The following is a 72089-nucleotide window of genomic DNA, read 5'->3' as shown; positions in this document are numbered from 1 at the left end:
CTAATTCTGATAATTCTGATGAAGAAGAGGAGGACGACCCCACTTTAGCAGCCTCTTGGCAATCTAGGAAGGAATGCTTCTTTTGTGGAGATGCTTTTCACCCTAGGAAAACCTGCCCTGCTCGCAATGCAATCTGCAGTTATTGCGGGAAAAAAGGACACTTTGCTAAAGTTTGCCTATCAAGGGCCTCTACGAGGGCCAATCCAGCTAAGGCCTACCGAGCTGCCCCAATTAGGGCCTATCAAGATGCTCCAGCTAGGACCTATCAAGCTTCCTCTCGAGCTCTCTCCCGAAGAAGCACACCGAGAGTTTTAGCCACTCTCTGTGCAACGACACCAATTACAGCTGCTTGCCCACAGAACCTGTCTCAGGCAGCCACAAAAATTTCAATTAAAGGGCATACCTTAGATGCCTTAATTGACTCAGGAAGTACTGATAGTTTCATTAAGGAACAGATTGTTGCGAAATTGAAACTACATGTCTTCCCATCGGACCAGGCAATTGCGATGGCCCAGTCATCACTTAATACCAGAATCTCCGGCTTTTGTGTTGTTGATATGACACTTCATGGTCGTATGTATCCCTCCACCCGACTTTCAGTGCTCAAAGACTTATGTAGTGATCTCCTCTTAGGGCTGGACTTCCAAAAACAGCATAAGAAACTCACCATTGAGTTTGGTGGATCCAAACCCGGACTTACTATTTCTAATATACCATCTAAATTACCATTTTGTGCATTATCAGCAGCTTCACTTGATGAACCCTCATTATTTGCCAGTATTCCGCCTCAATGCCAACCGATAATAACGAAATCGCGGCGCTTTAATCAGGGAGACCAATCTTTTATTGCGGCTGAAATCTCTCGACTTCTAGCAGAGGATATCATTGAACCATGTTCGTCGCCCTGGCGGGCTCAAGTTGTCATTGTCAAGAACCCTCTAAAACCTCACAAACAGCGACTATGCATCGATTATTCGCAAACCATCAATCAATATACCGACTTGGACGCCTACCCATTGCCACGCATTGATGATATGGTTAATAAACTGGCCGAATACAAAGTGTTCTCAACTTACGATTTAAAAAGTGCCTATCATCAGTTACCCTTGAAGGTCTCAGATAAGCAGTACACAGCCTTTGAGGCTAATGGACGGCTGTACCAATTTCGTCGCCTCCCATTCGGGGTTACTAATGGAGTGGCTGTCTTTCAACGGGCAATGGATGGCCTGGTTAAGCAGGAAAACCTAAGGGACACTTTTCCCTATCTTGATAACATTACCATTGCAGGTCACGATCAACAGGAACACGACTCCAACCTCCAAAAATTTCGGGATGCCCTCCATCGCCGTAATTTGACCCTGAATGAATCCAAATCTGTTGAGTCGCAACCGACCATCAACATCCTTGGCTACTGCGTAGGCAATAGTATCATTAAGCCAGACCCAGAAAGACTTCGCCCGCTCCAAGAGCTCCCGTCACCTAAGAATCCGGCTTCTTTACGTCGGGCTCTCGGTCTGTTTGCATACTACGCTAAATGGATTCCTCATTTTTCGGACAAAATCCAACCCTTGCTGCATGCTAGATCATTTCCACTGGGAACAGCGGCTGTTGCAGCCTTTAACCTTCTCAAAAAACAGTTGGAGAAAGCGGCTCTTCACTCCATCGATGAGAATCTCCCTTTCGTGGTTGAATGTGATGCCTCGGAGGTGGCGATCTCGGCTACTCTGAATCAGGAAGGTCGTCCTGTAGCATTTATGTCCAGGACCTTACAAGGTGCCGAGCTACATTATCCTCCGGTTGAGAAAGAAGCCACAGCCATCATAGAGGCAGTACGGAAGTGGAACCATTTTCTAGCTCGCCAGCACTTTACATTGATCACGGACCAACGATCAGTCGCCTTCATGCTCGATAATCGAAAACGAACCAAAATTAAGAATAATAAAATACAACTTTGGAGGATGGAACTGGCCTCTTTTGGTTATACCATTCTCTATCGGCCTGGCAAGGAGAATGTGGCCCCGGACACCCTCACACGGGCATTCTGCTCCACTATGTCATCCTCCACTCTCATGGATGTCCACAATGGTTTGTGTCATCCTGGCGTTACGCGCATGCTACATTTCGTACGATCACGGAATCTCCCTTTTTCCACTGGAGATGTAAAGAAAATATGCTCAGAATGCCGGCTTTGTGCGGAATTAAAACCTCAGTTCTTCCGCCCCTCAGATGGTATACTCATACATGCAACCCAACCGATGCAACGACTTAGCATCGATTTTAAGGGCCCAGTGCCCTCTTCAACTCGGAACACATATTTGCTCACCATGATCGACGAATATTCACGTTTTCCGTTTGCCTTCCCCTGCTCCAATATGCTGGCGTTCACAGTAATCTGCTGCCTTGAGCAGGTATTTTCTCTCTGTGGCATGCCGGCTTATATTCACTCAGACCGGGGTCCATCCTTTATGTCAAGGGAACTCAAGGACTACCTCTCAGAACGGGGAATTGCTGCAAGCAAAACAACACCATTCCATCCCATCGGAAATGGGCAGGTAGAGAGGTATAACGGTATCATCTGGAATTCCGTACGTCTCGCTTTAAGATCTCGGGGCCTACCAGACCAGCAATGGGAAACAGTGCTTCCGGATGCATTGCACTCTATACGGTCCCTGCTTTCTACAGCCACAAATACTACACCTCATGAGCGGTTCTTTGGATTCCAGCGTCGCTCATCTCATGGAACATCACTCCCGTCATGGCTAACTACTCCTGGACCTGTATTACTCCGAAGATACGTTCGGACGTCTAAAAATGACCCTCTTGTAGACGAGGTCGAACTAACCGATGCCAACCCCACCTATGCAAACATACGATATTCCGACGGCCGAGAATCTACCGTATCATTATGGGATCTGGCTCCCTGCCCACCAGGACCTAGTGGGACATCGGGTGATGGCATTTCACCAGGAAACTCTTGGGACCTATCGGGTACCCCTCTCCAGGATCCTGATCGGACACCAACTAGCTTGGTGCCGGCAGAACCCCGTGCTCAAGGTTGCGACCCTCCCAGTACCGTGCATGAAAGTACTGATCCGCCACAGACCAGCTCTGCACCTCCCTCTGAACAGAGGCAGTCCGACTTTGAACCTATTGGGGCTCGCACTCGAAGCCATGATCTCCCCGACCCTTCACAGGGCAATCCAGGCCACACAGACTCTGACCAATGGCCAACCGCATGTAAGCGGACCAGCGACCCTCTACGACGGGAATCCAAACGGGTACGACTCTTCCTTGTTCGGCGGCTGCGGACCAAAAGGTAGACCACAGCCTCCTAATCCTGCAGGAGGGAAGAATGTGATAAAAATGCTAACTTCCGGGAAGTTATGTCATCACTTCCTGTGAACTATGAACTATGAACTGTGTACATACCTCACTTCCTGTAAATGTCACTTCCTGTTGGACTGGTATAAATACTGGTCTGTTCAGTATTGTAAGAGGCTTCTACCAGAGGCATGGTAAAGACCTCTCTTGTATATAGTGTGTTTATAAGTTACTTAAAGCTTACTTTAAAGTTACTTGATGGTCAGTCTCCTTTTCTTACATCACTGGCCCTTTCTGTTTCCATTCATCCTTTTCTACTGGCGGGGTATCTTTCTGCAATTTCTGTATTTCAATTTCTTCCATTTGTATGCTCCCTACGGGATAACTGTCTTCCTCTTCCTCTAATTCTAGAGCTGCCTTGGCCGCCAAATCGGCCGCCTGATTACCCTGTTGCTTTAGCCAGTCAGGGTTACCCTGTTCTGGGGCCTTCTGGTGTGCCTTTATTTTTATAACGGCTACCTTACTTGGTTTTGCCGCCGCATCTAATAAGGCTCTTATTCGTTGTTGATGTTTAATAGGTTCCCCAGTAGTGGTTACAAATCCACGTCTTCCCCAGGCTGTCATATAGTCGTGTACTACCCCAAAGGCCTACCGGCTATCTGTATAAATATTGACAGTTTTTCCTTCTGCTAATTCAAGGGCTTTGGTTAGGGCGACTATCTCCGCAACCTGTGTGGATAGTCCTCCTTCTAATCGCCCGGATTTTACTGTTTTAAGAGGATTGTCCACTATTGCCCAGCCTGTTCTAGGTAAGCCGTTAATATGTTTGCGGGATCCATCTACATAGAAGACCTCTTCTGTCTGTTCCAAAGCTTCTTCCTTAATCCAACTTTCCTCAGCTTCCTCATCTATATCCCCACACTTATGTGGTTCTCCTTCGTTTAACATTCCTGCAGCTGGGTTAACTCCGGTGTCCCGAATTATTCGTACTGATTTATCCACTGGTACTAATACGGCTTCCCATCTTGCCCTCCTCATATTTGAAACTGACCTTAATCTTCCGGTATTTAACATTTCTACCAAGGTGTGTTTGGTATGGAGGATAATTTCTCCTGTCATTACGATGGGCTCACTAACCTTTACCGCCCATGCTGCACAATCCAGGGCAGCTACACACCGCGAAAGTCCGGCTGCTGCCGGACATCGTCGTGTGGAATAATAGGCTACCGGTCTATTATCACCCCCGTGGTCTTGAGTGACTACCGCAGCGTAGAAGCCTCCTTCATTTTCACAATAGATGTGAAATGGCTTACCTATATTGGGTAATCCTCATCCTGGAGCTAATGTTAAGGCAGTTTTTAGTTCGGTATACGCATTTTCTTGTTCCGATCCCCATTCTATCTGATCGAGGGCCGCTTTCCCTCCTTTTAATAATCTTTGTATTGGCTCCGCTATTTTAGCAAAGTTGGGGATGAAGTTCCTACTATAGTTAAAGAGTCCTAATACTTTCCTAACTCCTCTAACTGTACTGGGTCTGGGCATAGCCCGTATAGCCGCTTTTCTATCTTCTGGCATTGTTTTAGTTCCTTGCGAAATTTTATGGCCCAAATAGGTTACTTCTGATTTCCCAACTTGCGCTTTTTTGGGGTTCACTTTAAACCCTTTACTATTTAGTGCTCATAACAGCAAATCGAGTGCACAATTGTGGTCTTCCTCCTTCTCTGAAGCAATGAGGAGGTTGTAGTGTCCGTGTGTAGATAAAGACACTGAAGACAGGAGTTGGTTCATAGGTATTTACTAAGCAAGTCTGGGGGGGGTTCTAAAGGATATACACAATACACAGGCTTATATAGCCCAAGTGGCAATTACCGGCATTACGCACACCTGGGGCTCTTAAAGGCACATACACCACAATTGCTCTTAAAGGCACATACACCACAATTCCTCCCCTTCTAGCTAACTAGTACATCATATTTTAAGTAATTATTAATTACATGTTATATGCAAAATAATATACATTGCTGTATTAATTAATTATAAGTTAGTCTCTCAGGAGGCTTCCTGACTCGGTCCGGATAACGCCTCGGGGGTGTAGTAGTTTCTGGTGGTGTAGTAGGTTCTTCTGGCAAGGCTGATTCGGCTTGAAGGCCAGTGTCGGGTTCATCGGGTTCCAGTATCACCGGATCGGAGGTAGATATGGGTATCTCTACTTCATCGTTAGATGTATAGCGTGGTGGTGTAGGTTGTCCCTTTTCGGATGACTTGATGATTTGGTCAGCATGGCGCCTTATTATGCTTTCTCCGATGTCCACGGTATACATCAGTGGTCCTAGTCGTGTGCAGATAGTTCCAGGCTGCCATTTCTCGGTACGGTAGTCCCGGGCCAAAACCGGTTGGCCTATCTGGAAGGCCCTAGTTGGCCTTTCATTCATGCCCTGAAACTGCCAGTTCTCCACGTCCCTTCGGATGTTGGGCTTGACCAAATCCAGCCGGCATCTTAGGTTTCTATTGTAGAACATCATGGCGGGAGTTTGGTTTGTAACCATATGTGTTGCATTCCTATATGCAAATAAGAAGTTATCCACCTTGTGCTGAAGTTTTATGTCTTCATTACCCATGGCCTTTATGGCCTTCTTGAAGGTCTGGAGAAACCTTTCAGCCAATCCATTGGTGGCGGGATGGTATGGGGCGGACGTGTAGTGCTTTACCCCATTGTTCTTTAAGAACTTTCTGAATTCTTCGGACACAAATTGCGGTCCATTATCAGAACATATCTGTTCCGGCAGCCCATTCCTGGCAAATATGGTCCTTAATACTGTGATGGTTTTTTCCGTGGTGGTGAAGGACATCTTTATTACCTCCGGCCACTTGGAGTGTGCATCAACTGCGATTAAGAACATTGAGTCCATAAATGGACCAGCAAAGTCGATGTGCACCCTTTGCCAGGGAGATGAGGGCCACTCCCATGGATGTAGAGGGGCCTGTGGCGGAGCATTTTGGACCTTCTGGCATCCTAGGCAGCTCTTGGTCATGTCTTCGATGTCTCCATCGATACCTGGCCACCATACAAACGCCCTAGCTAGGTTCTTCATTTTCACTCCACCCAGATGCCCCTCGTGAAGCTCCTTTAGCACTTTATCCTGGAGTTTGGGTGGAATCACCACTCTGGATCCACACATCAAGGTTCCTCGGCACACTGACAGCTGTTCTCTTCTTTGTGAGAATGCTGGCAACAGTGGTTCGCCATGTGCTGGCCCTCCCTTCACTGTTAAATCGTAGACCCGTGAGAGAGTAGGGTCATTTCTTGTCTCCCTTTCAATGGCAGAATTTGTCACCGGTAGACATTCCACTATGGTAGAGTGGAATATCTCTACTGGGTCTACTGTAGGTGCCTCTTCTATCGTTGGCAACGGCAGGCGTGATAAACCATCAGCATTCCCATGCTGTTTTGACCCTTTGTATTCAATGTTGTATTGGTGTGCCCCTAGAAAAAGGGACCACCTCTGTAGTCTTTGTGCCGTCATAATGGGGACACCTTTCTTAGGGTTGAATATGGAGATGAGGGGTTGATGGTCAGTCAGCAAGGTAAATTTTTGTCCGTGTAGGTCATGGTTGAATTTCTTCACTCCCCATACCAGGCTGAGTGATTCCCTGTCTATCTGGGAATAGTTACGCTCAGCTGAGTTCAATGAGCGTGACGCAAAAGCTATCGGCCGTTCCGAGCCATCAGGGAATCTATGGGACAATACCGCTCCTATGCCGTAAGGGGATGCATCGCACGCCAGTCTGATTGGTAGTGATGGGTTGTAATGAGCCAAAACTTTCTCGGATGTGATTAAGTCTTTACATTTATGGAAGGCACGTTTACAGTCTTCGTTCCATTTCCAAATCACTCCTGTGTGTAGAAGATCATTAAGAGGGTGTAGAATAGTTGATAAGTTCGGTAAAAATTTATGATAGTAATTTATTAATCCCAAGAATGACCTCAAAAGTGAAACATTTTCAGGTGCTGGGGCTTTTATAACTGCTTCAATTTTTTCAGGTGACTTATGCAACCCTTCCTTATTAATTATGTGGCCACAATATGATATCTGATTTTGGAAAAATTCGCACTTGGGGCGATTTGCTCGTAGGCCCCGTTCTTTCAGTCTAGTGAGCACCTGCTCCAAATTGGCAAGGTGCTCGTTGTCGTTTTCACCTGCTATAAGGATGTCGTCTAGGTAGCATTGAGTCCCTGGAATCCCTTGCAGGACTTGCTCCATAGCTCTTTGCCAGATAGCTGGAGCTGATGCTACTCCAAAAACCAGTCGATTGTACTGGTACAGGCCTTTGTGTGTGTTTATTGCGAGATACTTTTTAGAGGTCTCCTCAACCTCCATTTGTAGATATGCCTGTGCCAAGTCAATTTTTGTGAAACGTTTCCCTCCGGATAGTGAGGCGAAAATATCTTCTATCCTCGGAAGAGGATACTGTACCGTGTGAAGGACCGGGTTTACAGTCACCTTAAAGTCCCCACAGATGCGAATTTTTCTCTGTTCCTCAAAGTTATTTTTCAATGCTTTTTTCATGACTGGAACGATGGGTGTTGCCCATTCGCTCCAATCTATTTTGGATAATACGCCTGACTTTTCCAAATTCTCCAGCTCTGCTTCGACTGCCGGACGTATTGCGTATGGCACTGGCCTTGCCTTAAAAAATTTTGGAATTGCTGCATCTTCCAATTTTATTGAGGCAGTGATGCCTTTCAAGGTTCCTAGTTTCTCTTGAAACACTTCTTTGGCGTTGGCCAAGATGTCTTTTAATCGTTCAGGTATGATGTCATCATTGTTTTTTTCCTTATTGGTCACCGTCAGTGCCTGAATGGAGTGCCAGTCTAAACGTATCTTCCTTATCCATTCACGTCCCAACAACGGTGGACCACCATCTTGTAGAATGTATAAATACAACTTTTGTATTTCTTTGCCGTTTTATACCACAGGCACCTTTATTTTTCCTTTGGGGTATACTTTCTGCCCCGTATATGTTTTTAAGATAATGGATGTGTCTTTTAGAGGTATATGCGAAAATAGCCTCTCGTAATCTCGTCGATTTATTACGGTTAGAGCTGATCCTGTATCTAGCTCCATTTTAACTGGGGACCCTGCTATTATGAGGGTAACCCAAATGGTCTGGTAATCTTCATTGGCAATTACATTATGTAATTTGAGAGAGCTTAGTCTCTTGTTCCCGGAGTCGCTATCGCTCTTCTGGTCTTTGGAGCTACTGTCCGTCATCATTTGTACCTTTCTGTGCTTTTCCTTATTGATTCTTTTCCCGTTAGTGGATTTTTTATTTTCAGATCGGCATACACATGGAATGTGTCCCATCTTTCCGCATCGCCTGCATGCTTTTTCTTTGAACCAGCAATCCCTCTGGTCATGGTTGGATCTGCCGCAGCGATAACATCTCTCGAAACCGCGTGTCATTTCATGGGTGCCGAAGTCCTGTGGCCTTTGCTGTATCTTTGCCGCTCCTATTGTACTGAAAGCCTTGTCCAGTGTTAAATCTTTTCCAGAAGATACCTTTTTTTGTGTTTCTACACTTAGGGGATCGCAGATGAATTTGTCTTGCAGAGAATCTGCCAGTCCTGCCTCGAATTGGCAGTGTAGGGTATCAACAATCTCTTCAAAATTCTTGTCCATCGGTTCGGCTGGAGTGATTAAGTTGCGTAACAGCTTGTATGTTTCTGCGCCCATTAGATCCAGAAGCACTGAAGCTTTTTTTTCATCTTCTATTCCATTTGCGGTGCAAAACACCTCCACTCTTTCTACATATGTGGTCCAATCCTCTATCTTGTTATCAAAAACATCAATATTGCCAAAGTTAGGCTCTGTTTCCTTATCAAAAGCATCAATATTGCCAGACTTAGGCATTTCAAAAAAAAGATATGGCGCTTCCCGCGCTTTTTTTTTCTTCTCTGTAGCAACGATATGGCGCTTCCTGCGCTTTCCCACCGCTGCTACCGATAACAACGATGTTTCACTGTGGTTTCCGTTTATTCACTGTTGGAGACTCGTTCCCGACGGAGGTCTAAACGCTGACCTGCTTGCCGCGCCGGCCGTCTCCCGAGTGCACCCTCCCAGTCCGTTATTGCTTGCCTCCGATTTCGCTGCCTGTCTCAGCTGTAGAGCCCGCCGCTGGAGCCCCAGCCTGACGCCCAGGAAGGATTAGCGCAGTACCTGCCACCAGCTTGGCCAGCTGGTGAAACCACAGTTTCTATTACTTCTTTGAGTCTTCTGGACGCTGGAGGAATCGATGTCCTTGAGGTGCTGCCGAATTGCAGGTAAGTCCGTTTCCACTTCGTCGCCACTGTAGTGTCCGTGTGTAGATAAAGACACTGAAGATAGGAGTTGGTTCATAGGTATTTACTAAGCAAGTCTGGGGGGGGTTCTAAAGTATATACACAATACACAGGCTTATATAGCCCAAGTGGCAATTACCGGCATTACGCACACCTGGGGCTCTTAAAGGCACATACACCACAATTGCTCTTAAAGGCACATACACCACAGAGGTCATCCACATATTGTAGAATAGTACTTCCCTTCGGGAGGTCAACTGTCTCCAGTAGAGACTGCATGACTCTATGGAATATAGCCGGACTGTTATGGAACCCTTGTGGCAAGCGGGTCCATGTGTATTGCGTATCTCCTATAGTGAACGCAAATTTCTCCTGGGATTCTGGGTCCAAAGGTAATGACCAGAATCCATTTGCAATATCTAATACTGTGAAAACTTTATGTTCTGCGCTTAACCCATTTAATATTGTCGCTGGACTTGCTACAATAGGTTGTAACTTTGGTGTTACTTTATTTAAAGCGGTATAGTCAATAGTTAATCTCCAAGTTCCATCGGGTTTTCCTACCGGCCAGGTAGGGGAATTGGTTGTGCTTTCCGTTTTACGCACTACTCCCTGTTCTTCCAATGTTTTAATTATTTCCGTAATTGCTTTCTTAGCTTTGGGTTTTATTGGGCATTGTCTATGCGGTTTATGCTCTGGTCCAGGGATTTTAATTGGTTCCATTCTTACTTTTCCAGTATCTAATTTATCCTCTGCCCATACGCCTTTTACGGCATTACATATTGTTCCAAAATTACCAGTTTCTAATTTCCAATCCCGGGAAAGAGGTTTAGCAGTTGCTATTTTAGTGCAATTTGCAGCATATTGGTTTACTTCAGTTTTACTTCCATCCTGTCTAGGCCAGATCAATTTTCCTTTATGACAGTCAATCAGGATTTTATATTCCCTCATAAGGTCGTTTCCCATTATAGTTCCTTCATTATTTTTACACACATAAAATCTCATCGGGATCAAATGGCCATCTAATTCGACCACTTGTACTGTACTTAAAAAGGCGGGGGTCTTTGTTCCCCCTAATCCGGTCAAATAAATGTTAGTTTATGTGATGGGTAAAGGTAAATCGGTTATAGACATCGATGCGCCAGTGTCCACTAGCATGTTACACTGTCGGCCCCCTACTAGTGCGGACACATAAATTCTACTATCTCCCTTATCTTTAATTACGGGGGCCGCTGCATGTCAGTGCCCTCCGTCCCGAGCATCCCTAAAGGCTTGGAGTTCTCGGTATTCATCACTGGTCATTTTTCCCGGTTCTGGATTTAATCTACTATAACATTTGTCCCATGTGTGACCTCTCTTTTTACAAAATGAGCATTCCTGTCGCGGGGCTCTACATTCTTTAGCAAAGTGTCCTTGTTTCCCACCATTCTCTTTGTGCTCCCAATGTCTGACTCGTATCCCATCCATCTCTCCGCATTTTTTTAATTAGGGTTCTCCTATCAGCCATATACTGATTACTAAGGGAGCCCGAAGGCCCCCATGTTTGACCCTTACCTGTGATCTTGTAAATCCTCTTCTTACCCTGTGTTGTCAGAGGTACGTCCTCCTCACGAAGAGAAGCAAGCGTACGTGCAACCTATATATCGGTGGTTCCCCGGGACCTTCTGCCGGTCCAACCCCGAAGGTAGTAAGCGACATCAACGAGTTTTACCTTATGATCCTTATAAATGCTCTACGAGATACAAACAAACAAAGAATACCACAAACTTTCGGTTAACTGTGAATTCTCACCTCTCGTCAAACCCCTTTCTTGTTCTTTTGATCAGTCGGTGCTCCGGTGTCACCCGTCGAGCGTCGCTAATTGATGGATGGTCAAAAATTTGACTACTCGCCCGAGATCACCTCTGGGTGCTCCGGCGCCCTCCGAGCTGATCCTGCCGACTACGTCAATTTGTTAGGGTCTAATTGGAGCCTGAGCGGGCCAAGTGATATACCAGGTCGACGCGGTACCCAACTTAGACTTATGTGAATAAACTCACACAACCAAATAGTTTGAGAGAAGTAAAAATGCACAGTTTAATGTACAGAGCACTCTAGGAGAAGAACAGTAGACCCCGCGGTCTCAGCTGCCAGCTTCTCGGTTTTACAATAGTAGCCGAGCTTCTTTTATACAGTTTAAAAACAGGAAAGGTACCATATCAGCAGTTATTACATTAATTCCTTGGCCAATCTGGTACTTTAGCATCCTTCAACTTTGGCCAATCCGATACCTTAGCAACCCTTAATCACATTCTGTCAAAAACAAGTTAATTATATTATTATACCGTTAGCTAGCTTCTTTCACAAACAACTTAATTATATTACTGTTAGCTAGCTTCTTTCATGTGACATGTTGGTATTTCGCAACCCTATTCTCACAGTGATACCTGTGTCCTGCCAGTTGCGTAACCCCGCCCTTAAACACCCTTTACCTCCCTTGTTCTTCCTAAACATAATTTTTCGCTCTTACACTTTTACCCCAACAGTTGACTAGCCGTTCCTGTCTTACATCTGTACAAGTGATATCACAAGTTGGTGCAAGCAGATCAAGTCAGCTGTCTGTTATGCCAGTCTCTGCAAAATGTCAATAAATGTCAAGTATTTCAGCAGGCACTACGGTGCCATTTTAAATTTTCCTCCAACAGACACGATGGGCCGAATCACCTCCTTCTGTGCTGTTAGATTCTATGATCAGTGTGAAGTCGCTGGTGTGTCAGCAGGTTGGATGACTGAGTGAATCCCTTCCCGCACACGGAGCAGGTGAACGGTCTCTCCCCAGTATGAACTTGCCGATGTAACAGCAGGCGGGATGACTGAGTGAATCCCTTCCCACACACGGAGCAGGTGAACGGTCTCTCCCCAGTGTGAAGTCGCTGATGTACCAGCACGTAGGATGACCGAGTGAATCCCTTCCCACACACGGAGCAGGTGAACGGCCTCTCCCCAGTGTGTAGGTGTTGGTGTCTCTTGAGCTCCCGGGAGCTTTTAAAACTATTCCCACACTCAGAACATTTAAAGGGTCTCTCGTTAGTGTGAACTCGCTGGTGCCCCTTCAGCTCCCCGGAGCTTTTAAAGCTCTTCCCACAGTCAGAACATTTAAAGGGCCTCTCGTCAGTGTGAACTCGCTGATGTGTCAGCAGGTTGGGTAACTGAGTGAATCCCTTCCCACACACAGAGCAGGTGAACTGTCTCTCCCCAGTGTGAACTCGCTGGTGTACCCTCAGGTCCCTGGAGCTTTTAAAGCTCTTCCCACAGTCAGAACATTTAAAGGGCCTCTCGTCAGTGTGGACTCGCTGATGTGTCAGCAGGTTGGATAAATGCGTGAATCTCTTCCCACACACAGAGCAGGTGAATGGCGTCTCCCCAGTGTGACCTCGCTGATGTACCAGCAGGTTGGATGAATCAGTGAATCCCTTCCCACACACAGAGCAGCTGAACGGCCTCTCCCCAGTGTGTAGGTGTTGGTGTTTCTTGAGCTCCCTGGAGCTTTTAAAACTCTTCCCACAGTCAGAACATTTAAAGGGCCTCTCGTCAGTGTGAACTCCCTGGTGTCCCTTCAGCTCCCCGGAGCTTTTAAAGCTCTTCCCACAGTCAGAACATTTAAAGGGCCTCTCGTCAGTGTGAACTCGCTGATGATTCAGCAGGTTGGATGACTGAGTGAATCCCTTCCCACACACAGAGCAGGTGAACGGCCTCTCCCCAGTGTGAACTCGCTGATGTTCCAGCAGGTTGGATGACCGAGCAAATCCCTTCCCACACACGGAGCAGGTGAACGGCCTCTCCCCAGTGTGTAGGAACCAGTGTTTCTTCAGCTCCCGGGGGCTTTTAAAGCTCTTCCCACAGTCAGAACATTGAAATGGTCTCTCATCAGTGTGAACAAGCTGGTGTCCCTTCAGATACTGAGTGCTTTTAAAGCTCTTCCCACAGTCAGGACACTGAAATGGTCTCTCCCCAGTGTGAACTCCCTGGTGTGTTTGCAGGTGGGATGAACAAACAAATCCCTTTCCACACACGGAGCAGGTGAACAGACTGTCCCTGGTGTGACTGCGCCGTTGAACTTTCAATGCAGACGGGGAACTGAAGCCCTTCTCGCCGTCCCCACCTTTACCCGGTTTCTCCCCGGTGTGACGGTGCACGTGTCTCACCAGGTCAGGCGATCGGCTGAATCCGCGTCCACACACTGAACACGTGTGCAGTTTGTCTGCGTTGCGATCCCTGCTCTCTCCTTCCATGTGCAAAGGTCGATGATATTCAGGTCCTGATGAATCCAGCGACTCTGTCAGATCTTGACGTGATGTTTGGTCTGAGCTTCCCGCCTGTAACTGCTCCACTTCTATAACCCTGTAAATTGAGATCAGAAAAGGATCAGAGGCAAACTGTTGTTTAATTTTCCCCTTTCCGAACCTAGAGGCAGTGAAGCTGATTTTCAGGCCCCAGCTGCTGCACAGGTTGGTTGAAAGGATCAGCAGTAATGGCGGCTGTAATACCCACAAGCCCCCGCGCTCCAGAAAGCACTCTGTTGACTCTGAGTCCCGTGCATGTGCTCATGGCCCCCGCGCTCTCCTTCCTGCTCTACAATCGCCCGTCCCGATCGGTCCGCAACACGCATGCTCAGCACACAAAACCCCGCGGTTGGAACATCGGGCGTGCATGCGGAGCCGCAACATCTGGTACGCGTGAGCGGCTCAGGTGGGGGCGATTCGGTGTTTCGCCTCAGCCGCCAGGGAGGTGCGCATGTGCAGGACGACCCAACATTCTTCCCGTCAGCAATCACTCCCTCGTTTCTTTAACAAAAACAGAAAATGCTGGAAATACTCAGCAGGTCAGGCAGCATCTGTGGCGAGAGAAACAGAGTTAACGTATCAGGTCGATGACCATTTGTCAGAGCTGCTTGCTCTTTAGTGTCAGCCAGTGGCTCAGTGGGCAGCACTCTCACCTCTGAGTCAGAAAGTTGTGGGTTCATAGTCCCACTCCAGAGACTTGAGCACAAAAATCCAGGCTGACACTCCAGTGCAGTGCTGAGGGAGTGCGGCACTGTCGGAGGTGCCGTCTTTCGGATGAGATGTTAAATTGAGGCCCTGTTTGCTCTCTCAGGTGGATGTAAAAGATCCCATGGCATTATTTCAGGAAAGAAAGACTTGCATTTATATAGTGCCACCAGATATCCTAAAGTGCTTTACAGCCAATGAAGTACTACAATGAAGTAGTCACTGTTGCAATGTGGGAAAGAGCAGGGGAATTATCCCCAGTGTCCGGGCCAATGTTTATCCCTCAATCAACATAAAAAATGATAGGTTATCTGGTCATTATCACAGTGCTGTTTGTGGGAGCTTGCTGTGCGCTAATTGACTGCCGCATTTCCTACATTGCAACAGTGACTACACTGCAAAAGTACTTCATTGGCTGTAAAGTACTTTGGGACGTCCGGTGGTGGTGAAAGGCGCTATATAAATGCAAGTCTTTCTTCCTTCACTGGTCTCAGCAGCGACCTCTTCTGGCGGTTGGTTGATTGACAGACGAGAGCCCGCGCATGCGCACAGGGAGCGGCGGTTTGGGCCGGGTCCGGCACAGCGACACCTCCCGGTCACCAAGGGTAATGACCGCGCATGCCCAGAGGAGACCAGCCCGCCTCCCCCCACTCGGAGCTGCGCCTGCGCACTCGGATTCTGCCGGACGGAGTCGGCGCGGGGCCATTCCAGGGAAAGGCCTTGGTGTCGGTTCCAGAGTCGCGATCGGTGACGCGAATTGAGTTTTCTCCGCTCCGATTGGGTGGAGAATGGCGCATGGTGGATCGGGAGAGAATCGAGAGAAATAGAAAAACCTCAGAGTCCGCGAGGCCCCGGACCGAGCAGCGGCAGTTGGACGGTTGTGATCTCATCGTGGACACGTGACCCGGGCCCGCGGCCTGATTGACGGGAGCTTTCGACCAATAGGGTGCGAGCGGGGCGGGGCTGGAGGAGCGAGCCGGCGGCGGGTCCTCCAAGCAATCGAGGAGACTGAGGGGCGGGGCTGGAGGAGCGAGCCGGCGGCGGGTCCTCCAACCAATCGGGGAGCCCGAGGGGCGGGACTAGCGGCACCCAGTGGGCGGGGCTGGAGGTGCGAGCCGGCGGCGGGTCCTCCAACCAATCGGGGAGCCCGAGGGGCGGGACTAGCGCCGGCTGATTGTCTGATCCGCAGGGCAGCGAGTTTCTCCAGTCCCTTGTTCAGGGCCCGGGGAGGCTGTGGGCCTTTATTCCCCGCATTGGACACAAGGCTCTTTGTCTCAGGCATATGGTGACGTCGAACTGAAACTTTCCTTCCTCCTTTACAAAGATGGCTGCCGGTAACCTGGGCCTGTATATGTTCCGATGTAGTCCTCCCACCACTGGGAGCGACAGTGATCCGTTCGTGCGACATAGCTGTACCGCGCAGGCGTAGTACCGCTCCCTTTCCTCTCTCTCTCTCGCACTCTCTCTCTCTCCCGCGCAGGCGCAGTGCCGCTCCCCTGCCCTCCGGCGCAGGCGCAGGACCGCTCCCTCACCCCCCGCGCAGGCGCAGTGCCGCTCCCTTGCTCCCTCCCGCGCAGGTGCAGTGCCGCGCCCCTGCCCTCCGGCGCAGGCGCAGTGGCGCTCCCTTTCTTCCTCTCCCGCGCAGGCGCAGTGCCGCTCCCCTTCCCTCCGGCGCAGGCGCAGTGCCGCTCCCTTTCTTCCACTCCCGCGCAGGTGCAATGCCGCTCCCCTGCCCTCCGGCGCAGGCGCAGTGCCGCTCCCTTGCTTCCTCTCCCGCGCAGGCGCAGTGCCGCTCCCCTGCCTTTCGGCGCAGGCGCAGTGCCGCGCCCCTGCCCTCCGGCGCAGGCGCAGTGCTGCTCCCCTGCCCTCCGGCACAGGCGCAGTGACGCTCCCCTGCACTCCTGCGCAGGCGCAGTGCCGCACCCCAGCACTCCGGCGCAGGCGCAGTGCCGCTCCCCTGCCCTCCGGCGCAGGCGCAGTGCCGCTCCCCTGCTGTGTGCCGGGCCGGGCGGCGCGGGTTGATCGGTGCGTGAGGGTCAGACACAGGCTGGTTGCCCGGGTTACAGGGCCCGTTCTGTGACTGAGGGAACTCGGCCCGACAGCGGCTACTCAGCCCCGAGTTTGGATCACAGCGAGGGAGGGTCACTGCTCCGGGCAGCAACTCCGCACAGAAAATGGCGCATTTCCGCCTAGAGCTGTGAGAATGGGGGAGTCTCAGGAGGCCGGAAATTTACTGTGAGCAAAATCTCCAAACTAAACACACAGCCCCGCAACTGGGGATCTGAGCAAAGGCACAAATTCAAACAAATGCTCCGCCTTCACATTGGATTATTAGTAAGCAGATTAAAAGTCTACATTACATTATTTCACGCTTTCAATATTGTTCTTATTTTCTGCTTTGCCACAATTAGACCTCCCGGTGAATGATGGTGTGATTGACGAAGGTGATCACCTCGAAGTAAACAGGGATTGTCGACTGAGGAACAACAGCCGGTTAACCAGCACAGGATTGTGAGCACCAACCGGAGAGAACCCTTCTGATTCAAAGAGCTTTCAGAGATTGACTGTGGAACAAGGTAAGAGAGAGTCCCATTGACTCAGATACACACTGGTCCTGGAGATAGACTGGGGAGCAAGGTAAGAGAAAGTCCCATTGACTCAGATACACACTGGTCCTGTAGATGGACGGGGGAGAAAGGTCAGAGAGAGTCCCATTGACTCAGGTACACACTGGTCCTGGAGATGGACTGGGGAGAAAGGTCAGAGAGAGTCCCATTGACTCAGATACACACTGGTCCTGGAGATGGACTGGGGAGAAAGGTCAGAGAGAGTCCCATTGACTCAGATACACACTGGTCCTGGAGATGGAACGGGGACAAAGGTCAGAGAGAGTCCCATTGACTCAGGTACACACTGGTCCTGGAGATGGACTGGGGAGCAAGGTAAGAGAAAGTCCCATTGACTCAGATACACACTGGTCCTGGAGATGGACTGGGGAGAAAGGTCAGAGAGAGTCCCATTGACTCAGATACACACTGGTCCTGGAGATGGACTGGGGAGAAAGGTCAGAGAGAGTCCCATTGACTCAGATACACACTGGTCCTGGTGATGGACTGGCGAGAAAGGTCAGAGAGTCCCATTGACTCAGATACACACTGGTCCTGGAGATGGACTGGCGAGAAAGGTCAGAGAGAGTCCTATTAAGAACATAAGAAGCAGGAGTAGGCCATACGGCCCCTCAGGCCTGCTCCGCCATTCAATAGGATCATGGCTGATCTGAACCTAGACTCACGTCCACTTCCCTGCCCTCTCCCCGTAACCTCTAATTCCCTTATCTGCTAGGAAAATGTCTATCTCCGTTTTAAATTTATTTAATGTCGCAGCTTCCACAGCTCTCTGAGGTAGCAAATTCCATAGATTTACCACCCTCTCAGTGAAGGAGTTTCTCCTCATCTCAGTTTTGAAAGGGCAGCCCCTTATTCTAAGATTATGCCCCCTAGTTCTAGTCTCACCCATCAGTGGAAACATCCTCACTGCATCCACCCGATCAAGCCCCCTCACAATCTTATATGTTTCGATAAGTTCGCCTCTCATTCTTCTCAACTCCAATGAGTAGAGGCCCAACCTACTCAACCTTTCCTCATAAGTCAACCCCCTCATCTCCGGAATCAACCGAGTGAACCTTCTCTGAACCGCCTCAAGGGCAAGTATATCTTTTCTTAAATATGGAAACCAAAACTGCACGCAGTATTCCAGGTGTGGCCTCACCAATACCCTGTATAACTGCAGCAAGACTTCCCTGTTTTTATACTCCATCCCCCTTGCAATAAAAGCCAAGATTCCATTGGCCTTCCTGATCACCTGCTGTACCTGCATACTAACTTTTTGTGTTTCATGCACCAGGACCCCCAGATCCCTTTGTACTGTAGTACTTTGCAGTTTCTCTCCATTTAGATAATAACTTGCTCTTTGATTTTTTTCTGCCAAAGTGCATAACCTCACACTTTCCAACATTATATTGCATCTGCCAAATCTCTGCCCACTCACTTAGCCTGTCTATGTCCTTTTGCAAGTTTTTTATGTCCGCCTCACTCACTGCTTTCCCTCCCATCTTTGTATTGTCGGCAAACTTGGATATGTTGCACTCGGTCCCTTCCTCCAAATCGTTAATATAGATTGTAAAGAGTTGGGGTCCCAGCACTGACCCCTGCAGAACACCACTAGTTACTGATTGCCAGCCCGAGAATGAACCATTTATCCCAACTCTTTGTTTTCTGTTAGATAGCCAATCTTCCACCCATGCCAGTATATTACCCCCAATCCCGTGATTTTTTATCTTGATCAGTAATCTTTTGTGTGGAACCTTGTCAAATGCCTTTTGGAAGTCCAAATACACTACATCCGCTGGTTCCCCTTTATCCACCCTGTATGTTACATCCTCAAAGAATTCGAGCAAATTTGTCAAACATGACTTCCCCTTCGTAAAACCATGCTGACTCTGTCCTATTAAATTATGTTTATCCAAATGCTCTGTTACTGTTTCCTTAATAATGGACTCCAACATTTTGCCAACCACAGATGTTAGGCTAACTGGTCTATAGTTTCCAGCTTTTTGTCTACTTCCCTTCTTGAATAAGGGTGTTACATTAGCAGTTTTCCAATCTGCCGGGACCTTTCCTGAGTCCAGGGAGTTCTGGAAAATGATCACCAATGCATCCACAATCCCTACCGCCACTTCTCTCAAGACCCTAGGATGTAGGCCATCAGGTCCGGGGGATTTATCCGCCTTAAGTCCCATTATTTTACTGAGTACCATCTCCTTAGTGATTTTAATCGTGTTTAGTTCCTGCCCCCCCATTGCCCCCTGTTTGTCCAGTGTTGGGATATTTTTAGTGTCCTCTACTGTTAAGACTGATACAAAATATTTGTTTAGTGTCTTTGCCATCTCCATGTTCCCCATCACTAGTTTCCCGGTCCCATCCTCTAAGGGACCAACGTTCACTTTAGCCACCCTTTTTCTTTTTATATAGCTGTAGAAACTCTTGCTATCTGTTTTTATATTTTTTGCTAGTTTACTTTCATAATCTATCTTCCCTTTCTTAATTAATCTTCTAGTTATTGTTTGCTGGCTTTTAAATGCTTCCCAATCTTCTATCCTCCCACTAGATTTGGCTACTTTATATGCCCTTGTTTTCAGTCGGATACTATCCTTTATTACTTTACTAAGCCACGGATGGCTGTCTTTTCTTTTACTCCCCTTTTTCCTCAGTGGAATATATTTATCTTGAAAGATGTGAAATGTCTCCTTGAATGTAGACCACTGCTCTTGTGCCGTCTTACACTTTAATCTGTTTTCCCAGTCCACTTTAGTCAATTCTACTCTCATACCTTCATAGTCTCCTTTATTTAAGCTTAGCACGCTGGTTTGAGTTCCAACTCTCTCACCCTCAAACTGAATTTGGAATTCAACCATATTATGGTCACTCAGTCCAAGGGGATCCTTTACTAGGACATTTTTTATTAATCCTGTCTCATTACACAGGACCCGATCTAAGATTGCCTGCCCCCTGGTTGGTTCAGTTACATACTGCTCAAGGAACCCGTCCCTAATACACTCTATGAACTCTTCCTCAATGCTGCCATGCCCAATTTGATTAGTCCAGTCAATATGAAAGTTAAAATCCCCCATGATTATAGCTGTTCCCTTATTACAAGCCCCAACTATTTCCTGATTTATACTCCGACCAGCAGAGTTGCAACTGTTAGGAGGCCTATAGACTACGCCCACTAGTGACTTTTTCCTCTTATTATTCCTTATCTCCACCCAAACTGTTTCACTATCCTGATCCTTTGACCCAATATCATTTCTGACTATTGCAGTGATTCCATCCTTGATTAACATAGCAACCCCACCTCCCTTTCCTTCCTGTCTGTCCTTCCTAATTGTCAAATACCCTTGTATGTTTAGTTCCCAGTCATGATTATCTTGCAGCCATGTTTCCGTAATGGCCACCAGATCATACCCATGTGTAGTTATTTGCACCGTCAACTCATCAATTTTGTTACGAATGCTGCATGCATTCAGATAAAGAACTTTCAAATATGTTTTCTGACAATTTATTCCTGCTTTTACCCCTTTTACTACTTTACCTTTATCATTATTCATTCTGTCCCTTCCTGACATGCTCTGGTTTTTAATTCCCCCACTGCTACCTTGCTCTATTGCCTTCTCCGCTGTCATTTTTATTTTTCGCTCTCTTGAAACCTCCCCCCCACTAATTAGTTTAAAGCCCTCTCTACAGCCCTAGTTATTCGATTCGCCAGGATTCTAGTCCCAGCACTGGCCAAGTGAAGTCCATCCCAACGGAACAGCTGTCTCCTGTCCCAGTACTGATGCCAGTGTCCCAGGAAGCAAAACCCATTTCTCCCACACCAGTCTTTGAGCCACGCATTTAACTCTCTAATTTTATTTACCCTAGCCAAATTTGCACGTGGCTCAGGTAGTAATCCAGAGATTATTACCCTTGTGGTTCTGCTTTTTAATTTGGCCCCTAGCTGCTCAAACTCCCTCAGCAGAACCTCCTTCCTTGTCCTATCTATGTCGTTGGTGCCAACATGGACCACGACAACTGGATCCTCCCCCCTCCCACTCCAAGTTTCTCTCTAGCCCAGAGGAGATGTCCTTAACCCTGGCACCGGGCAGGCAACACAGCCTTCAGGACTCTCGCTCTCGGCTGCAAAGAACTCTATCTATCCCCCTAACGATACTATCCCCTACCACTACAACATTTCTTTTAACTCCCCCCACTTGAATGGCCCCCGGCTCCACGGTGCTGTGGCCAGGTTGCTCATCCTCCCCGCAGTCCCTGTTCCCATCCTCACAGGGAGTAAGAGCCTCAAACCTGTTGGACAAGAGCAAGGGCTGCGGCTCCTCCAACACTACCTCCTGGATCCCCGTACCTGCCTCACTTCTAGTCCCTGGCCACGGACTACATCTGAATTAATTAATCTAATTGATGTGACTACCTCCTGATACACAGAGTCCAGGTAACTCTCCCCCTCCCTGATATGTCTCAGTGTTTGAAGCTCGGACTCCAGCTCTTCAACACGGAGCCGGAATTCCTCGAGCAGCCAACACTTACTGCAAATGTGATCACCGTGAGCATCAATGGTGTCCACCAGCTCCCACATATTGCAGCAGCAACACATCACCTGATCTCCCATTCTATGTAATTAATTACGTTTATTAATATTATTTTTAAATACCCTCTGCTCTGATTCTAGATGATGAATATCGCACCTTAGAAACTATAAATCAGAGTTTAAGCTTAAAAAAAAAGAGAAATACCTACCAACCAATCACTTACCCGCTTTCTGATGACGTCACACTTGGATTAATTTTTACCTCTCTCCTTCCCTCCGAGTTCGGAGACTGGTTGGCCTTACCTGGTCTCTGGGGCCTTTTATAGCCCCGCTCTGCCGCTCGAGATTCCCGCCGATGCTGTGAGGCCTTACCTGGTCTCTGGGGCCTTTTATAGCCCCGCTCTGCCGCTCGAGATTCCCGCCGATGCTGTGAGGCCTTACCTGGTCTCTGGGGCCTTTTATAGCCCCGCTCTGCCGCTCGAGATTCCCGCCGACGCTGTGAGGCCTTAGCTGGTCTCTGGGGCCTTTTATAGCCCCGCTCTGCCGCTCGAGATTCCCGCCGACACTGTGAGGCCTTACCTGGTCTCTGGGGCCTTTTATAGCCCCGCTCTGCCGCTCGAGATTCCCGCCGACACTGTGAGGCCTTACCTGGTCTCTGGGGCCTTTTATAGCCCCGCTCTGCCGCTCGAGATTCCCGCCGACACTGTGAGGCCTTACCTGGTCTCTGGGGCCTTTTATAGCCCCGCTCTGCCGCTCGAGATTCCCGCCGACGCTGTGAGGCCTTACCTGGTTGTTAAAACCGGGTTTTCCTGGTATTCGTCTTGAGTTCCGTAGTACGAAGAATGATTTCAGGCTCGAGGGTTCGGAGAGTTAAAACAACATTTTATTACTTCCAACTGTTCGCAGTGGTCACACAGTATATTGAGGTCTTTTACAGTACATTCGTGTCCCGAGAGTCACACCGGGTTAAGCACGTGTTGCCAGCATTTACGTCCCCGGGAGGTGTCTGACTCTCTTGATGATCCACACGTCTTCTGGCTAAGAGCGAATACCGGTAGGGAAGCCCCTTTTATAGAGTGGGACAAGGGTCATTACATCACTTCCCTGGCAACAAGCGTTCTCCAATGGGGATCACTTAAGCCCTTTCAGTTTGGCCATGATCTGGTCTTCAGTCTGGCGGGCAAGTCCTGACTTGTCTCACTGCTGCATATGCCTTCCTGAAGTACCGGATCATGATTGGGCACCGCACAATAGCTAGTCAATCATCTTCTAGCTAGCAGTTAAGCCCTTTCAGTGACCTTTATTGCTCGTTAACACTTGGCCGCAGGCTGGGGCAGGTGTCTCTCTTTTCTGCTAGCTTTGCACTTTGCAAAGCTGGGGCTGCTCTTTAATCTAATCTAGACTTTCCTTGTGCGAAGCCATTTTTGTAAGCCAATTCATCGTACATTTTATTCACATTTCCACATGGTCTCTGGGGCCTTTTATAGCCCCGCTCTGCCGCTCGAGATTCCCGCTGACGCTGTGAGGCCATACCTGGGTCTCTGGGGCCTTTTATAGCCCCGCTCTGCCGCTCGAGATTCCCGCCGACACTGTGAGGCTTTACCTGGTCTCTGGGGCCTTTTATAGCCCCGCTCTGCCGCTCAATTTCCCGCCGACGCTGTGAGGCTTTACCTGGTCTCTGGGGCCTTTTATAGCCCCGCTCTGCCGCTCGAGTTTCCCGCCGACGCTGTGATACACACTGGTCCTGGAGATGGACTGGGGAGAAAGGTCAGAGAGAGTCCCATTGACTCAGATACACACTGGTCCTGGAGATGAACTGGGGAGAAAGGTCAGAGAGAGTCCCATTGACTCAGATACGCACTGGTCCTGGAGATGGACTGGGGAGAAAGGTCAGAGAGAGTCCCATTGACTCAGATACACACTGGTCCTGGAGATGGACTGGGGAGAAAGGTCAGAGAGAGTCCCATTGACTCAGATACACACTGGTCCTGGAGATGGACTGGGGAGAAAGGTCAGAGAGAGTCCCATTGACTCAGATACACACTGGTCCTGGAGATGGACTGGGGAGAAAGGTCAGAGAGAGTCCCATTGACTCAGATACACACTGGTCCTGGAGATGGACTGGGGAGAAAGGTCAGAGAGAGTCCCATTGACTCAGATACACACTGGACCTGGAGATGGACTGGGGAGAAAGGTCAGAGAGAGTCCCATTGACTCAGATACACACTGGTCCTGGAGATGGACTGGGGAGAAAGGTCAGAGAGAGTCCCATTGACTCAGATACACACTGGTCCTGGAGATGGACTGGGGAGAAAGGTCAGAGAGTCCCATTGACTCAGATACACACTGGTCCTGGAGATGGACTGGGGAGAAAGGTCAGAGAGAGTCCTGTTGACTCAGATACACACTGGTCCTGGAGATGGACTGGGGAGAAAGGTCAGAGAGAGTCCCATTGACTCAGATACACACTGGTCCTGGAGATGGACTGAGGAGAAAGGTCAGAGAGAGTCCCATTGACTCAGATACACACTGGACCTGGAGATGGACTGGGGAGAAAGGTCAGAGAGAGTCCCATTGACTCAGATACACACTGGTCCTGGAGATGGACTGGGGAGAAAGGTCAGAGAGAGTCCCATTGACTCAGATACTGGGATAGTCAGAGTCTGAAAGGCTTAGAGGGTGCAGTATTCTTAAAGTGCATCCAGGAGAGCTTTTTGAGCCAGCATGTAGAAAGTCCTACAAGAGAGGGGGCGGTACTGGATCTAATTCTCGGGAATGTGGCCGGCCAAGTGGAAGAAGTGTTAGTAGGTGAGCACTTTGGTGACAGTGACCATAATTCAGTGAGATTTAAGGTAGTCATGGAAAAGGACAGAGATGGACCGGAAATAAAGGTTCTAAATTGGGGGAAGGCCGATTTTAATAGGATAAGGCAGGATCTGGCCAAAGTGGACTGGGATCAGCTACTTGTAGGAAAATCCGCATCGGAGCAATGGGAGTCTTTCAGAAGGGAAATTGAGATCGTACAATGGCAACATGTTCCCGTAAAGGTCAAGGGTGGGCCCAAAAACCCCAGGGAACCTTGGATGTCAAGGGATATACGAGAATGGATTCGGAAAAAAAGGAGGGCTTTTGGCAGATACAAAAGGCTAAAGACAGAGGAAGCCCTAGAGGAGTATAAAAAGTGCAGGGGGATACTTAAAAAAGAAATTAGGAGAGCGAGGAGGGGCCATGAAATAACACTGGCGAGCAAAATCAAGGAAAATCCTAAGGTGTTTTATAAGTATATTAAGGGTAAGAGGATAACTAGGGAAAGAGTAGGGCCCATTAGGGACCAAAGTGGCAATCTGTGTGTGGAGCCGGAAGATGTAGGTGGGGTTCTAAATGAATTTTTTGCATCTGTTTTCACTATGGAGAAGGACGATGTAAACATAGATATAGGGCAGGGGGACTGTGATATACTCGAACATATTAGCATCGAGAAGGAGGAGGTATTGGCGGTTTTAGCAGGCTTAAAAGTGGATAAATCCCCAGGCCCGGACGAGATGTATCTCAGGCTGCTGTGTGAGGCAAAAGAGGAGATTGCAGGGGCTCTAACACAAATTTTCAGAACCTCTCTGGCCACAGGGGATGTGCCGGAGGACTGGAGAACAGCTAATGTAGTACCATTATTCAAGAAGGGTAGTAGGAATAAACCAGGGAACTACAGGCCAGTGAGCCTAACATCAGTGGTAGGGAAATTATTGGAAAAAATTCTGAGGGACAAAACTAGTCTCCACTTGGAGAGGCAAGGATTAATCAGGGATAGTCAGCATAGCTTTGTCAAGGGAAGATCATGTCTGACTAATTTGATTGAATTTTTTGAAGGGGTGACTAGGTGTGTGGATGAGGGTAGTGCAGTGGATGTGGTATACATGGATTTCAGTAAGGCTTTCGATAAAGTCCCGCATAGGAGACTGGTCAAGAAGGTAAGAGCCCATGGAATCCAGGGTGCCTTGGCACATTGGATACAAAACTGGCTGAGTGGCAGAAGGCAGAGGGTGATGGTCGAAGGTTGTTTTTGTGACTGGAAGCCTGTGTCCAGTGGGGTACCGCAGGGATCGGTGCTGGGTCCCTTGCTGTTTGTGGTCTACATTAATCATTTAGATGTGAATGTAAAAGGTATGATCAGTAAGTTCGCAGATGACACGAAAATTGGTGGGGTGGTAAATAGCGAGGAGGGTAGCCTCAGTCTGCAGGACGATATAAATGGGTTGGTCAGATGGGCGGAACAGTGGCAAATGGAATTTAACCCTGAAAAGTGTGAGGTGATGCACTTTGGAGGGACTAACAAGGTAAGGGAATACACAATGAATGGTAAGCTCCTAGGTAAGACGGAGGGTCAGAGGGTCAAGGATATCACTGAACGGCTGCAGGGCATTCTGAAGGGGGAGGGTGAACAGGCAGAGGTCGTGGTTCACATTGGGACCAATGACATGGGTAGGAAGAGGGATGAGGTCCTGCAGCAAGAATTTAGGGAGCTAGGTAGCAGATTAAAGAGCAGGACCTCAAAGGTTGTAATCTCTGGATTACTCCTGGTGCCACGTGCTAGTGAGTATAGGAATAGGAGGATAGAGCAGATGAATGCGTGGCTAAAGAGTTGGTGCAAGAGGGAGGGCTTTAGTTTCCTGGATCACTGGCTCTGTTTCTGGGGAAGGTGGGACTTGTACAAGTCAGACGGGTTGCACCTGAACCAGAGCGGGACAAATATCCTTGCGGGGAGGTTTGCTAGCACTGTTGTGGGGGGTTTAAACTAACCTGGCAGGGGGATGGGATACAGAGTGGAGCTACAATAGGGGGTGATGTACAGCCAAATATAGAGGAAAAAACAAGTCAGCTTGGAAGGAAGGGCAAATATGTAACGGCACAAGGGAGTAGGGCAAGGCTGGATGGCATTTATTTTAATGCAAGGAGTCTTGTGAATAAGGTGGATGAACTGAAGGTGTTGATTAACACATGGGAGTATGATATTGTTGCTATCACGGAGACATGGTTGAGGGAGGGGCAAGACTGGCAGCTCAATATTCCGGGGTATAGAATCTTCAGGCGAGACAGAGGGGGTGGTAAAAGAGGAGGGGGTGTCGCAATATTAATTAAGGAGTCAATTACTGCTATAAGGAGGGATGATATATTAGCAGGTTCCTCTAATGAGGCCATATGGGTGGAACTTAAAAACAAAAAGGGGGCAAGCACTTTGCTGGGAGTGTACTATAGGCCCCCAAACAGTCAGGGGGAAATAGAGGAACAGATATGTAGGCAAATCTCACAGAAATGTGCAAATAATAGGGTAATAATAGTGGGGGATTTCAACTTCCCCAATATTAACTGGGATAGTCAGAGTGTGAAAGGCTTAGAGGGTGCAGAATTCTTAAAGTGCATCCAAGAGAGCTTTTTGAGCCAGCATGTAGAAAGTCCGATAGCAAAATACTGCAGATGTTGGAAATCCGAAATAACAACAGAAAATGCTGGAAAAACTCAGCAGGTCAGGCAACATCCGTGGAGAGAAATTTGAGTTGACGTTTCGGGTTGGACCCTTCTTCAAAACTGGAAAGAAAAGAAACTAGATCGAAGGCAGGGCTGCGATCGGACAAAAGAATAAAAGAAACAAAAGAAGTAAAAGAGATTAGAAGCTAGATGAGATGGTAATAGGCTGGGATTAGGTGTAAAGTGTACTGGCAGGGCAAAAGATAGCTGCCAGGTGTGAGAGAGAAACAAAAGGAAAGGGGGTGGGGGGGAAAGGAGTGGAACAATTACAAGAGAAAATGAAATGGGGGCCGAGCTTATGATCTGAAATTGTTGAACTCGATATTGAGTCCGGAAGGCTGCAGACTGCCTAATCGGAAGATGAGGTGCTGTTCCTCTACATTGGGGAGACCAAACGCAGATTGGGTGACCGCTTTGCGGAACACCTCCGTTCAGTCCGTAAGGGTGACCCCGGGCTTCCGGTCGCCTGTCATTTTAATTCACCGCTCCATTCCCACTCGGACCTCACCGTCCTTGGCCTCTTGTATTGTTCCACGGAAGCTCAACGTAAACTCGAGGAACAGCATTTCATCTTCCGATTAGGCAGTCTGCAGCCTTCCGGACTCAATATCGAGTTCAACAATTTCAGATCATAAGCTCGGCCCCCATTTCATTTTCTCTTGTAATTGTTGCACTCCTTTCCCCCCCACCCCCTTTCCTTTTGTTTCTCTCTCACACCTGGCAGCTATCTTTTGCCCTGCCAGTACACTTTACACCTAATCCCAGCCTATTACCATCTCATCTAGCTTCTAATCTCTTTTACTTCTTTTGTTTCTTTTATTCTTTTGTCCGATCGCAGCCCTGCCTTCGATCTAGTTTCTTTTCTTTCCAGTTTTGAAGAAGGGTCCAACCCGAAACGTCAACTCAAATTTCTCTCCACGGATGTTGCCTGACCTGCTGAGTTTTTCCAGCATTTTCTGTTGTTATGTAGAAAGTCCTACAAGAGAGGGGGCAGTACTGGACCTAATTCTAGGGAATGTGGCCGGCCAAGTGGAAGAAGTGTTAGTAGGAGAGCACTTTGGTGACAGTGACCATAATTCAGTGAGATTTAAGGTAGTCATGGAAAAGGACAGGGATGGACCGGAAATAAAGGTTCTAAATTGGGGGAAGGCCGATTTTAATAGGATAAGGCAGGATCTGGCCAAAGTGGACTGGGATCAGCTACTTGTAGGAAAATCCGCATCGAAGCAATGGGAGTCTTTCAGAAGGGAAATTGAGATCGTACAATGGCAACATGTTCCCGTAAAGGTCAGGGCGGGTCCAAAAACCCCAGGGAACCTTGGATGTCAAGGGATATACGGGAATGGATTAGGAAAAAAAGGAGGGCTTTTGGCAGAGACAAAGGACTAAAGACAGAGGAAGCCCTAGAGGAGTATAAAAAGTGCAGGGGGATACTTAAAAAAGAAATTAGGAGAGCGAGGAGGGGCCATGAAATAACACTGGCGAGCAAAATCAAGGAAAATCCTACGGTGTTTTATGTATATTAAGGGTAAGAGGATAACTAGGGAAAGAGTAGGGCCCATTAGGGACTAAAGTGGCAATCTGTGTGTGGAGCCGGAAGATGTAGGTGGGGTTCTAAATGAATTTTTTGCATCTGTTTTCACTATGGAGAAGGACGATGTAAACATAGAAATAGGGCAGGGGGACTGTGATATACTCGAACATATTAGCATCGAGAGGGAGGAGGTATTGGCGGTTCTAGCAGGCTTAAAAGTGGATAAATCCCCAGGCCCGGATGAGATGTATCCCAGGCTGCTGTGTGAGGCAAAAGAAGAGATTGCAGGGGCTCTAACACAAATTTTCAGAACCTCTCTGGCCACAGGGGATGTGCCGGAGGACTGGAGAACAGCTAATGTAGTACCATTATTCAAGAAGGGTAGTAGGGATAAACCAGGGAACTACAGGCCAGTGAGCCTAACATCAGTGGTAGGGAAATTATTGGAAAAAATTCTGAGGGACAAAATTAGTCTCCACTTGGAGAGGCAAGAATTAATCAGGGATAGTCAGCATGGCTTTGTCAATGGAAGATCATGTCTGACTAATTTGATTGAATTTTTTTGAGGGGGTGACTAGGTGTGTGGATGAGGGTAGTGCAGTGGATGTGGCTTAGTGGCAGAAGGCAGAGGGTGATGGTCGAAGGTTGTTTTTGTGACTGGAAGCCTGTGTCCAGTGGGGTACCGCAGGGATCGGTGCTGGGTCCTGTAGTGTATGTACCCGTCTACCTTTAAGAGAACTATTGTATGTAACCGTTCACCTTTAAGAGAACTACTTTAGGTGTGGCACTACTTGTTTGGCTTCTGTATACTGTAATACCGACAGTGACCACACCGGGTGGTTGGAGTCTGGAACTCACTGCCTGAAAGGGTTGTGGAGGCAGAAACCCTCACAACATTTAAGAAGCATTTGGATGTGCACTTGAAATGCCATAGCATACAAGGCTACGGGCCAAATGCTGGAATATGGGATTAGATTAGACAGGGCTTGATGGCCGGCGCGGACACGATGGGCCGAAGGGCCTCTATCCGTGCTGTATTACTCTATGACTCTATAAGTGCTGTGGCAGGTTTTATTGGGCAGATTCGCCCTGACCTTCGAATAGTAAAGTCCTGTTGTATGTTACTCCTGAAGTCTGTGTCGTAATTAACTGCACAAACCACAGACTTTACAGTGGCGACGAGTCCGATCGTACCCTGCGGCAACAATACTTCCAAAGCAACTAAAGAGCGTCGAAAAGAGGCAACCGCCCTCGTCGTTCTGCTGGGAGAAAACCTCGAGGCTGCAGCAATAGAAAGGAGGAAGACTTTAGCGACAAAAACTTCCATCAGCAACAGGCACTGACTGTCCCTTCTGCCACGGTGCGGAGTGAGCCGATCAGCAAGAAGCAAGGCGGCCACGGTGACTGTGAGTAAGGGAAAGTGAAAAGAATAGCCGGAGGATAAGGGCTGTGCACTCGACCACGGTCGAGGGGGGAAGGAGCCGGACAATAAAAAAAAAGTCGGGTCCAACGGCGTCGTGAGACAGCTAGTCCGCGACCGGCGGGGAAAAGCCGGGCAGTGACCGAAGCCACGAAGCGCTGCGACCGGGAGCGTAGGCGCGGGAAGAGAGAAACTCAGCCGCAGCCGGGGAGGGAAGCACCGGACTGCGAGAGGGCTGGGAGGCGCGATTGGGAGCCGAGCAAGCGGGAGAGGCAGAGCCGACCAAGAGAGACAGCGCGAGAGCCAGTCCAGCGGCTGAACTGTCCTCCGTCAACGGGGTGTACCCAGCGCCGGTAGAGCCGAGCGAGCGGGAGAGAGACAGAGCCGAGCAAGGGGAACTGTGCGAGAGCCAGCCCAGCGGCTGAACCTGTTCGCCGTCAACGGGGTACCCAGAGCCGGTTGCCCTGCCAGGAAAAAAAAAAGGGGAAAGCCTTGAAGCCGACGCGCAGGCTGTGAACCTGAAAGCCAGCGGCCGTCGCCCGTGGGGAAAGTGTACCCCTCCCGCCAGGGAAGAAACGCGGGAAGCCGCCATTAGGCGGGGAAGAAGACAGAAGCGGGAAACCGCCATTGAAGTGGGCGGGGAGAGGAAATAAGAGCGGGAAACCGCCATCTTAGAAAAAAAAAATAATAATTTAAAGAAATACTTGTATTGTTCCCAAGGAGAGGAAGATGCCTAAGCGTGGTAACATCAACGATTTTAATTCTGAGATAGAAGACTGGGCCACGTACGTGGAACGCATTGAGATACATTGTAAGGCTAATAAAATAGCAAATGATGAAAAAGCTTTAACCTTACTTAACACAATGGGTGCGAACACATTCGGGTTATTGAAGCATCTTCTATCACCAGCTAAACCGGCGGATCAGTCTTTCACGAATATTGTTGCTGTCCTGAAGGATCATTTTAACCCCGAACCACTGATGTTAGTGGAACGATCAAAATTTTATGCGAGAACGCAACGGAAAGAGGAAAGCAACGCGGAGTACCTGATTGAACTGCGCAGGCTAGCGAAAGACTGTCAGTTTAGGGACAACCTGGAAGAGGCACTGAGAGACAAATTCGTGTGCGGAATGTTGAAGGAAGAAACACAAAAACGACTGCTCGAAGAGAACGATCTTACACTTGATAAGGCTGTCCTTATTGCAGCATCGAACGAAGCCGCAGTGAAAGGAACTGCGGAAATGCAGCTAAAGGCAGCGGCACTCAGGGTGCAACAAATTACTTCGGGTACAACGAAATGCTATCGTTGTGGGAAGACAACACACGACCAGAACCAATGCTGGTTTAAAAACCAAGAATGTAGGAAATGTGGCAAGCTCGGTCACATAGCTAAGGTATGCCGGTCAGGAAAGAAGACCAACAATAATGAGTCACCACAAAAGTGGTACAGAAAGGTACAGGAGGTGACTAGGAAGAGTCCGGAGGAACAGAAGTCGGACTCACACTCCAACTGCAAAGGACTGGATAGTCTGAGAATTCACAATGTGAGTAACGAAGCTAACCGACAAACTATCTGGATCACACTACAGATTACAAAAGTCCAAGTGAAAATGGAAGTGGACACCGGATCGGCGCTGACGGTCATGAATAAGCATGACTATAAAAAGTTATTCAAGCATATTCCCCTACGGGATACGGAACTAGTACTGCAGATATACACGGGGCACAAATTATTCCCCATCGGAAAGATAGAAGTCAAGGTGAGATACAAGGACAAAGAGCACCAAAGGATGGACCTGTATGTGTTGCCTGAGGGAGGTCCACCACTTCTGAGACGGGAGTGGATCCGGAAAATAAAGATAGACTGGCATTCACTAAACACCATGCCGGTGGATTCCGGAAAGGAAGAGGTCAAACCTGAACGGTTGTCCAGAATATTGGACGAAGCTAAAGAGGTATTCCAGCAAGGACTGGGAACACTGCGAGGAATTAAAGCAAAGGTTAAGATTGCAGAACATGCAAGCCCAAAATTTTTCAAAGCCAGATCGGTCCCTTACACCATACGACCAGCTGTGGAGGCAGAACTGGAAGAACTTGAACGATCAGGGGTACTGTCAAAAGTGGACTGGAGTGAGTGGGCCACGCCCATTGTTCCCGTCATGAAGTCTTCAAGTAATAAGCCAGGGGGACCAGGGAAGGTCCGCATCTGCGGAGACTTCAAGATCACAGTGAATCCGGTGCTGCACACGGTACAATACCCGCTTCCGCGGATTGAAGATATCTTTGCTTCGTTTGCTGGAGGGAAACACTTCACCAAGATAGACCTGGCTCAGGCATACTTACAAATGGAAGTCGAGGAAGAGTCACGCCAGTACCTCACCATCAACACACACAGAGGCTTGTATCGTTATAATAGACTGGTTTTTGGGGTAGCTTCGGCTCCAGCAATTTGGCAGAGGGCCATGGAGCAGGTATTACAAGGAATTCCAAGCACGCAGTGCTACTTAGACGATATCCTGATTACGGGAGAAGACGAGGAAGAACACCTCACAAATTTGAAACTGGTGCTCACCAGGTTGAAGGAATATGGCCTTCGAGTCAATCGCAAGAAGTGTGAGTTTTTCCAAAAACGGATCTCGTACTGCGGCCATGTCATTGACCGAGAGGGGCTGCACAAGTCACCTGACAAGATAGAAGCTGTCGTGAAGGCCCCCGCTCCAGAAAACGTATCACAGTTAAGATCATTCTTGGGGTTGATTAATTATTATCACAAGTTTCTGCCAAATCTATCCACGGTGCTGCATCCGCTGAATGCTCTGTTGCGGAAAGAAATACCATGGAAGTGGAGTGAGGAATGTAAAAAGGCTTTTCGCAGAAGCAAGGAGTTGATTACCTCTGAAGAAGTGTTGGCTCATTTCAATCCAACGTTACCCCTTCGTCTAGCTTGTGATGCTTCCCCTTATGGAATTGGAGCAGTACTTTCACACAAGTTACCAAATGGCTCGGAAAGGCCAGTGGCATTCGCGTCCCGATCATTGACCTCCGCGGAGCGAAATTATGCTCAAATAGATAGGGAGGCCCTCAGCCTTGTGTGGGGCGTGAAGAAATTCAATCATTACCTGCAAGGTAAGAAGTTCACATTACTGACAGACCACCAGCCGTTGGTGTCCATATTCAACCCAAACAAGGCCGTTTCCACCATGACAGCACAAAGGTTACAAAGGTGGTCCGTGTTACTTGGGGCACACCAATATGACATCGAATACAAAAGGTCCAAACAGCATGGAAATGCTGATGGGTTATCGCGCTTGCCATTGCCGATAGTAGAAGAAGCGACTACATTGGACCCGGTAGAGATGTTCCACTCATCCATAGTGGAGTGTCTACCAATAACAAATTCGATGATCGAAAATGAAACAAGAAATGACCCGACTCTTTCACGAGTCTATGATTTAACGGTGGAGGGATGGCCAGCACAGGGCGAATCAACGCTGCAAGCATTTTCACAGAGGAAAGAACAGCTGTCAGTGTGTCGAGGAACCCTGATGTGTGGATCTAGAGTGGTGATTCCACCCAAACTTCAAAAGAAGGTGTTAAAGGAGCTGCACGAGGGACATCTGGGTGGAGTGAAGATGAAGAACCTAGCAAGAGCGTTTGTATGGTGGCCAGGCATTGATGGAGACATCGAAGAAATCACTAAGAACTGCCTAGGATGTCAGAAGGTTCAGAACGCGCCACCACAGGCTCCTCTGCATCCATGGGAGTGGCCCTCATCTCCTTGGCAAAGGGTACACATCGACTTTGCTGGTCCATTTATGGACTCAATGTTCCTAATAGCGGTGGATGCACACTCCAAGTGGCCGGAGGTAATAAAGATGACCACCACCACCACAGAAAAAACCATCACAGTGTTAAGGACTATGTTTGCTAGGAATGGCCTGCCGGAACAGATCTGTTCTGATAATGGACCGCAATTTGTGTCCGAAGAATTCAAGAAATTCTTAAAGAGCAATGGGGTTAAGCACTACACGTCAGCCCCATACCATCCCGCCTCCAATGGATTGGCTGAAAGGTTTGTCCAGACCTTCAAGAAGGCCATAAAGGCCATGGGTAATGAAGACATTAACTTACAACATAAGGTGGATAGCTTCTTGTTGGCGTACAGGAATGCAACACATGCGGTCACAAATCAAACTCCCGCCATGATGTTTTTTAATAGACGACTAAGATGCCGGCTGGATTTGCTCAAGCCAAACGTCAGAAGGGACGTAGAGAACCGGCAATTCCAGGGCATGAATGAAAGGGCCACTAGATCTTTTCAGATAGGTCAACAAGTTTTGGCCCGGGACTACCGTACCGAGAAATGGCAGCCTGGAACTATTGGAAAAAGGCTAGGCCCGTTGATGTATACGGTGGACCTTGGGGACAGTATAATAAGGCGCCATGTTGACCAGATCATAGGGTCAGCCACAAATGGCCAACCTACTCCACCACCTTACCCGGTTACTGTTGAAACAGAGATACCCAGAACACCTACCTCCGATCTGGTAATACTGGATTCAGAGGAACCTGACACTGTCTTTCAAGCCGAATCGACTTTGCCAGAAGCACCTACTACCCCGCCGGGAATGACGACACCACTGAGGCGTTATCCGGACAGAGTCCGGAAACCTCCAGAGAGACTGAATCTGTGAACTGTCTTGCATAAAGTTGTATATATGTTATAATGTATGTTTAATGGGAAATCAGTATGTTGTAAGCTAAAAAGGGAGGATTGTAGTGTATGTACCCGTCTACCTTTAAGAGAACTATTGTATGTAACCGTTCACCTTTAAGAGAACTACTTTAGGTGTGGCACTACTTGTTTGGCTTCTGTATACTGTAATACCGACAGTGACCACACCGGTGCTGTGGCAGGTTTTATTGGGCAGATTCGCCCTGACCTTCGAATAGTAAAGTCCTGTTGTATGTTACTCCTGAAGTCTGTGTCGTAATTAACTGCACAAACCACAGACTTTACAGGTCCCTTGCTGTTTGTGGTCTACATTAATGATTTGGATGTGAATGTAAAAGGCATGATAAGTAAGTTTGCAGATGACACGAAAATTGGTGGGGTGGTAAACCACTGTTTGTATTCCACTGTGTACATGCCTGTACATGCCTCGGCTGACTCCTCCCACAAATCCTGGTGTAAAGGTGACTGCTCCGCAGCCCCTTTGTATTCTGGACCGGTCGACCACTCGAGGCACACCTTCATTCTCTTGTTAATAAAAGCCTGTTAATTACTCGCTTAATCTCAGTCTTTTGAGTTATTGATAGCGCATCAGGTGCTAAATAGCGAGGAGGGTAGTCTCAGTCTGCAGGACGATATAGATGGGTTGGTCAGATGGGCGGAACAGTGGCAAATGGAATTTAACCCGGAAAAGTGCGAGGTGATGCACTTTGGAGGGACTAACAAGGCAAGGGAATACACAATGAATGTTAAGACCCTAGGTAAGGCGGAGGGTCAGAGGGACCTTGGTGTGCATGTACATAGATCCCTGAAGGCAGCAGAACAGGTGGATAAGGTGGTTAAAAAGGCATATGGGATACTTGCCTTCATTAGCCGAGGCATAGAATATAAGAGCAGGGAGGTTATGATGGAGCTGTATAAAACGCTAGTTAGGCCACAGCTGGAATACTGTGTGCAGTTCTGGTCGCCACACTATAGGAAGGATGTGATTGCTTTGGAGAGGGTGCAGAGGAGATTCACCAGGATGTTACCTGGGCTGGAGCGCTTCAGCTATGAAGAGAGACTGGACAGGCTGGGTTTGTTTTCCTTGGAGCAGCGAAGGCTGAGGGGGGACCTGATTGAGGTGTACAAAATTATGAGGGGCATAGATAGGGTAGATAGAAAGGAGCTTTTTCCCTTAGTAGAGGGGTCAATAACAAGGGGGCATAGATTCAAGGTAAGGGGCAGGAGGTTTAGAGGGGATTTGAGGAAGAAATTTTTCACCCAGAGGGTGGTTGGAATCTGGAACTCACTGTCTGAAAGGATGGTAGAGGCAGAAACCCTCGCAACATTCAAGAAGCATTTGGATGAGCACTTGAAATGCCAGAGCATACAAGGCTACGGACCAAACGCTGGAAAATGGGATTAGGTTAGACAGGGCTTGATGGCCGGCACCGACGCGATGGGCCGAAGGGCCTCTTTCCGTGCTGTATAACTCTATGACTCTATGACTACAGTTCATTCTATGACACCCACAAGTCGTGTACTCAAACGGATCAAGCTTGGGGTTTGATGTGGTAGAAGGCGAACGAGATGAGAATGGAAATAATCTCGAGTAAGAAAAGGCCCAAAAATTAAACAGTCTGGAACAGAACATCAATTCGTCTTCTCTTATCATGGAGAAATCAAATATTTGACACTTTGTGTTTGAAACAAAGCTTATTTATTCACTGAAATAACAACAGAAAATGCTGGAAATACTCAGCAGGCCAGGCAGCATCCGTGGAGAGAGAAACAGAGTTAACGTTTCAGGTCTGGGACCCTTCATCAGAACTGGAAAAAGCTGGAGATGTAACAGATATTACGAAGGTAAGAGGCAGGAAAGTTATCCTGGGTGGATCTGAAACACGAAGGGTGGAAGTTCAGTTGGAATCCACGTGGAATAAGTTGGAACCGGAGACAGTTGCTGAGGAAAGAGATGTGGCTGTGAAACCGAGTCTTGGAAAATGTTGCAAATGGGGATGGCAAAATCATACAGCATGAAAAATGGGAGTAAGGGTTAAAGTCTGAAATTGTTGAACTCAATGTTGAGTCCAGAAGGCTGTAAAGTGCCTAATCGAAAGATGAGGTGCTGTTCCTCGAGCTTTATTTATTCACTATTTAAACAGAATATTAATCTCCAGCGCAGATACAGGGGTTATTAAGATCAGCAGAAACAAACCATGACTACTAGAATGAACATGGTTCAGTCCTCAATCTGATCACAGTAAATCATGTTCCATTCACTAATCTGGTCTTTTACCCAGCATTCCCTGCAGTGGACCACGTGCCGCACCCAGACTACAAGAGCCCAGCGCGCAGGCGTGGGGGGGGCTGGTATATTGAGCATGCGCAGTGCGTTACTGGAGATGGAGAGGAGCTGAAGCCGGGAGGGCGATGGTGCAGCGGGTAAGAATCGCGACGGAGGGAGTAATGGACCGGTAGGTGGGTGGGGAGGCTTCATAAACAACTCGTGCAGGAGGCAAGCCCCCGAATAATAACCTGAAGATCCCGTGTTTGCAGTTGCGGGGATTTCTTCCCCTTACAGGCCCAGGTTAACGGCAGCCATCTTTGTAAAGGAGGACGGAAAGTTTCAGTGCGACGTCACCCTGTGCCTGAGACAAAGAGCCATCTTTGTAAAGGAGAGTGGAAAGTTCCAGTGCGACGTCACCCTGTGCCTGAGACAAAGAGCCATCTTTGTAAAGGAGAGCGGAAAGTTCCAGTGCGACGTCACCCTGTGCCTGAGACAATAAGCCATCTTTGTAAAGGAGGGCGGAAAGTTTCAGTGCGATGTCACCCTGTGCCTGAGACAATAAGCCATCTTTGTAAAGGAGGGCGGAAAGTTTCAGTGCGACGTCACCCTGTGCCTGAGACAAAGAGCCATCTTTGTAAAGGAGAGCGGAAAGTTTCAGTGCGACGTCACCCTGTGCCTGAGCCAAAGAGCCTTGTGTCCAATGCGGGGAATAAAGGCCCACAGCCTCCCCTGGCCCCGGGCCCTGAACAAGGGACTGGAGAAACTCGCTGCCCTGCGGATCAGACAATCAGCCGGCGCTAGTCCCGCCCCTCGGACTCCCCGATTGGTTGGAGGACACGCCGCCGGCTCGCTCCTCCAGCCCCGCCCCGCTCGCTCCCTATTGGTGGGAAGCTGCCGTCAATCAGGCCGCGGGCCCGGGTGACGTGTCCCCGAGGAGATCACGTGCACCGTCCAAGTGCCGCCGCTCGGTCCGGGGCCTCGCAGACTCTCAGGTTTTTCTATTTCTCTCGATTCTCTCCCGATCCACCCCGCGCCATTCTCCACCCAATCGGAGCGGAGAAAACTCACTTCGCGTCACCGATCGCGACTCTGGAACCGACACCAAGGCCTTTCCCCGGAATGGCCCCGCGCCGACTCCGTCCGGCAGGATCCGAGTGCGCAGGTGCAGCTCCGAGTGGGGGACGGGGGTTGGTCTCCTCTGGGCATGCGCGGTTGTTACCCTTGGTGACCGGGAGGGGTCGCTGTGCCGGACTCGGCCCAAACCGCCGCTCCCTGTGTGCATGCGCGGACTCTCGGCTGTCAATCCAGCAACCGCCAGAAGAGATCGCTGGTGAGACCAGTGAAGGAAGAAAGACTTGCATTTATATAGCGCCTTTCACCACCACTGGACGTCCCAAAGTACTTTACAGCTAATGAAGTACTTTTGCAGTGTAGTCACTGTTGTAATGTAGGAAATGTGGCAGTAAATTAGCGCAGAGCAAGATCCCACAAACAGCAATGTGATAATGACCAGATAATCTATCTTTTTTTATGTTGATTGAGGGATAAACATTGGCTCGGACACTGGGGATAATTCCCCTGCTCTTTCCCACATTACAACAGTGACTACTTCATTGTAGTACTTCATTGGCTGTAAAGCACTTTAGGATATCTGGTGCCACTATATAAATGCAAGTCTTTCTTTCCTGAAATAATGCCATGGGATCTTTTACATCCACCTGAGAGAGCAAACAGGGCCTCAATTTAACATCTCATCCGAAAGACGGCATCTCCGACAGTGCCGCACTCCCTCAGCACTGCACTGGAGTGTCAGCCTGGATTTTTGTGCTCAAGTCTCTGGAGTGGGACTATGAACCCACAACTTTCTGACTCAGAGGCGCGAGTGCTACCCACTGAGCCACTGGCTGACACTAAAGAGCAAGCAGTTCTGACGAAAGGTCATCGACCTGAAACGTTAACTCTGTTTCTCTCTCCACAGATGCTGCCTGACCTGCTGAGTATTTCCAGCATTTTCTGTTTTTATTAAAGAAATGAGGGAGTGATTGCTGACGGGAAGAATGTTGGGTCGTCCTGCGCATACGCACCTCCCTGTGGCTGAGGCGAAACACCGACTCGCCCCCACCTGAGCCGCTCACGCGTACCAGATGTTGCGGCTCCGCATGCACGCCCGATGTTCCAACCGCGGGGTTTTGTGTGCTGAGCATGCGTGTTGCGGACCGATCGGGACGGGCGATTGTAGAGCAGGAAGGAGAGCGCGGGGGCCATGAGCACATGCGCGGGACTCAGAGTCAACAGAGCACTTTCTGGAGCGCGGGGGCTTGTGGGTATTACAGCCGCCATTACTGCTGATCCTTTCAACCAACCTGGGGCCTGAAAATCAGCTTCACTGCCTCTAGGTTCGGAAAGGGGAAAATTAAACAACAGTTTGCCTCTGATCCTTTTCTGATCTCAATTTACAGGGTTATAGAAGTGGAGCAGTTACAGGCGGGAAGCTCAGACCAAACATCACGTCAAGATCTGACAGAGTCGCTGGATTCATCAGGACCTGAATATCATCGACCTTTGCACATGGAAGGAGAGAGCAGGGATCGCAACGCAGACAAACCGCACACGTGTTCAGTGTGTGGACGCGGATTCAGCCGATGGCCTGACCTGGTGAGACACGTGCACTGTCACACCAGGGAGAAACCGGGTAAAGGTGGGGACGGCGGGAAGGGCTTCAGTTCCCCGTCAGCATTGGAAGTTCAACGGCACAGTCACACCAGGGACAGTCTGTTCACCTGCTCCGTGTGTGGAAAGGGATTTGTTTGTTCATCCCACCTGCAAACACACCAGGGAGTTCACACTGGGGAGAGACCATTTCAGTGTCCTGACTGTGGGAAGAGCTTTAAAAACCCCGGGGAACTAAAGCAACACCAACTTGTCCACACTGATGAGAGACCATTTCAATGTTCTGACTGTGGGAAGAGCTTTAAAAGCGCTCAGTATCTGAAGAGACACTGGCTCCTACACACTGGGGAGAGGCCGTTCACCTGCTCTGTGTGTGGGAAGGGATTCACTCAGTCATCCAACCTGCTGACACATCAGCGAGTTCACACTGACGAGAGGCCCTTTAAATGTTCTGACTGTGGGAAGAGCTTTAAAAGCTCCGGGGAGCTGAAGGGACACCAGCGAGTTCACACTGGGGAGAGACTCTTTCAATGTTCTGAGTGTGGGAAGAGTTTTAAAAGCTCCGGGGAGCTCAAGAGACACCAACGCCTACACACGGGGGAGAGGCCGTTCAGATGCTCTGTGTGTGGGAAGGGATTCGCTCATTCATCCCACCTGCTGCTACATCAGCGAGTTCACACTGGGGAGAGTCCATTCACCTGCTCCGTGTGTGGGAAGGGATTCGCTCATTCATCCCACCTGCTGCTACATCAGCGAGTTCACACTGGGGAGAGACCGTTCACCTGCTCCGTGTGTGGGAAGGGATTCACTCAGTCATCCAACCTGCTGATACATCAGCGAGTTCACACTGACGAGAGGCCCTTTAAATGTTCTGACTGTGGGAAGAGCTTTAAAAGCTCCGGGGAGCTGAAGGGACACCAGCGAGTTCACACTGGGGAGAGACTCTTTCAATGTTCTGAGTGTGGGAAGAGTTTTAAAAGCTCCGGGGAGCTCAAGAGACACCAACACCTACACACTGGGGAGAGGCCGTTCACCTGCTCCGTGTGTGGGAAGGGATTCGCAAATTCATCCCACCTGCTGCTACATCAGCGAGTTCACACTGGGGAGAGACCGTTCACCTGCTCCGTGTGTGGGAAGGTATTCGCTCGGCCCTCCAACCTGCTGACACATCAGCGAGTTCACACTGGGGAGAGACCGTTCACCTGCTCCGTGTGTGGGAAGGGATTCACTCAGTCATCCAACCTGCTGACACACCAGCGACTTCACACTGATCATAGAATCTAACAGCACAGAAGGAGGTGATTCGGCCCATCGTGTCTGTACCCATCGTGTCTTTGGAAGAGCTGTCCAATTTAGTCCCAAACCCCAGCTTTATCACCAGAACTCTGCAAACTAGCCCTCTTCAAGGACTCATCCAATTACTGTTTGAAAATCCCTGTGGAACCTGATTCCAGCATCCTTTCAGATGGTGCGTTCCAGATCTGAACAACCCTCTGTACGAAAACAATTCTCCTCATTTCACCTATAGTTCTTTTAGTAACTATTTTAAATCTGTGACCTTTGGTTACCAACCCACTTGCCAGAGTGAACAGTTTCTCCCTACTTGCTCGATCAAAACCCCTCATCATTTTGAACACCTCTATTAGGTCTCTTAACCTTCTGCTCTAAGGGGAACAATCCCAGCTTCTCCAGTCTCTCCACATAACTGAAGTCCCTCATCCCTGGTACCATCCTGGTCAACCTCCTCTGCACCCTCTCCAAGGCCTTGACATCCTTCCTAAAGTGTGGTGCCCAGAACTGTACACAAGACTCCAGCTGAGGCCAAAACACTACAGCTGTACAAAACCCGGGTTAGACCACACCTGGAGCACTGTGAGCAGTTCTGGGCATCACACCTTCGGAAGGATATATTGGCCTTGGAGGGAGTGCAGCGTAGGTTTACCAGAATGATACCTGGACTTCAAGGGTTAAGTTACGAGGAGGGATTACACAAATTAGGGTTGTATTCCCTGGAATTTAGAAAGTTAAGGGGTCATCTGATCGAAGTTTTCAGGATATTAAGGGGAACAGATAGGGTAGATAGAGAGAAACTATTTCCGCTGGTTGGGGATTCTAGGACTGGGGGCATAGTCTAAAAATTAGAGCCAGACCTTTCAGGAGTGAAATTAGGAAACACTTCTACACACAAAGGGTGGTAGAAGTTTGGAACTCGCTTCCGCAAACAGCAATTGATGCTTGATCAATTGTTAATTTTAAATCTGAGATTGATAGGTTTTTGTTAACCAAAGGTATTAAGGGATATGGGCCAAAGGCGGGTGTATGGAGTTAGGTCACAGATCAGCCATGATCTCATAGAATGGTGGAACAGGCTCGAGGGGCTGAATGGCCTCCTCCTGTCCTATGTTCCTAACTAGTGATTTGTAACGGTTTAGTGTAACTTCCTTGTTTTTGTATTCAATGGCCCTATTTACAAAGCCAAGTATCCCATACGCTTTCTGAACCGCCTCACCAACTTGCCGCGGCACTTTCAAAGATTTGTGAATATGGGCCCCCAGGTCCCTCTGCTCTTGCACCCCCTCAAAATAGTCCCATTTAGATTATACGGCTTCTCCCTGTTGTTTCTCCCAAAGTGCATCACTTCACACTTATCCTCATTTAATTTCATCTGCCTTGTGTCTGCTCATTTCACAGTCTGTCTCTGTCCTTCTGAAGTCTGCTACTACTACACTCACAAAACTTGGCAACATAGTAAATAGTATCATCCGTAAACTTTGAAATTGTTCACCTATACCCAAGTCCAGGTCAGTTATATATAACAAGAAAAGCAATGGTCCTAATCCCGACCCCTGGGGGAGCCCACTGCATACTTCCCTCCAGTCAGAAAAACATCCCTCAGCACTGCTCACTGCCTCCTCTCCCTTAGCCAATTATATACCCAAATTACCATCAGCCCTTTAATTCCCTCTGCTGCTATTTTCAGAGTAAGTCTCTTATATGGTATTTTATCAAATGCCTTTTGAAAGTCCATATATACAACATCTGCTGCACTACCTTCATCAACCCTCTGTTACTTCATCAGAGAACTCAATCAGGTTAATCAGACACGATTTACCTTTAACAAATCCATACTGGCTGCCCCTTATTAATCCATGCTTCTCCAATTGAGAATTAAATTTGTCCTTGACAATGGTCTCTAGTCGTTCACCCACCACTGTAGGGGTCGCAAAATCCCCTCAGCCCCCGAAGATCGGGAAATATTAATCCACATCGTGGACGAAGACTTGTGTGATTTAAATTGTCTCTGGGTTGGACAATGTTTTGAAACATACCCAGAACCGCAAAAGGCTGCGTTAAAAAGCTCGTAAGCTAGGCAGCACTTGGACACTGGAATCAAAGAACTTTGTGAAAATCGCACACTTTTAGATTGTACATTTTATTAAAAGATGTATACTTGAGTTTTGGACTGTTTAAATTGCCCAGGGCATAAAAATGGCTGAACAGACTTCACGGAAACAGAATTTTAAAAGGCAGCAGAAAAGGACAGACAGGCTGTTAGCATATGAAAAGCTCAGCGCTGCCCTGTAGTAAGTTTGAATGGAGACTGAGCTGTCAGTCACCCTGTGGTATTGGGTGGGTCTGGTAGCCTACAAGCTGCTTGTTTACACTGGGGAGTGGCCCATTTGAATCAGCCAATCATCGGACGGCAAGCACAATGGGTTGCTAACACACATCCATTCACTGAAATTGACTACTACGTGATGTCTCCATGTATGAATGGAGGAAGTTAAATGCCCTTCTCTTGTGTATTCGGACTTTTCGGCGCGAAAACAGCAGGGACCCCCAGGAAGTCCTCTGCCCCCTTTTTTGTCTCTTACTCTTTGGACTGCAGGTGAGCAAGGTTTTGACCCACTAGCAAGACAATCTAGGGAGAAGTAAAGGGGTGGTAATTTAAGGGAAATGTTGCTAAGATTGTACGGTTAACATTGTAGCCATTTATCCCTCGTTTTTGCCGTCTGCCTTCCCCTGTTAAGCAATTTTACCGTGATTACTTTGATCGTGTGGTGTAATTTCTTTAGTTTTAATAAAATTTGACTTTCTTGCATCCAGACCATTTGTCCGTTTTTAATATATCATTAATTATAAGTTCCTCAAGTCAGAACTGGAGGGTGGGGGGGGGGGGGGTTTAGCAATTCAAAACCGCTGATTGGAATTGGTCACAGTGCAGTGGCAAAGGCTGCCTGACCAGGTAAATTACCGTAAACCAGGTAAAGGATGCCCACCTACACCACTGACATTAGACTGATTGGCCTGTAGTTACCAGGTTTATCCCTCTTCCCTTTTTTCACCTGGGGACAGCGCGTCACAATCGGCCCCAGCGCACCTGAGTTGGAGAGGAGGCCCCGCCCCCTTGCCGCACCACCATTGGTTGGAGGACCAGGCCGCCCAGGTCAGTCCTCCCAGCTCAGCCCTCTTCCTATTGGTCAGAGCTCCCGTCAGTCCCAGGCCGGGCCAGTCTCCATCCACCTGATTGGGCCTCTTCCTCTGATGATGTCACAATCGGCGCTCCATTCGGTGTCCGCGGAGGTCCCGCCTGCCCGACTCTCAGGTTTGGTTTTTCTCGTCTTTTACTTTATAATCTCGCTCTCTGCTCCCCCCTCACCTCGATTTAAATCGATTCCCCAACACTTGACTTTACCGCGGCCGCTGATTCCGCCTCTTCCCCGTGCCCGGCCTTCCGCCTCCTCCTCGGAGGCCCCGCGCAGGCGCACTGGCAGCCTGGTGTTGTGAGGGGGCCGAATGAGCATGCGCGGCCCCGCCTCTCCACATTTAAAGGGACACCCACCCCCTCCACATTTAAAGGGACACCCACCCCCTCCACATTTAAAGGGACTCTGCCCCCCCCGCATTTAAAGGGACATCCACCCCCTCCACATTTAAAGGGGCATCCACCCCCTCCACATTTAAAGGGACACCCACCCCTCCACATTTAAAGGGACACCCACCCCCTCCACATTTAAAGGGACATCCACCCCCTCCACATTTAAAGGGGCATCCACCCCCTCCACATTTAAAGGGGCATCCACCCCCTCCACATTTAAAGGGGCATCCACCCCCTCCACATTTAAAGGGACACCCACCCCTCCACATTTAAAGGGACACCCACCCCCTCCACATTTAAAGGGACTCCCTCCCCCACTCTCATGTCCTCTACTGTGGAGGAGGAATTCCTGGAGTGTTTACGGGATGGTTTCCTGGACTAATATGTCGAGGAACCAACCCGAGATCAGGCCATCTTCGACTGGGTATTATGTAACGAGAACGGATTAATTAGCAGTCTTGTTGTACAAGGCCCCTTGGGTCGGTGTGATCATAATATGATCGAATTCTTCATTAAGATGGAGAATGAAGTAGTTGACTCAGAGACTAGGGTCCTAAATTTAAATAAAGGAAACTACGATGGTCTGAGGAGCGAGTTGGGTAGGATTGATTGGGGAATGGCACTCAAAGGGTTGACGGTGGATAGGCAATGGCAAACATTCAAAGACTGCATGGATGAACTACAGAAGTTGTTCATCCCAGTTTGGCACAAAAATAAAACAAAAAAGGTGACTCAACCGTGGCTAACAAGGGAAATTAGGGACAGCATAAGATCCAAGGAGAGGACATATACAGGAAACTTTCGTTTAACCGGAGGTTAAAAGTCCAGAAAGCTCTATCTACCAGCAAAATTCAGGAGCTGTTTTCTATAAGTTTTTTTACTTCTCGTTGCTTTTTTTTCCCCCAGTCAGGCTCTGCAAGGTCTGTAGCTAAGCAACAGCTTCAGCTAGAGACGCTTGCAGCTGCAGCCGACTGTTTTGAAGCTGTTGCTAAGCAAGAGGGTTTGTTGATTCACACGGAGCTGGAAAGCTCTGTATGTTTTAACATTCGCGCTGGTTTATACGGCTGTTTTGATCTAACGGCACCAGCTCGGTCCTGTCAGTGCCAGATAACAAAGTTTCCTGTAAATTGGCCAGAAAATGCGGTAAACCTGAGGATTGGGAGCAGTTTAGGATTCAACAAAGGAGGACAAAGGGATTAATTATGAAGGGGAAAATAGAATATGAGAGTAAGCTTGCAGGGAACATAAAAACTGACTGTAAAAGCTTTTATAGATATGTGAAGAGAAAAAGAACATAAGAAGTAGGAGCAGAAGTAGACCATACGGCCCCTCGGGCCTGCTCCGCCATTCAATAGGATCATGGCTGATCCGAACCTAGACTCACGTCCACTTCCCTGCCCGCTCCCCGTAACCCCTAATTCCCTTATCAGTTAGGAAACTGTCTATCTCCGTTTTAAATTTACTTAATGTCGCAGCTTCCACAGCTATCTGAAGTAGCAAATTCCATAGATTTACCACCCTCTGAGTGAAGAAGTTTCTTCTCATCTCAGTTTTGAAAGGGCAGCCCCTTATTCTAAGATTATGCCCCCTAGTTCTAGTCTCACCCATCAGTGGAAACATCCTCCCCACATCCACCCGATCAAGCCCCCTCACAATCTTATGTTTCGATAAGATCGCCTCTCATTCTTCTGAATTCCAATGAGTAGAGGCCCAACCTACTCAACCTTTCCTCATAAGTCAACCCCCTCATCTCCGGAATCAACCGAGTAAACCTTCTCTGAACTGCCTCGAGAGCAAGTATATCTTTTCTTAAATATGGAAACCAAAACTGTACGCAATATTCCAGGTGTGGCCTCACCAATACCCTGTATAACTGAAGCAAGACTTCCCTGCTTTTATACTCCATCCCCCTTGCAATAAAAGCCAAGATTCCATTGGCCTTCCTGATCACCTGCTGTACCTGCATACTAACCTGTGTTTCATGCACCAGGACCCCCAGACCCCTTTGTACTGTAGCACTTTGCAGTTTCTTTCCATTTAGATAATAACTTGCTCTTTGATTTTTTTCTGCCAAAGTGCATAACCTCACACTTTCCAACATTATATTCCATCTGCCAAATTTCTGCCCACTCACTTAGCCTGTCTATGTCCTTTTGCAGGTTTTTTATGTCCTCACTCACTGCTTTCTCTCCCATCTTTGTATCGTCGGCAAACTTGGATACGTTGCACTTGGTCCCCTCCTCCAAATCGTTAATATAGATTGTAAAGAGTTGGGGTCCCAGCACTGACCCCTGCGGAACACCACTAGTTACTGACTGCCAACCCGAGAATGAACCATTTATCCCAACTCTCTGTTTTCTGTTTGATAGCCAATCTTCCACCCATGCCAGTATATTACCCCCAATCCTGTGATTTTTTATCTTGTGCAGACTGATTAAATGTTCTGACTGTGGGAAGAGATTTAAAAGGTCCCAGGATCTGAAGAGACACCAGCCTGGGCTGGGAAAGGGGGACATGAGACAACATTCTCCCTCTTACCCCCTTTCTAAACTCCTTTTCCAGGGTTTTAGAAGTGGAGCATTTACAGACAGGAAGCTCAGATCAAACATCACCTCAAGATCAGACAGAGTCGCTCGATTCATCAGGATCTGAATATCATCGGCCTTTGTACATGGAAGGAGAAAACAGCTGTAAGAACCGGGTTTTTCTGGTCCTCTTCTTGAGTTCCGTAGTACGAAGAATTCCAGGCTCGAGGGTTCGGAGAGTTAAAACAACATCATTTTATTCATTACTGTTCGGAGTGGTCATACAGCATATCGACAGTACATTCGTGTCCCGAGGGTCACATCGGGTTAGACACGTGGTGCCAGCATTTACGTCCCCGGGAGATGTCTGACCCTCTTGATGTTCCACACGCCTTCTGGCTAAGAGAGAGAGAGTACCGGTGGGGAAACCCCTATTATACCGTGGGACAAGGGTCACTACATCACTTTCCTGGCAACAAGTGTTTTGTTACATCACTTCCCTGGCAACAAGCGTTCTCCAATGGGAATCACTCAAGCCCTTTCGGTTTGACCATGATCTGGTCTTCAGTCTGGCAAGCAGGTCCTGACTTGTCTCACTGCTGTGGGCACCGAACAATGGCTAGTCAATCATTCTCTAGTCAGCAGTTAGGCCCTTTCAGTGGCCCTGATCTGGTCGTTAGCACTTCGTTAACACTTGGCCTCAGGCTGAGGCAGATTCTCTGTTCTGCTAGCTTTGCACAGCTGGGGCTGCTTTTTAATCTAATCTAGACTTTCCTTGTGTGGAGCCATTTTTGTAAGCCAATTCATTGCCCATTTTATTCCCATTTCCACATCCAAACCATTTTTGTAAGCCAATTCATTGCCCATTTTATTCCCATTTCCACATCCAAACCATTTTTGTAAGCCAATTCATTGCCCATTTTATTCCCATTTCCACATCCAAACCATTTTTGTAAGCCAATTCATTGTCCATTTTACTCACGTTTCCACATCCCTCCCTTTGATTCTTTATACAATCTACAAGAATCATTATATACAAGGTATACTCTTGATAGTGCACTTTATCAAAAACACACCCTGTGTCTCTGTTTTGTTTGTGTTCTGGCCATGAACACAACCAAAAGGGTTTTAATTTCGAATTTACAGATAACTGTGTAGGGGGGCACGGTGGCATAGTGGTTAGCACTGTTGCCTCACAGCGCCAGGGACCCGGGTTCAAATCTGGCCTCGGGCGACTGTCTGTGTGGAGTTTGCACATTCTCCCTGTGTCTGCGTGGGTTTCCTCCGGGTGCTCTGGTTTCCTCCCACAGGCCAAAGATGTGCGGGTTAGGTTGATTTGGCTATGATAAATTGACCCTTAGTGTTAGGGGATTAAATACGTGGGGTTACGGGGATAGGGTGGGGTATGTGTCGGTGCAGACTCGATGGGCCGAAATGGCCTCTATCTGCACTGTAGATTCTGTGATTCTGTGACCAAACAGGCTTCCTCTGGGGGTTCCCCCTGCTTTGCTGTGTCTACTTCTACCCTAATTCGGGAGAGACGAGGGGGTATAGTAGCTCCTGCATGACTTATACAACATTTGATACTATTTACAACAATAATAATTCCCAAAATTACACCACTTATAACAATCAAACCATACAGTAATTTCTGTCCCAATGTTTTCAGCCATGTAAACCATCCTTCACCCCCTCCGGCTTCAATGAAGTCGGCCAGTTGATTTTTAATCTTGTCTATAGCGTCTTGGATATTTTGTCTCTCACTATTGACGTTTGTAATGCATTTGTCTCCTATAATCATACACATACCTCCCTCTTGTGCCAAGAGGTAGTCCAAAGCATATCGGTTTTGCATGCTAAAAAGACGTAGGGTTGCCATTTCCTTATTTATGGCGATTAATGCTTTAATGGTGCTATTGCCCAGGAGGGTGATTCCGCACATTAGATAATTCCTATTCTTGGCTGCTATCACTCCTGCGCCCCCTCCCAATGATATGGCCGATAGAATACCCCACCCTACTGAACTACCCAGTGTGGTCGGATCTCACCAATCTGCACAGAACTCCTCGGAGACTGCTCGGCGTTTCCGTCTGGATGGTGTACTGGTGGGGCAGGGAACAGCTACGGGGGCGATTACTCCTACTGCGAAGAGAGAGGGGAGTTTTGGCGTCGCTGTTGTATACGTTCCATTGAGGAGGAACGCAAACCCGTGCTTCGCTCGGTAACATTTGACCTCCCGGTTATTAACCTTCGCAAACTGTGTATAATAATAGTTAAGGGGGTCATTTGAGTTTCCCCCAGACCCGGACAGCTGGAATGTATCAAATGGGAAGATCCATTTACCGGATGATACATGGGTCCCGTTACACTGACCACAAATGAATTGTCTTCCTGCTGTGACATTAAAGCACCTTTGTTCCTCGCATGTACAGGCCAGCTGGCCCCTGTGTACCTGACAGTGGTGTCGGGCACATTGTTGTTGTATGCAGGTTTTGTCCTGGGGGATAAGGGCATATACGCATCCCCATCCCTTACCCGTAAAACACAGGGGATAGCTACCTGACGTTGTGCAATTCTCACCCACGAGCCCTCGGCAACCGGGGTCTGTTGAGCTTATTAGCTGCACGCATTGCCCCCGAACGCCCTGGCTATATCGACCCGTCTGGCCCTTGCATGTCTGTTTCGTTGTGTCGGCGGTATATAGCGGGAGGGGTTGCCAACCTGGTGTGGCTGCAAACAAGGATTCCACTGATGTGGCCAGGGGGTAGCATACACTCCGGTTTCCGTGTATCTGTAGGTGGGTCCGATAAAATAAGTTATTCTCTATGCCTCCTACCCATGTTAGAAAGGGGGTAAAAGAGATGGCTAGCAATATGTTGATGGGAATCATGGTACACAATAAGTCCAATTTATTCTTCTGTTGGGGCTCCTGTCGTATCTCTTTTCACGTGTGACGCGTGTATCCAAGCCTTCTTTCCTTGTACTTTCACGGCTGCTCCTGTGGTCAGCAGGATGACATACGGACCTTCCCATTTGTCTTCCAGGGGGGCTGGCTTTATTTTCTTTACCCAAACTTGTAGCCCGGGGACTAAACTGTGTCCTCCCGGTGGGGGTTCTTGCCAAGCTGCGCTGACCTGTTGGGAAGCAAAACTGACAGCATCTGTTAGATCTTTGCAATACTTTAGTACTGTGTCACTTAGAAGATGAATGTCAGCCCTACGTAGATCTATTGTTCCGGGTAGCGACATTGGTCTACCGGTAACGACCTCATAGGGGCTGAGTCCAGTGGTCCTATTCGGGGTGGCTCGAATACTACATTGGACAAGGGGTAGGGCCTGAGGCCATGGCACTCCTTCAGAGTGATACTTAGTGAGCCATTGTTTAATTGTCCTGTTTGCTCTTTCCACTTGTCCCGATGATTGGGGGTGGTATGGGCAATGCAATGACCATTGCAGACTACTACAAATACAAAGTTCTTTAATTATTTCCCCCGTAAAATGTGTGCCTTGGTCTGAGTCAATACATAAGGGCACGCCCCATCTAGGAATGTAATCTTTACACAAGACTTTCGTGGTTGCAGCAGCGGTGGCGCTTCGAACTGGGGTGGCTTCAATCCATCGTGAAAAGCAATCGACTATCACCAATACATCTGTATATCCCTGACATTTTGGCAAGGAAATATAGTCGACCTGTAAATGTTGGAAGGGCCCTGCCGGAGCAGGTGCTTTTAACATTGGTACTTCAATTTTTTGTCCAGGATTTACTTTCTGGCATGTCACACATTGCTCCACTATTCTTTGAGCTTGAGTTCGAAACCCTTTTGCCCACCAGTTTCTCTGGAATCTGGCTGTCATTTGCTGTGCGGCTATGTGTCCACACGAGTGTATTTGTTGGGCCAAAAACGGCATCAGTTTCTTTGGGCATCCTACTGCTCCCGTTTTAAGATGTTGCCATATGCCATCTCTATTGGGTTGCAACCCATTTTCTAACCATGTCCATTGTTCCTCCCTTGGGGTCTCTCTTTGCATTAGTAGGATGTCCCCTTGGCCGTTGTTTGTCGTGATATATCGCACCTGAGGTGTTGGGGGGGTAATGGTATGGGCGGCGTGTTTTGCTACTTTGTCTGCCCTAGCGTTGCCCCTAGTTTCAGGGGTATCTTCTTTGTTATGGCCCTTACATTTTAGTATGGCCACTTCTTCGGGTAACTGGATGGCATCCATTAATGCTGTTACCTCTCTTCCATTTTTTATGGGTGTACCTGCAGCTGTCAGAAAACCTCTTTGTTTCCATAGTTGTCCAAAGTCATGAGCGATGCCAAAGGCATATCTAGAATCGGTATATATATTGGCCGTTTTGTCTCGAGCATAGAGACAGGCTTGGGTGAGGGCGACTAGTTCTGCCTGTTGTGCTGAGGCCCCTCCTCCCATACTTCTTGCTCGTACTACTGCGAATTCTGTTGTGACCGCCCACCCTGCCAATCGAGTTCCTTTTTCCACAAAGGATGACCCATCCGTGTAAAGGGCCATTTCGGGATTGTGTAAGGGTAGTTCCTGTGTCTCAGCCCTCTGCTGCGTGGCGTCTAACAGGTTTACACAGTCGTGATCACTTTCTAGTTCTCCGGGGTTTGTCAGGGGCATCATGCTTGCTGGATTGCCCGGCCCGGATTTAGTAATGGTCAGATTATCTGTTTCCATAATCGTGGTCCATCGGGTCCATCGAGAGGCGGTCACTTGAGCTACCTTATTCATTCCTAACATGGCATGGACGGTGTGCGGGCATTGGACCACCAACTTTTATGATAAAACTACCGGGGCTGTAACTTCTATTGCTAGGCAGGTTGCTTGCATAGCTCTCAGACAGTTACCCCATCCTTGGGCCACCAAATCCAACTGGGTACTGTAGTATCCTACGGGCCTGTGTCTATCTCCGTGGGCCTGGGTTAGTACTGCTGTCATATAGCCGTCCTTTTCATGTACATAGAGGCGGAATGGCATCCGCGCATCGGGAATGGCTAAAGCCGGTGCGCTACATAGGGCGCGCTTCAGTTCTTCGAACGTCCGCATTTGCTCTGGGTTTAATGCGATCTGATCCCTGGAACCCGGATTGTCCTTTAGCAGTTTGGTCAAAGGCTGCGCTTTTTGGCTGTATGATTCTATCCAGAGGCGGCTGAAGTTACACAGGCCTAGAAATGATCTCAGGGCTTTTACAGTTCGTGGGCATGCGGCCATTTGAATTGCCTTTTTTCTATCCTCCATCAGTCCCCTATTTCCCTTGGATATCTGTTGTCCTAGGTATGTGACTGTGGTTCTATTAATCTGTGCTTTATCCCATGTTGCTCTGTGTCCTGCCCGCTCTAGGTGCCCTAGGATTATCAGAAGGTCTTTTTGGTGTTGCTCTTTTGTCTTTGAGGCTATAAGGATATCATCTACATATTGGATCACCGTAGATTCCAGAGAGGGCAGTGTTCGTAGGTCCTTCTGTATCGCCCGGTGGTACACCGTAGGACTACTGTGGAAGCCCTGTGGCATCCTTGTCCAGGTGTACTGTTGTTGGTCTACCGTAAAGGCGAACCACGGCTGCACCTCTTTGGCTAAGGGTACGGCCCAAAAGCCATTGGCCATATCACTGAGAATATTTCTTCCTCAGATCCCAAGGAGTTAAAGATAACTGATGGGTCCGCCACCAATTGGGTCTTTTGTTCTATGCACTCGTTGGCCTTTCGATAATCAATGCTCAGTCGCCATTGTCCATTGGATTTTTCCACTGGCCACGCGGGACTGTTGGAGGCAGAGTGTGTCTTAATTAACACCCCTCGTTTTTCTAATTGTTCGATTATAGGCAAAATGCCGGTGATGGCAGCGGGGCTTATAGGGTACTGTTTTGTGGAAGGTGGCGGCTTCCCTGTGAACGTTACGGGGTCCATTCATAGGGTTCCGCACTCATATTTATCTCGCGCCCAGATAGGATGGTCCTTCAGGCCCCACTCGTCCTTACTATTCTCTTTCACAGCTCTTATCCTGCGGGGGCTGTTTTGGATCGTCCAGCCTATGTCTCCATTCCCAGTGAAGTGTAGGCTAAAGTCTAGCTTTGTCAATATGTCCAAGCCTATGATGGGGGTGGTGACGGGCCCAATCCATAGATGTTCCCTTGTTTCATAGGGGCCGAAACACAAGGTCATTTGGTGGGTTCTATGTAAGATGATGTCTTCTCCACTGGCCCCTAAGGCTTTCTTAGTTTTTCCATCTAACGGGCAGTCTTGGGCATATTGTGTGGGGAGGACCGTCAATTCTGCTCCTGTATCCAATAGGCAGTCTACTTCCAGTGGGGGTGAGTTATCTGTTTTTCCCACCAACAAAGTCATATAGAGGCCGTCCCTGGCTTGGGTGATTAAAGCTCTCAGTTGCCAAGGTATCTCTACCTTCGGGGGTTCGTTGGTGGGGTCTATTGGTTTTTTGAATGCTGTCGGGCCATGCTGTCAAAGGTTTCCCTTCCGGTGGAGTTTGAGTTCCGGTACATTTCTACCATCGCCATCTCTCCAGGGCTAAGGGTCGGTGGGGAGGGGGTAATTGCCTGGGTGTCATCCAGGCCGGCGGCGCCCAGGGTCTGCCACGGATTTGTGCCAGATTGATTATCTGGGACTGCCTGTCCTTGCCATTGTCCTCCCCCACCTCTTCCTCCGTTATTGCTTCTTCCTCTACCCCTGTTGCCCACTCGGCATGTTCTAGCCCAGTGTCCCTCTTTCCCACATTTGTGGCAAGTGCCTGGTTTCTTATCTGGGTTTTCCCAGTGGGGTGCAGAGTTTACTCGCTCCGGGGGGTTTAGTTTCATGACTCGGAGCTTGGCACAGTGTTCTCTATCCTGGGTTACGGCTTGTTGGGTCAGGTCCGCAAAAGAAACTGCGTTTGTTTTCCAGTTTGCCATTGTTAATTTTACCAATTTTGCCAGGTCAGGTCTCAAACCATTCATAAAGGCGTTTTTCAATGGTTCATGAGTGCAGGCATCCACCTCTGCTTCGGTATTCTGTCCCATGCCAGAGTACTCTACCCACTGGTTAGCGAAACTAACGGCGAAGTCATTGGGGTCTTCTTTTTCTTTTTGGACACAGGAGGCTATTTTGGACCAGTCTGGATTGGTCGGGCCCCTTTCCTGTAGCTAATTTCTAATGACCGTCCACCCTTCTGTCCTATCGGCTTCTGATTCTATCAGAGCTAGGTCAGGGGGGACTATTAGGACTGGTGGTGCTGGAGGTGGTACGGCAGGGAGTGCGGCTCCGGCAGCTGGAGGTGGGTTGGCTGCTTGATGCGCCGCTAAGGCCACTTGGTGTGCTTGTCTGGCTGCGTTAAGTAGGGCGTTTGCTCGTCTGGTGACGGCCATATTTACTATTGCCGTCAGGGTGGCCGACTCTCTTGCGCTAACTACTACTGCTATAACCTGGCATCCATCAAATGGGTGCAGGTTATAGATTGTTCTTTTTCGTTCCAAGAACTGCCAGGCTTTTACTCCGCTTTTCTTTGGGTGCGGCATATCAGTTGCCCATTGATCTATATCTTTTGGGTTGGCCGGGTAATAGGTATAAATTTGGAGATTTCAGCCGCCTACTTCATGTTTTTGTAACCTGATGGGGGCAAGGCGTGGGGGTGGTTTCTCGGTTATATCTTCTTCGTCTGATGAGTCCGTAAGAGGAGTATTTATTTTAGCAATATGGGCTTCGTTTGATCGGGGTTGGGGCGTGGGCTGTTCATATGCCGGAGGGGCTGTAGGGGGGGCTGCAGGATAGGTAGGGTACAAGGGCGTCGGGGTAATCATCACCACTTTTGGGCTTTCCCTGTGTGCCTCCCTTTCCTTCTTGATTTTTGCCTTCCACTTTTCTGCTCTTTCGTTTGCTTTTTCAAGGCATTTTTGGTGTTTCTCTAACTCGGTTTTGTAATTTGTTATCTGTTCATGGAGAGCTGTTTTTGTTCTTTTTCTTTGGCCTCTGCCGCCTTCCGAGTTATTTCTCCTCTCTGCCTACACTGTTTCAAGGTGGCCAATACCCAGCCCGTTTTTCTTTTCCCTCCTTTCATACGGGTGGTCTTGCCCCATGCTCTTTTTATATCATCAAGGGACCATTGTCCTTTTGAGGCACCAAATTTTTGTTCGATATTATATTCATGTTGTGGGACATCGAATGTACTTTCTATATACTGTTTAAGTTGGATTACTATTTCTTCTAATGTGGTTTCGGGAGGGGCTTTGCCTCCTTTTTCCGTCGTTGGTTTTTTACTTGGTTCTGTCATGTTGCCACAGGTCGTAGACTTAACGAATAAGTTTATCGATAGATCAGAGTCCCGGACTCTGTCGCGTGCTAGCAATGGGACACTGTGCTCCATTAACCGCCAGCCAGAGGGTACGCTACCCGGTTGGTTCATTCAATAAAGATCGCAGAGACAGGGTGCAAAAAGGGCACAATAAATTATAGTGCTTACCTTTTTCCCCTTTCTTGATGTCTTGCGATCCTGCCGTGACTACACCAAGTTGTTAAAACCGGGTTTTCCTGGTCCTCGTCTTGAGTTCCGTAGTACGAAGAATGATTTCAGGCTCGAGGGTTCGGAGAGTTAAAACAACATTTTATTACTTCCAACTGTTCGCAGTGGTCACACAGTATATTGAGGTCTTTTACAGTACATTCGTGTCCCGAGAGTCACACCGGGTTAGGCACGTGTTGCCAGCATTTACGTCCCCTGGAGGTGTCTGACTCTCTTGATGATCCACACGTCTTCTGGCTAAAAAGCAAATACCGGTAGGGAAGCCCCTTTTATACAGTGGGACAAGGGTCATTACATCACTTCCCTGGCAACAAGCGTTCTCCAATGGGGATCACTTAAGCCCTTTCAGTTTGGCCATGATCTGGTCTTCAGTCTGGTGGGCAAGTCCTGACTTGTCTCACTGCTGCATATGCCTTCCTGAAGTACCGGATCGTGATTGGGCACCGCACAATAGCTAGTCAATCATCTTCTAGCTAGCAGTTAAGCCCTTTCAGTGACCTTTATTGCTCGTTAACACTTGGCCGCAGGCTGGGGCAGGTGTCTCTCTTTTCTGCTAGCTTTGCACTTTGCAAAGCTGGGGCTGCTCTTTAATCTAATCTGACTTTCCTTGTGCAAAGCCATTTTTGTAAGCCAATTCATCGTCCATTTTATTCACATTTCCACAGTACTCAGTAAGATAATGGGACTTAAGGCGGATAAATCCCCTGGCCCTGATGGCTTACATCCTAGGGTCTTGAGAGAGGTAGCGGTGGGGATTGCGGATGCATTGGTGGTAATTTTCCAAAACTCCCTGGATTCAGGCAAGGTCCCAGCAGGTTGGAAAACTGCTAATGTTACGCCCTTATTTAAAAAGGGACGTAGACAAAAAGCTGGAAACTATTGACCAGTTAGCCTAACATCTGTGGTTGGTAAAATGTTGGAGTCCATTATTAAGGAAGCAGTAACAGGACATTTGGATAAGCATAATTTAATCGGACAGAGTCAGCATGGTTTTATAAAGGGGAAGTCATGTTTGACAAATTTGCTCGAATTCTTTGAGGATGTAACAAACAGAGTGGATAAAGGGGAACCAGTGGATGTGGTGTATTTGGACTTCCAAAAGGCATGTGACAAGGTGCCACACAAAAGATTACTGCACAAGATAAAAAATCACAGGATTGGGGGTAATATACTGGCATGGGTGGAAGATTGGCTATCTAACAGAAAACAGAGAGTTGGGATAAATAGTTCATTCTCGGGTTGGCAATCAGTAACTAGTGGTGTTCTGCAGGGGTCAGTGCTGGGACCCCCAACTCTTTACAATCTATATTAACGATTTGGAGGAGAGGACCGAGTGCAACATATCCAAGTTTGCTGACGATACAAAGATGGGAGGGAAAGCAGTGAGTGAGGAGGACATAAAAAACCTGCAAAAGGACATAGACAGGCTAAGTGAGTGGGCAGAAATTTGGCAGATGGAATATAATGTTGGAAAGTGTGAGGTTATGTACTTTGGCAGAAAAAATCAAAGAGCAAGTTATTATCTAAATGGGGAGAAACTGCAAAGTGTTACAGTACAAAGGGATCTGGGGGTCCTGGTGCATGAAACACAGAAGGTTAGTATGCAGGTGCAGCAGGTAATCAGGAAGGCCAATGGAATCTTGGCTTTTATTGCTTGGGGGCTGGAGTATAAAAGCAGGGAAGTCTTGCTTCAGTTATACAGGGTACTGGTGATGCCACACCTGGAATATTGCGTACAGTTTTGGTTTCCATATTTAAGAAAAGATATACTTGCTCTTGAGGCAGTTCAGAGAAGGTTCACTCGGTTGATTCCGGAGATGAGGGGGTTGACGTATGAGGAAAGGTTGAGTAGGTTGGGACTCTACTCATTGGAATTCAGAAGAATGAGAGGCGATCTTATCGAAACATATAAGATTGTGAGGGGGCTTGATTGGGTGGATGCGGGGAGAATGTTTCCACTGATGGGTGAGACTAGAACTAGGGGGCATAATCTTAGAATAAGGGGCTGCTGTTTCAAAACTGAGATGAGGAGAAACTTCTTCACTCAGAGGGTAGTAAATCTATGGAATTTGCTACCTCAGATAGCTGTGGAAGCTGCGACATTAAATAAATTTAAAACTGTGATAGACAGTTTCCTAACTGATAAGGGAATTAGGGGTTATGGGGAGTGGGCAGGGAAGTGGAAGTGAGTCTAGGTTTGGATCAGCCATGATCCTATTGAATGGCGGAGCAGGCCCGAGGGGCCGTATGGACTACTTCTCCTACTTCTTATGTTCGTTTTCTCTTCACATATCTATAAAAGCTTTTACAGTCAGTTTTTATGTTCCCTGCAAGCTTACTCTCATATTCTATTTTCCCCTTCATAATTAATCCCTTTGTCCTCCTTTGTTGAATCCTAAACTGCTCCCAATCCTCAGGTTACTGCTTTTTCTGGCCAATTTATATGTCCTCTCCTTGGATCTTATGCTATCCCTAATTTCCCTTGTTAGCCACGGTTGAGTCACCTTTTTTGTTTTATTTTTGTGCCAAACTGGGGTGAAGAACTTCTGTAGTTCATCCATGCGGTCTTTGAATGTTTGCCATTGCCTATCCACCGTCAACCCTTTGAGTGACATTCCCCAATCAATCCTACCCAACTCGCTCCTCAGACCATCGTAGTTTCCTTTATTTAAATTTAGGACCCTAGTCTCTGAGTCAACAACTTCATTCTCCATCTTAATGAAGAATTCGATCATATTATGATCACTCCGACCCAAGGGGCCTTGTACAACAAGATTGCTAATTAATCCTTTCTCGTTACATAATACCCAGTCTAAGATGGCCTGATCTCTGGTTGGTTCCTCGACATATTGGTCCAGGAAACCATAATTCCTCCTCCACAGTAGTGGACATGAGAGGGGGGGAGGGAGTCCCTTTAAATGTGGAGGAGGTGGGTGTCCCTTTAAATGTGGAGGGTGTGGGTGTCCCTTTAAATGTGGAGGGGGTGGGTGTCCCTTCAAATGTGGAGGGGGTGGGTGTCCCTTTAAATGTGGAGGGGGAGGGTGTCCCTTTAAATGTGGAGGGGGTGGGTGTCCCTTTAAATGTGGAGGGAGAGGGTGTCCCTTTAAATGTGGAGGGGGTGGGTGTCCCTTTAAATGTGGAGAGGCAGGGCTGCGCATGCTCATTCGGCCCCTCACCACAACACCAGGCTGCCAGTGCGCCTGCGCGGGGCCTCCGGGGAGCAGACGGAAGGCCGGGCCCGGGGAAGAGGCGGTATCAGCGGCCGGGGTAAAGTAAAGTGTTGGGGTATCGATTTAAATCGAGGTGAGGGGGGAGCGGAGAGCGAGATTATAAATTAAAGGACGAGAAAAACCAAACCTGAGAGTCGGGCGGGCGGGACCTCCGCGGGCGCCGAACGGAGCGGATTGAGCCGCGCGGGGGGGCGGAGTGAACCGGAGCAATGTGATTCTGACTGACGGGAGCGCTGACCAATCGGAAGAGGGCTGAGCTGGGAGGACTGAACTGGGCGGCCTGGTCCTCCAACGAATGGCGGCGCGGCAAGGGGGCGGAGCCTCCTCTCCAGCTCAGGTGCGCTGGGCCCGATTGTGACGCGCTGTCCCCAGGTGAGAGCAGCTCAGTCAGCACAGAGCTGGGGCTGGAATCTGGGAGAGGGGCCGCAGGCAGCACAGAGCTGGGGCTGGAATCTGGGAGAGGGGCCGCAGTCAGCACAGAGCTGGGGCTGGAATCTGGGAGAGGGGCCGCAGGCAGCGGGCCTGGCAAAGGGGCACAAGCTTCACAGTGCTGCACTGTCGGAGGGGCAGCACTGAGGGAGCGCCGCACTGTCAGAGGGCTGTCTTTCGGAAGACACGTTCAGGTGGACATAAAAGATCCCATTATTTTGAAGAAGGGCAGGAGAGTTATCCCCGGTGTCCTGGCCATTATTTATCATGTAAATTGGCTGCAGTGTTTCCCACATTACAACAGCGACTACACTTCAGAAAGTACTTCATTGGCTGTAAAACCGTTGGTCGTGAAAGGCGCTGTATAAAGGCCAGTCTTTCTTTATTTTCTCTCCTGTATTTACATTAATTACTTATATAAACCTCTTTTACCGTCTCCTGCAAGGGGAGGAATTACAGATGGGCAGCTTAACGCAAACTTCACACGAAGATCTGACAGAGTCACTCGATTCATCAGGACCTGAATATCATCGACATATGGAAGCGGAAAGCAGCAATCAGAGTGCGGGCAAACTGCACACGTGTCTTGTGTGTGGATGTGGATTCAACCGAAGGTGCAGCCTGGGGAGGCACAAGTGTAACCAAAGCGAGGAGAGTCCGTGCAAATGTCGGGAATGCGGGAAGGGATTCAGTTGCCTTTCCAAGCTGGAGACTCATCAACGCAGTCACTCTGTGAAATGGCCGTTCACCTGCTCCGTGTGCGGGAAGGGATTCACTGCACAATCCGCTCTGCTGAGACACCGGCGAGTTCACACCGGGGAGAGGCCGTTCACCTGCTCAGTGTGCGGGAAGGGATTCACTACACAATCCATTCTGCTGAGACACCGGCGAGTTCACACCGGGGAGAGGCCGTTCACCTGCTCAGTGTGCGGGAAGGGATTCACTACACAATCCATTCTGCTGAGACACCGGCGAGTTCACACCGGGGAGAGGCCGTTCACCTGCTCAGTGTGCGGGAAGGGATTCACTACACAATCCATTCTGCTGAGACACCGGCGAGTTCACGCCGGGGAGAAGCCGTTTGCCTGCTCTCACTGTGAGAAGAGGTTTAACCAGTCTTGCCAGCTGTTGATACACAAGCGTGTTCACACCAGGGAGAGGCCGTTCACCTGTCCGTGTGTGGGAAGAGATTCACTCTCTCCTCCACCCTGCTGATACACCAGCTGGTTCACACTGACGAGAGGCCGTTCTCCTGCTCCAAGCGCGGGAAAGGATACACTCATCCCTCCTCTCTGCGGCTGCACCAGCGAGTTCACACTGACGAGAGGGCGTTCACCTGCTCCGAGTGCGGGAAAGGATTCACTCGTCTCACCTCTCTGCGGGAACACCAGCTGGTTCACACTGACGAGAGGCCATTCTCCTGCTCCGAGTGCGGGAAAGGATTCACTCGTCTCACCTCTCCACTGCTGCACCAGCGAGTCCACACTGACGAGAGGGCGTTCACCTGCTCCGAGTGCGGGAAAGGATTCACTCGTCTCACCTCTCTGCGAGAACACCAGCTGGTTCACACTGACGAGAGGCCGTTTAAATGTTCCGACTGCGACAAGAGTTTCAAATGCTCCAAGGGCCTGAAGAAGCATCGACGAATCCACACCAGGGAGAGGCCGTTCAGCTGCTCTCGCTGCGGGAAGAGGTTTGGTCAGTCATCGCACCTGGTGAGACACCAGCGACTGCACACCGGGGAGAGGCTGTTCACCTGCTCAGTGTGTGAAAAGGAATTCACCAGTTGAACTCGCCTGCTGAGACACCAGCGAGTTCACACCTGAGCACACTGTTCCCATTCTGCTGTTAATCACATGAAGGACTGTTCTGTGTTAATAATGGCAATTACGGGGTTGGTGGGGTGGGGGGCGGTTTGAAGATGCTGATAACCCCAGTAACTAGGCTGGAGTTTAAGAGGGCTCAGCCTCGGCTCAGTGGGCGACACTCTCACCTCTAGAACATAAGAAACACAAGAACATAAGAAATAGGAGCAGGGGTAGGCCAATCGGCCCCTCGAGCCTGCTCCGCCATTCAATAAGATCATGGCTGATCTGATCCTAACCTCAAATCTTCTATCACTCTCCATCCACCCGAACCCATGTGATCTCCCGGGAGAGGCGAAAAACCAGATAAAAGACCCAATGGCCAATTTGGGAGAAAAAAATCTGGGAAATTCCTCTCCGACCCATCTAGGCGATCGAAATTCTTCCAGGAGATCACTCTGTCCCTATATTTTCTACAGTACTTACCTTCTGTAAAGGCGATCTCCACCCCAGCCAGGAACAGGAATAAAACCATCTCCTGAAATCTAACACAGAATTAGAACACAGTAGGAGCAGAACCAGGCTACACGGCCCCTGGGCCCACTCCACTACCCACAGGGCCATGACCATTCCGAACCTAGACTCATGTCCAATTTCCTGCCCGCTCCCCGTAACCCTTAATTCCCTTTACTTCTAGGAAACTATCTATTTCTGTTTTAAATTTATTTAATGATGTAGCTTCCACAGTTTTCTGGGGCAGCAAATTCCACAAACCTACCACCCTCTGAGTGAAGAAGTTTCTCCTCATCTCAGTTTTGAAACAGCAGCCCCTTATTCTAAGATTATGCCCCCTACTTCTAGTTTCACCCATCATTGGGAACATCCTCACCGCATCCACCCGATCAAGCCCCTTCACAATCTTATATGTTTCAATAAGATCGCCTCTCATTCTTCTGAACTCCAATGAGTAGAGTCCCAATCTACTCAACCTCTCCTCATATGACCACCCCCTCATCCCCAGGATTAACCGAGTGAACCTTCTTTGTACTGACTCGAGAGCAAGTATGTCTTTTCTTAAGTATGGACACCAAAACTCTATGCAGTATTCCAGGTGCGGTCTCACCAATACCTTGTACAACTGCAGCAATATCTCCCTGTTTTCATATTCCATCCCCCTAGCAATAAAAGCCAACATTCCATTGGCCTTCTTGATCACTTGCTGCACCTGCATACTAACTTTTTGAGTTTCGTGCACCAGGACCCACAGATCCCTTTGTACTACAGTACTTTCCAGTTTCTTGCCATTAAGATAATAACTTGCTCTATGATTTTTCCTGCCAAAGTGCATAACCTCACACTTTTCAGTATTGTATTCCATCTGCCAAATCTCTGCCCACTTACTTAGCCTGTCTATGTCCCTTTGCAGGTTTTTTATGTCCTCCTCACTCACTACTTTCCGTCCCATCTTTGTATCATCTGCAAACTTTGATATGTTGCACTCGGTCCCCTCCTCCAAATCGTTAATATAGATTGTAAAGAGTTGGGGACCCAGCACTGACCCCCCACGGAACACCACTAGTTACTGGTTGCCAATCTGAGAACGAACCATTTATCCCAACTCTCTGCTTTCTTTTAGAGAGCCAATCCTCCACCCACGCCAGAATATTACCCCCAATCCCGTGATTTTTTATCTTGAGCAATAATCTTTTGTGTGGCACCTTGTCAAATGCCTTTTGGAAGTCTAAATACACTACGTCCACTGGTTCCCCTTTATCCACACTGTATGTTACTTCCTCAAAGAACTCCAGCAAATTTGTCAAACATGACTTCCCCTTCATGAAACCATGCTGAGTTTGTCCTATTAAATTATGTTTATCCAAATGTCCCATTACTGTCTCCTTAATAATGGACTCTAACATTTTACCAACCACAGATGTTAGGCTAACAGGTCTATAGTTTCCAGCCTTCTGCCTACTACCCTTTTTAAATAAGGGTGTTACATTAGCAGTTTTCCAATCTGCCGGGACCTTTGCTCAGTCCAGGGAGTTTTGGAAAATTATTACCAATGCATCCACAATCCCTACCGCTACTTCCCTCAAGACCCTAGGATGTAAGCCATCAAGTCCAGGGGATTTATCCGCCTTGAGTCCCATTATTTTACCAAGTACCACTTCCTTAGTGATTTTAATCGTATTTAGTTCCTCCCCCCCTAGAGCCCCCTGTTTGTCCAGTGTTGGGATATTCTTAGTGTCCTCTACTGTAAAGACTGATACAAAATAATTGTTCAGTGTTTTTGCCATCTCCATGTTTCCCACCATTAATTTCCCGGTCTCATCCTCTAAGGGACCAACATTTACTTTAGCCACCCTTTTTCTTTTTATATAACTATAGAAACTTTTGCTGTCTGTTTTTATATTTTTTGCTAATTTACTTTCATAATCTATCTTCCCTTTCTTAACCAATCTTTTAGTTATTTTTTGCTGTCTTTTAAAGACTTCCCAATCTTCCATCCTCCCACTAGATTTGGCTACCTTATATGCCCTTGTTTTTAGTCGGATACTATCCTTAATTACTTTACTTAGCCACGGATGGCTATCTTTTCTTTTACACCCTTTTTTCCTCAGTGGAATATATATTTTTTGGAAGTTGTAAAATAACTCCTTAAATGTACACCACTGATCATGTATCGTCTTACCCTTTAATCTATTTTCCCAGTCCACTTTAATCAATTCATCTCTCATACCTTCATAGTCTCCTTTATTCAAGCTCAGCACGCTTGTTTGAGATCCAAGCTTCTCACCCTCTAATTGAATATGGAATTCAACCATGTTATGGTCACTCATTCCAAGGGGATCCTTTACTAGGACATTTTTAATTAATCCTGTCTCATTACACAGGACCAAATCTAAGGTTGCTTGCCCCCTGGTCGGTTCAGTTACATACTGCTCAAGAAACCCATCCCTAATACACTCAATGAACTCATCCTCAAGGCTGCTCTGCTCAATTTGATTTGTCCAGTTAATATGATCATTAAAATCCCCCATAATTATAGCTGTTCCCTTATTACAAGCCTCAACTATTTCCTGATTAATACTCCGTCCAACAGAGTTGCAATTGTTCGGAGGCCTATAGACTGCACCCACTAGTGTTTTTTTCCCCTTATTATTCCTTATCTCCACCCAAACTGTTTCACTATCCTGCTCCTTTGACCCAATATCATTTCTCTGTATTATAGTGATTCCTTCCTTTATTAACATAGCCACCCCAACTCCTCTCCCTTCCTGCCTGTCCTTCCTGATTGTTAAATAACCTGGTATGTTTAATTCCCAGTCATGGTCACCCTGCAGCCATGTTTCTGTAATGGCCACAAGATCATACCCATATGTCGTTATTTGTGCCGTTAACTCATTCATTTTGTTACGAATGCTACGTGCATTCAGATGAAGAACTTTCAAATATGTTTTGTAACACTTAGTTCCTGTTTTTTCCATTTTTAGTACTTTACTTTTTACTCCATACCTTCTGTCCCTTCCTGACATGTTCTGTTTTTTAATTCCCCCACTGCTACCTAAGTCTATGACCTTCTCTGTTCTCATTTCTATTATTTGCTCTCTAGAAACCTCCCCCCCACTTATTAGTTTAAAGCCCTCTCTACAGCCCTAGTTATATGATTCGCCAGGACTCTAGTCCCAGCACTGGCCAAGTGGAGTCCGTCCCAATGGAACAGCTCCCTCCTGTCCCAGTATTGGTGCCAGTGTCCCAAGAAGCAAAACCCATTTCTCCCACACCAGTCTTTGAGCCACGCATTTAACTCTTTAATTTTATTTATCCTAGCCAAATTCGCTCGTGGCTCAGGTAATAACCCAGAGATTATTACCCTTGAGGTTCTGTTTTTTAATTTGACCCCTAGCTGCTCATACTCCTTTAACAGAACCGTCTTCCTTGTCCTATCTACATCGTTTGTACCAACATGGACCATGACAACTGGATCCTCCCCCTCCCACTCCAAGTTTCTTTCCAGCCCAGAAGAGATGTCCTTAACCCTGGCACCGGGCAGGCAACACAGCCTTCGGGACTCCCGCTCTTGATTGCAGAGAACCCTATCTATCCCCCTAATGATGCTATCCCCTACCACTACAACATTTCTTTTTACTCCCTCCACTTGAATGGCCCCCTGTACCACGGTGCTGTGGCCAGGTTGCTCATCCTCCCTGCAGTCCCCGCTCCCGCCCTCACAGGGAGTAAGAGTCAGAAGGTCGTCGGTTTGAGTCCCACTCTGGAGACTTGAGCACGTAATCTAGGCTGACACTCCAGGGCAGTACTGAGGGAGAGCTGCTCTATCAGCGGTGACATCTTTCGGCTATGACGTTAAACCAAGACCCCCTCTGCCATCTCGGGGGGGCGTAAAAGATCCCGTGGCCGTCATTTTGAAAAACGGAAGCGAGAAATGATCTCGACTCGGAAGATCAGGAAGTAGAATAAGGAGCTAAGGAATAACAAGGGGTAGAAAACACTGGTAGTAGTATATAGGCCCCCTAACCGTAGCTAAACCGTTGGACAGAATATTAATCAAGAAATAGCAGGAGCTTGCAACAAAAATAATGAAATAATCTTGGGGGACTTTAATCTTCATATAGAATGGACAAATCAAATTGGCAAAGGTAGTCTGGAGGATGAGTTCATGGGATGCATTTGGGACAGTTTCCTAAAACAATATGTCATGGAACCAACCAGGGAACAGGCTATTTTAGATCATGTGTTGTGTAATGAGACAGGGTTAATTAGCAATCTCATAGTAAAGGATCCTCTGGGGCAGAGTGATCATAATATAATAGAATTTTATGTTAATTTTGAGAGACACTTGCCTCAGTCCAAAACTAGAGTCTTAAACTTAAATAAAGCCTATTGCATAGGTATGAGTGGCGAGTTAGCTAAGGTAGATTGGAAAAATAGATTAAAAGATATGGCGGTAGATAAGCAGTGGCTAGCATTTAAAGAAATATTTCATAATTCTCAACAAAAATACATTCCATTGAGAAACAAAAACTCCACAGGAAAAGTGATCCAACCGTGGCTAACTAAAGAAGTTAAGGATAACATTAGATTGAAAGAAGAAGCTTATAATGTTGCAAAGAATAATAGTAAGCCTGAGGATTGGGAGAGTTTCAGAAACCAGTAAAGGTTGACCAAAAATTGATAAAAAGGGAAAAGATAGAATGAGAGAAAACTAGTAAGAAATATAAAAGCAGATTGTAAGAGTTTCTACAAGTATGTAAAAAGGAAAAGAGTAGCAAAAGTAAACGTTGGTCCCTTTCCTACATTGCAACAGTGACTCCACTTCAAAAAAAGTACTTAATTGGCTGTAAAGTGCTTTGAGAAGTCCGGTGGTCGTGAAAGGCACTATATAAATGCAGGGAAGCAGCTAGCCTCTGTATGATTGAGAGCTGACCATGTGGGGAATTGGTCACAAGAACCTATCTCCTCCTCATCATTGTCCTCCCTCTAGCCCCCCATTCACACCAGCTGCTACCTTATCTCACTGTACTTTGAGTTGTATGTCACGATGCTGATGAAAAGGAATAAAGCTGCCCATGTAAGTCCTGTATGTAATAGTAAGACCAACAGGCTGGAGTGTGTAGTCAGGATCTGTCTTATCTCAGGGTTGAGAAGATATCAATAAACAGCTAAAACCTGTTTTTTTGTGTTGTCATCTCAATCCCTCACTATGTTACTGCTTTGTACCACAGTGCAGCCCCTGTACTTTCCAACATACGTACACATGTACAGAGCTGCGAGAACACTGAATGTGGTGTGTAATGAATGGCTGAACAGGCGGCTGAAGGTAAGATGGGCAGAGTAGTGTACGGTATGTGTCAAACCTGGGGACTGGGTGGTTGGACCGTGTGTCATCTACTGCCCCCGGATATTCCTCATTTGACTTGTGCTGGTCAGATTCATTTTTGTAATTGAGAAAACCTGCCAAACATTGTTTTTAACATTGCAGACCCTTCAGTACAAAGCAGGCGTGCGTATACTGGCTCTGCATATTCCGGAACATGAACCCATCTATCGTAGAGGTAAAACAGCTTATCTTCCGCTGTGAATTCAAATATTTTACTGGAATGATTAATCAGATATTTGAAGCTGTTGGTTCACAGGTAATAGATTCTGCTTGGACTGTGTTGTAATAGGTTTAGCCTATGTTTCTATAGGGACAGGGTACTGAGTTTGGATGATCAGCCATGATCTCATTGAATGGCGGAGCAGGCTCGAGGGGCCAAATGGCCTACTCCTCCTCCTATCTTCTATGTTTCTATGTTAGAGGCTGAGGCAGCAGAAATTATTATGGGGAATAAGAAAATAGCAGAAACATTAAAAAAATGTCTTCACAGTAGAAGACACAAAAAGCACAGCAACAATGGTGGGGAACCAAGGGTGTAATGAGGGTGAGGAACTTAACGTCATTAATATAAGTAGAGAAAAGGTACTCGGAAAACTAATGGGACTAAAAGCCGACAAATCCCCTGGACCTGGCGGCCTACATCCTAGGGTTGTAAAAGAGGTGGCTGAAGAGAGAGTGGATGCATTGGTTTTGATCTTCCAAAATTCCCTAGATTGTAAGAACATAAGAACATAAGAAATAGGAGCAGGAGTAGGCCAATCGGCCCCTCGAGCCTGCTCCGCCATTCAATAAGATCATGGCTGATCTGATCCTAACCGCCAATCTACTATCATAGAACCATCTCCTGAATCTAACAGAATTAGACACACTAAATAGGAGCAGGATCAGGCTACACGGCCTCTGGGCCCGCTCTGCTACCCACAGGGCCATGACCGATCCGAACCTAGACTCATGTCCAAATTCCTGCCTGCTCCCCGTAACCCTTAATTCCCTTTACTTCTAGGAAACTGTCTATTTCTGTTTTAAATTTATGTAATGATGTAGCTTCTACAGCTTTTTGGGGCAGCATATTCCATGTACCTCCCACCCTCTGAGTGAAGTAGTTCCTCCTCATCTCAGTTTTGAAAGAGCAGCCCCTTATTCTAAGACTATGCCCCCTAGTTCTAGTTTCACCCATCATCGGGAACATCCTCCCGGCATCCACCCGATCCAACCCCTTCACAATCCTATATGTTTCAATAAGATCGCCTCTCATTCTTCTGAACTCCAATGAGTAGAGTCCCAATCTACTCAACCTCTCCTCATATGTCCATCCCCTCATCCCCGGGATTAACCGAGTGAACCTTCTCTGTACTGACTCGAGAGCAAGTATGTCCTTTCTTAAGTATGGACACCAAAACTGTATGCAGTATTCCAGGTGCGGTCTCACCAATACCTTGTACAACTGAAGCAATACCTCCCTATGTTTATATTCTATCCCCCTAGCAATGAAAGCCAACATTCCATTGGCCTTCTTAATCACTTGCTGCACCTGCATACTAACCTTTTGAGTTTCATGCACCAGGACCCCCAGATCCCTTTGTACTTCAGTACTTTCCAGTTTCTTGCCATTAAGATAATAACTTGCTCTACGATTTTTCCTGCCAAAGTGCATAACCTCACACTTTCCAGTATTGTATTCCATCTGCCAAATCTCTGCCCACTTACTGTCTATGTCCCCTTGCAGGTTTTTTATGTCCTCCTCACTCAGTACTTTCCCTCGCATCTTAGTATCATCTGCAAACTTTGATATGTTACACTCGGTCCCCTCCTCCAAATCGTTAATATAGATTGTAAAGAGTTGGGGACCCAGCACTGACCCCTGCGGAACACCACTAGTTACTGATTGCCAGTCTGAGAATGAACCATTTATCCCAACTCTCTGCCTTCTGTTAGATAGCCAATCCTCTATCCATGCCAGAATATTACCCCCAATCCCGTGATTTTTTATCTTAAGCAATAATCTTTTGTGTGGCACCTTGTCAAATGCCTTTTGGAAGTCTAAATACACTACGTCCACTGGTTCCCCTTTATCCACCCTATATGTTACTTCCTCAAAGAACTCCAGCAAATTTGTCAAACATGACTTCCCGTTCATAAAACCATGCTGACTTTGTCCTATTAAATTATGGTTATCCAAATGTCCTGTTACTGTCTCCTTAATAATGGACTCCAAAATTTTACCTACCACAGATGTTAGGCTAACCGGTCTATAGTTTCCAGCCTTCTGTCTACTGCCCTTTTTAAATAAGGGTGTTACATTAGCAGTTTTCCAGTCTGCCAGGACCTTTGCTGAGTCCAGGGAGTTTTGGAAAATTATTACCAATTCATCCACAATCCCTACCGCCACTTCCCTCAAGACCCTAGGATGTAAGCCATCAGGTCCAGGTGATTTATCCACCTTGAGTCCCATTATTTTACAGAGTACCACTTCCTTAGTGATTTTGATCGTGTTTAGCTCCTCCCCCCCTATAGCGGTAGAATGGTCCCAGCGGATTGGAAGGTCGCAAATGTAACACCGCTATTCAAGAAAGGAGGGAGAGGAAAAACAGGGAACGACAGGCCAGTTAGCGTGACATCAGTGTAGGATAGGGTGCACCTGTAGGATTTAGTAAACATTATTAAGATTCGATAACCATTCTAATATAAATATAATATGTGAAATTGTATGTTAAGAGCCTAAAAGCCTGTATAAAATGGAGAATGGCTGAGAGCAAAGCAGGATGGGATTATGCCAACCTGACTAAAAAGCTCTGTTTAAAATTACTGAAGTAATGGAATGTTGTGTTAACTTTACGGAGACGAGGAATTCAGCAATATTATGCTTAAAGAGATAAAACTAGAGAGATAGATAAGAGTTGGAGACGTCCTTCATTGGTCCAGCTATCGGATGGACCGACTGTTTTGTCAACATTCTGGGGAGTGTTGTGTGAAAAGTGAACATCTGAGATAAGGGTACTTTGTTATGCATGGAGAAAAAGTCAGAAGGATCAAACAAGGTCATAAGATGGGTAAAGAGGGGAACAAGACTTTTTACCAGATGTTAGAGGGTTAATTACTGCCATGTCGGCAAAACGAGAGGGAAATGGGTATAAAGATACAGGTTTTGAACATCGAAAGCACGCACCGTGTAACCAGAGATTGATAGGAGCTTCGGTCAACAGAACACAGCAAGATACATCAGGAGACTTGCGCCGCGGACACTCGGAAGGAATGCCGGGGTTTGAACGAACAGACTGTGACTATCTTCTTGTTAAGTACTACTTCTTTGTACCGGATGTTTAATGCTTAATAAACCTGTTTTACTGATACACACTATACCTGGACCCAGAGTGGTTTGTGTAGTCATGGACACATTATTAGAGCTTTTGAAAGCTACATCAGTCATCGGGAAAATGCTGCAATCCATTGTTAAGGAAGTTGTGTATGTACCTTTAAGAGAGAACTGACTTTTTATACTGTAGTACCGGCAGTGACCACACCTGTATATAAAGCCATAGCAGGCTTCTGTACTTTCAGTTTAAGCTTACCCTCTGTTCAGTAAATACCTGTTATTATTGTTCTCCTGCAGTCATGTATTATTGATATGCGGACACTACACTGGCGACGAGCAGGTTCGAACTCACCTGCAGTACTGCATCACCTCACGGGGATCTTTCCCTGAAAAGAAGCTTCTTGGAGGTCGAAGTCAGAGCAACGGGCGTCGACCGCGGGCAACCGCCCAGGGATCCATCGGAGTTCGGAGAATTACAGGGGAGGCTGTGGAGAGCTGGGCTTGGCTCCCCAGTCAAGGTGATCCAGCAAATCGTGCTGGTAGCAGGTAGTGTGCTGACCCTTCCGGACTGCGGCGGGCTCGAGCTCGATCGAGCGGCTCTGCAAAGGGGCTGTGCAGCGTCGTCGGGAGGAAAAGAGAGAGAGGGTGGCGCCCACAAGAACCGGGCAGCGTAAAGAAAATAAAACGAGGGGAAGGAAAAGTGAGACGCGCCGAAGCCGCGGGTCGCCGCCATTACCCTGCAGAATGCTAGGAGTAGCGTGGCAGCAAGGGGAAGAAGGAAAAGCACGGGAGGCACCATTTTATTCCATTGGGGAAGAAGAAAAAGCGCGGGAGGTGCCATTTTAAACCACCCAAGATGCCAAAGAGTGGCAGTATCACTGCTTTCGACAACGAGGTAGAAGACTGGACCACGTATGTGGAAAGAATTGAAGTGTACTGCAAGGCAAATGAGGTGGCCGATGGAAAGAAGGCGTCGGTATTATTAAATTTGATGGGCGCGAGAACGTACGGCCTATTACGGAATTTAATTACCCCAGCTAAACCAATGGAGAAAAGTTTTGAAGAGATTGTTAATATCTTACAAAAACACCTAAACCCTACACCACTGCTGATAGCAGAAAGATTCAAGTTCCATAAAAGAAACCAGCACAAAGATGAGAGCAATGCTGACTATCTTATGGAACTACGCAAGTTATCGAAGCACTGCCAGTTCGGAGCAGGACTGGCAGACACCTTAAGGGATAAGTTTGTCTGCGGGCTCCAGAGTGAAGGAACCCAGAAATGACTACTTTCGGAAAAGGACCTGACGCTAGAACAGGCTTTCAGCGTGGCAGTATCCTACGAAGCAGCAGCACGGGGAGCTGCGGAAATACAACAGAAACAACAAGAATACAGCGCTAACGAAATGGTGTATGGAGCAGAAAAGTGCTATCGCTGCGGCAGAACAACCCATGATCAGAAGGACTGCTGGTTTAAGGACAAAGTATGCAGGCAATGTGGG

The 72089-nt window shown here is 47.9% G+C and overlaps 1 protein-coding gene and 1 pseudogene across 3 annotated transcripts; one reads left to right on the top strand and one right to left on the bottom strand.

Annotated features, from left to right (window-relative positions):
- The first annotated feature begins 16633 nt into the window (after nucleotides 1-16633).
- On the top strand, nucleotides 16634-42191 carry LOC147094297 (uncharacterized). 3 transcript variants are annotated; one of them, XM_085974375.1, is made up of 3 exons: nucleotides 16634-16923; nucleotides 17100-17264; nucleotides 39770-42191. In XM_085974375.1, exon 3 carries the CDS (start codon nucleotides 39879-39881, stop codon nucleotides 41262-41264), a length of 1386 nt encoding a protein of 461 aa, XP_085830501.1. In that variant the 5' UTR covers nucleotides 16634-16923; nucleotides 17100-17264; nucleotides 39770-39878; the 3' UTR covers nucleotides 41265-42191. The 3 variants fall into 3 exon arrangements, 2 of the variants coding, with proteins under 2 accessions (XP_085830501.1, XP_085830502.1); XM_085974376.1 differs by having other exon boundaries at nucleotides 16634-17022; XR_015074738.1 differs by lacking the exon at nucleotides 39770-42191 and adding an exon at nucleotides 37324-37787 and having other exon boundaries at nucleotides 16638-16923.
- A 5213-nt stretch (nucleotides 42192-47404) lies between these two features.
- LOC147094296 (syncytin-2-like) lies at nucleotides 47405-51420 on the bottom strand (annotated as a pseudogene).
- Between the last annotated feature and the right edge of the window lie 20669 nt (nucleotides 51421-72089).

Source organism: Somniosus microcephalus, unplaced genomic scaffold (assembly GCF_052327205.1).
Source record: "Somniosus microcephalus isolate GS21.2 unplaced genomic scaffold, FLI_Smic_1.0 unresolved_chr1, whole genome shotgun sequence".
Lineage (NCBI taxonomy): Eukaryota > Metazoa > Chordata > Chondrichthyes > Squaliformes > Somniosidae > Somniosus > Somniosus microcephalus.
The sequence above is the reverse complement of the archived record's forward strand: the minus strand, read 5'-3'. Positions and strand labels throughout refer to the sequence as shown.

Bases quoted from the DNA above. Each gene is read 5' to 3' on its own strand.
- LOC147094297 (XM_085974375.1), top strand. From the start codon at position 39,879: ATGGAAGGAGAGAGCAGGGATCGCAACGCAGACAAACCGCACACGTGT.